Raw genomic sequence first — 64,246 nt, forward strand, 5'->3', positions numbered from 1 at the left:
CTTCAAACCCCTTCACTTTCTGACTAAAGTGTGTGGAAAGAAATGAAATTTAAATGATTCAACATATGTCACCCAGGACTACTGGGCCCTGCCGTTCTTTTTTAAAGACAACTCCCAGGAGACTTTCTATTTTCAGTTTGAGCAGATTTCCATTTCAACCAGACCTAACGGGGATGATACTTTTTGCTTCTCTCCCATTCAGCGTGGGAGCCAGTTGGGATTCTTTAAAAGATCTGCTGTGTTGCTGAGTGTCTTGGAAGAATGCAGCATTGCTGTAGATCCAGCTGAACCAATAATTCATGACCTGGACACAAAGGCCATTGTGCCCTTCTGCTTATCACCAAGAAAAGGAAATGTAGGGCCTTTTCTTTCTTCCTTTGTGGCAATGTAGCACCCAAGGGGTTATCATATGAGGAGGAAGAATTAAGAGCTGAAAGCTGGATATTTTTCTAGCTTGAGTTAAAATGTGACTTTGGGATGATAAATGTCATTACAGAGAATTTTAGTGCTTGTCCCAATCTGATTCTAGGAGCATAGGAAGATTAAGCATCCCTACTCTGTTGCTGCGTGGTAGTGATATTTGACTGGTTCTGGCCAATGGACTTGAGACATGGATGAAGCTGGGAAAGACCCACTCACATTTCTCCAGGGCCTCATCCTCTGCCGGTTGAACAAGGAGGCTGTTCCTGTTGGTGCAGCAAAGAGTGGTGCCCCATCAGCCTGGACCACCAAGTTATTGTATGAAGAACAGCTGTCCTGAAGGATTTCCTGGACGCTCAGAGGACACTGCCTAAGCAAGAAAGATACCTTTGCTATTGGTAGTTGCTAAAATTCCAGAATTGTTTGTTATCACAGTTTGACCTAGCTGTGCTGACTAATAAAAGCTAACCCATATCTACAAGACTCTAAAAACAGTAAACTTGATTTAGGGTAGAGTAGTTAAGACTGGACAAAATAGAGCCCAGTGCAGAGATGTTTGAGCAGTATGAAGTACCCCTAAGCTCCAATGTGGGTTTTACTCATAGGTGAATCCCTTGCCATCTCATTTAGAGCCTAACAGTTCTTTCTTTACACACAATTCTAACACAGCTTCTCCTTTCCTCTCTTGTTTAAAGCAGAAAGTTAGAAATGAGACTGTTCAGAGACACACTTACAGCAACAAACAGAGGCAGCTGAAGTCTGTCAGTTTGGGTGTTTTTGCTGCATTCTCAGTCCTGAATTAGTTTCCTGTGACTTTCTGAAATGCCATTTAGTCCGTATCTTAGCAATGATTGCTTAATGTCTTCTCTGTGACCCACCACCCTGTGATGCCAAACATTACCTAAAGAGGATATGGTGGAAAGAATATCAGAAGCATGGTGCTGCACAAGAAGCCAGTGCAAGCTCATTAGCTTGAACATATACTCTGGCTTCTTACCACTGGCCCCCAGCATTGGATCTGAGTATAGGCACAGAATGTGTAAGGGGCTAGAAGGCATCAGCTTCTTATTCCTGAAGAAGAGTGTGATTTACAGAAGCAAATTCATTATACAAACGTGGACATAGAGCAGCCCTGTCTAGTATTGCAAGCTTCACTTCTTTGGCCATGATCTCTTGAGGACTCATTTCTAAGGTTAATTCTACCTGCAATTAATAATGGCAGGTGTACAGAACTATGGTTCTTTGATTGCCATTTTCTCCCGTACACTTGAACGTTGTTCACGAAGAACAAAGTTGACAGGTGATGCCTGAGGGAGATACGATGGAAGTTAACAGATGACACTGTGCTATAGCCATTAGTCATTTATAAAGCCATGTCTAGTTGTTCATAACCTACCTCTACAGGCCATCCAAATCCTATGGTTTATTATGTAATCATCCGTCATTTTTCCACATCTGAAGCCAAGCAAGGAGGGAGTGACTGATAGAGAAACTAGGGTGAATTTAATTTTCTAACCAGTTATCTCCCTGAATGGATGCATTTCTTATGAAAGTGCCTTGAACCTTAAGAAGATGGGTGCCTGCTTCCCTGGCCAGTCTATCTTCCAGAATCATGTCTGAACATGTCTTGCCTCTGAGCACTGGCTGGTTATGTTTAGCAACCAGGAGTTTGGAGAGTTTGCTATGAGAATGCATGAGGTTGATCTATGTCAGGTAACAAAGTAGGACATGCTAGAGGTCTCTACCTCTCAGTGACCCCTGATGAAGGATCCTCGGTAAAAAGAGTCCATATTGAATTGGGAAAGGTTCACAGAGAAAGCATTCAATAGTGACCAATTCTTTCACAAATTGGGTAAAGTCAAAGCCTCTCAGTCTACCTACCCCTGCCACAAGAAGGATCAGAGCTCTGCAGTGATCATTTACAACGTGGGCTGTCAGACCCAATCTTTGATGAGCAGAGTTAAAAGTAATGAACTTGCGGACAGGGTCCTTATCTCAGTTGTACCCTTCTCTATCACTTAGAACAAATGGTCAGGCTGAAAGGATGGGACTTCAAAGTGGATCTGTGGATGCCACTAGCAACTCCACTCTGATTTTCCAGAGTACGATTCATCTGGCATTAGAACAAATATACTAATAGTTTAGGACTTGCCTTTATCTAGAATTAAACAATGACATAAAATTAAAAATAAAAGATAAAGCAGGTATAAAGAGATGTTATTCTCTCTGATCTACCATTTTTACTAGGGAATTACTTCTTTTTTTTTTTTTTCAAAGAAGCCTGGAGCTGAAATCAGATAATTTCCTGCTGTAGTAACTGAGTCACAGTTCATCTTTATCTTGCAAACTCAACAACGCATAGATATGATTGAGGAATGAGCATCTGCTCACTTTTGAAGAACTTCCTCCTAATGTGTAAGAGTTAACAAACCATTAAAAATAACCACTTAGTCTCACGTGGCAGATATTTTGCTAATTTCTGAGGGGCCACAAAGTGAAGGATTTAAACACTGTATTTTTATTGTCTCAAAGCTTCGAAAGTAGAGTCATCTCCTATTTCTGCTCCTAAAGGTACAATATCAAGGTCTGTCATTTGCTGGTAAAAAATGTTGGAAGACTGATACGGAAGCAGTGGGCAATGGTACTTTTCTTTTAGGAAACCAGAGCCACTGAGAGGCAGGTGAACATAGAGGAGTAGTTGGTATATCAATAATGAGAAGTTGTTGAAGATCTATTTATTCTTCCCTGTCCAAGTGATTCTGATATGACACTTGTGGAAGAAGACAGTTGAGTGAGTATAATATGAGTTTGTGCGTAAGGAAGAGGTGAAAGTGTTGAGATACTTCCCAAAATTATTGTGTGTGACTACTTAGGTTTGTTGACTCAAAACTCATCTACCCATACAACTAGCAGCACTGCAATTTATCAGAATATGTGAGTATTCCTACCAGTCTCTGTAGGTCTGTTTACAGTTTCATTGTTACCCAAAAGTCACTTTCTATACAGGAATGCTAGAAAGGAGACAACCCAGATTATTATTCTTGGCCAACATTTACTGTCCTCATTACACTGGAGCTCTGACCTTGAATTTTTCTAGTTTGGCTCTTTCCCTGAATTCAGGGCCCATGGATGTTGGGGGAATCTATGTACACTCAAAACTCCATGAAACATGTGTGAGTTTGGGTGTATGCCTGTGTGTGTGCGCACAAGTTTCTGACAACAGGATCTATACCTTTCATCTGGGTCTCAGACTGGTTCTGTAACAATCGCTCCAAAGAATGATAAGAAACACCAGCTACAAAGGAATGTCTTCTACAGTAAGCACCCAGCTCAACAACACATTTGCCCTTTCTTGTCCTCTCAAAGTCTCTGTGAGGATGCAGGTTCATCCCCGTCCCACTCCAGGTTCCCCTCTGTTTCTTCTCTTTCCCTCGTTTTCTTCTCCTGCTTGAAGCATCCTCCCCTATGAATCACATCTGAGTGGTCTCTGATGGAATTATTCCCTCATAGGTGTTAACTGCAGAATATAGGATCTCTTCCAGCATTCTTTGGCTTGACATTTTAAAACAAAGTGAGAGCTTAGACTGAACAAACGAAAGTGACAGAATTTCAGACACTGGGGTCTCTCGTTTGAAATTACTTATGTGCCCCTCACAGCACCTTTCCCCACCCACCAGCAAGTGACAATACCGTGCCGCTTACACGTGTGGATGATTCCAAACAAGCCATTTCCTTAAACTACGGGAAGTCACCAAGAGGACACATTCTAGTTCAACAGGAGAAACAGCAGCCAAACCTGCTGAGAAAGTAAATATGCGTTGGCTGACACTCATATTAATTTGTAATCTGATCACATAGTCTTCTCTCTAAGTTGTACAATTATACCTTTGTTGAAGAACCCGTATCAGTGCCCTCTCTACAAAGAGAAAAGGGCAGAGTGTGGCCAGAATTGCTTATCTTGCTTTTCCTAAAACACAGAAGAGCATCATCCAAAAGAAAGTGCAGACAGGAGAGTGGTGGGCACTTTCCTTCCTCACACAGCATTTCTCCAGCCCAGAGTAGCCTTTAGTCTCCCTGTCAGCTCTTTCCACACCTGAAGAAAGGCAGATGCCCCCACACTGTCCTCCTGCTTACCCACCGACATTTTCATGGGAATACCTGCAGCTCCTCCAACGCCCTATCCACTCCCTTTCTTCAAAAATATACCCCACATCCCAATTAGGTACAGAGATCTCAGCATCTTCCTTCTGGAGAGGAGACTCTAGCCAATTACCTGTTAACCATTCTGAGAAAACGGTCTATATATAATAAAACTGCTTAAATAAGCCCACAAAGAAGGATCACGTCAGGCCCTCCCACAGCTTCTTTGAGTCTCCTGTAACACTCCTGAAACCTAATCATTTTCCCTGGTTTGCCTACTTTCCCGAGCAACAGTGTGTGTGTGTGTGTGTGTGTCTATTCCATTATCATTAATGGGAACTGAGAGCACTTAAAAGGAGGCAAGCCTTTCCCTAGAGATGTAATTTCATGCATTAAGATATCAAAACATGAGAGAATACACATTGATATGTGGTGGATTCATACGATTGGCTCCATTAACACTAATGGGAACGAGGCCCGCGTCTCCCCGCCACACTGACTGGACAGATATCTCAGGCCTGGCGCCTCAGGAGGCCCAGGCTTGATGACTGACCTCACCCTTGAATGTAGTTTCCTTTGTTTTCAAAATCAGCTGGATAAATATGGCAGAAGCCCTTGATTGAATATAGATACAAGGCCTTCACCCTGGCAGCGGGCAGTCTGTGTGGTCTGGCTTTAAATGAATGCATGAGACTGATTCCACAAACCACATAAACACCAGTCTAACAGACAAAGCATATTAAGGATATCTGTCTTTCTGGTGTTAGAAAGAAGATAAAGACAGCAGGCCCAAAATGGAGTCACTTATGCTAAACTCCACCAAGACTTAACATTTAACCTGACAGCAGCTTCAGCCACTCTCAGAAATGTGACCTTTAACCAGCCATCCTGGAATTTCTTGTTAACCCTAAGAGGTAATCCACTGATAGACCTGTTTTATTCCCTGTAGGAGGGCAACCTTGCTAACAACAAAGCATTACCATTCTCTACTCTCTCTCTCTGCCTTTAAAAATCTTTCCCTTTCTGTAGCTCTTTGGAACTCCTTTCTATTTGTTAGATGGGATGCTGCCTGATTAGTGAATTATTCAATAAAGCCAATTAGATCTTTGAAATTGAATTTGATGCAAAATCCTGAACCTAGAAGCTCTACATATGCTGCGGATTCAAGCTACCTAGAGGACCAGCTATCTCTTGATGGGCTCACTGTTCACATGCCCTCTCCTTAATCTCTCATGAATTATTCCATAAGCAGAATCTTAGTAACTCCTGTCCAGAGACATTGTGTAAGGCTGAGCAAATATACCTGCCACGCAATGTACTGTATCTATTCACAGATCATCATGAAGCAGTGACTAGTAAAGTATCCCCTTTACCTTGTTTTCTACCCTTCCCTTCCCTGCCCTCACTTTCTTTTGTCTTCACCCTTAATGCCCTGGGTCTGCATCTCCCAAATAAAGCTTCAGCACTTAATCCTTGCCTCAGGCTCTGTTTCCAGGTAACTCTGCCTAAGTGCATTTATTGTATATCTTGTGCATATATTATATGTAACTTATAAGTGAGTTAAAGATAAATGATAATGTACCAATATTTGTCTAACCATTAAAGCTTATAGGAATAACTTCTGTACAAGTAACATGTGTGTTCAGTCCACTAATAAGGAGAACTCAGATCTTTTTTGTGATAAAGTAATAAGGTTGCTGTGTAACACCTTGGAGAGCAAGCATTAAAGTAGGGATTGGGAGGGGAAAAAATTGCTTTAGTGCCACAGCTGGTACTGGTTTTAAGTTGGATGTGAGTTATGTAGCTGGAAATGTTTTGCAGAGCAGGTTAGATGAGTGGAATGAGTGAAAGGACCAGCCAGCAAAGATGTGCACTATATACACACAAAGCCCAGAATCCAGAGAACTAAGGGCTTTATCTTCTAAGAGTCTGCATTTCCCAAATAGGACTCAATTATTCTCCTTCCATCCTTTCCCTTAATCCATATTCCTCCCTTCCCTACATTGTGACAGAATGTCTAAAGCATTTCTGTAAATGGAGAGATAGAAAATAAGAAAAACAAATCTTCTCAGACTACAGAAATGAACTAATATGGGAGGGATGTTTGCTCCCTCCTGTCACTATCCCCAGATTCTACAGATTCTTATAAGAGATATTCAGAGAGCCTCAATATCTTGAACATCTTAGAAGAGCTAGTTATTCTTAAGTTGAAGGGGGTGGGATGGGGTCACACATGATCAGAGTCATGATACTGTAAAATTATCTGTTAAGTTATACTTCAGTTGGCCTAGCCTCCTCAGTTTACTGAGAAACTAAAAGATGGTGTTTAGAATGTGACTTTGAGAAGGAGCCAAATCTGAGTTCAAGTGTGTGTTGTCATCCTCAGCAACCCTGTAGGAGGGTTAAATAAGTTGTGTTATTGACCTTTTTGTGTCTTATAATTGGTAATAACATCCTCTGAGACAGGTGTCATAGGCAAGGTACCCCTGAGATGAGAATTCATGTACAAACAGGTTTTTTTTAAAAGATTTATTTATTTGAAAGAGAGAGAAAGAGAGAGAGAGATCATGAGTAGAGTATAGGGGTGGGGTGGGGGAGAGGCAGAGGGAAAGGGAGAGAATATCAAGTAGACTCTGCCCTCAGCAGGGAGCCTGACATGGGACTCATTCCCATGCCCCTGAAATCATGACCTGAGCTGAAATCAGGAGTTGGATGCCCAGCTAACTGAGCTATTGAGGCACATATGGTGGGATGTTTCTAATAATTATTTTCAGTACTACTGAAGAAATTGAGCAAGTTGCTCAGGCATCACATATCTAGCCAGAGCAGAGCCCTAAAAGAGGACCTGTGCTTTGTTCTCTTGCTCCGACTCCCTGAGAAGCATGTAGCTTTCTAAGCTACATGCCTACACTCTGGATCATTTGGTACCCAAGTGTCTTCTTCTGGGTGGTTCTATCCTAAAGTCAATTAGAATTAAAGTGAAGAGTTAGAATGAAAGTGATTCTGTCATGTGTTTGTTAGTGCTGTTCTGGAAATCTGGACAGAAAAGGTCAGACAATTCAAAAGGCATTCATCCATGTGGGTGTATTCACATGGAAGCAAAGCTGAGTTGGAAACAATTCACATTGACCAGTGTCATATTTTTGTTTGAAAGTAGAGCCTTGTCATCTCTCATTAAGTCTCTAAAACACACCTAGTATATTATGTGAATAAATCCATATTCTTTCCTGGAACTACTCAGCACTTTTCCATCATTCTTCATCCTCATTCTGTATTCTTTGCTTCTAATAAAGAAACACCCACGTGCCTCTTGTTGGAATAATATTCTTAAGCTACTCAAGCCACTTTGCCTGCACACTATATCCAGAAGAGCTGAGAGTCTATATATGCCAGAGCAAACCTTTACTGAGGACAGATAGGTGGTGAACTGTGAAGTCCCAGTTCCCTCATCATGAGGTAGGACAAACTATGGAGCTCCCCTTGGGGTCAGGCTGAGATGGAAATTTATGTGAAATTTCTCTATCCTCTTCTAGCTGCTTTAAGTTCCCTGTTAAGCTTCCCTCACTCCTTCACTAGTCTTTTCTGGGAGCAATTCCATAATAAATCACTTCTATGTGAACCTCTGTCTAAGGGTCAACTTCTGGAAGTCCTGACCAAAGACGCTAATACGAAAGGACTTTCTTAATAAGTGTAAGAATAAAGCAAGCTAGCAACACTGCATATAAAAACAAACATTTTTTGCATGACTATTAGTTATCAGTTAAAGGAAAGGAAAGCAATCTATAGTTTACAGTATGTATGGGCTAAGTTTACAGATAAAGAATAAATTATAAAATAAAACCTAAAAAAGTTAAGTAAGCTATTCATAATCACACAGCTAGTTAATGACATCTTGAATCAAACTGTTTGACCATAAAGCCTAGACTCTTAACCAGTCACCAACTTTGAACCCTTAAACTTGAAATGAAGAAAGTGTGAAAGAAGATCCTTTAGTTCTTATTCCAAGAGGCATCCATTTCAATCTCTAGATTAATTGTCCAAAGAAATTCTATCTTTGTTTTCAGATTTGTGAATGTTTCTGGATTTTGCATCATATTCCATGGAGGAAAGTGCAGACTGACATTTCACTTGCATTTTTATGCTTGTGTTACTTAGATCTTCTTAGAGACCCCATTGAGTCCCAGTGTTAGCTGCCAGTGACTCTCCACCAGGGAGTTAGGTTTAGAATTATCACTGACAATAAAGGCTTATCCACCAGAAATGTAATATCCCTGAAATATGACCTTTTTCAAGTTCAAAAGATAGTATCACTAAACTGAAAAGAAATCCTTCTATGTAGGGTTGATCTTATTGACTATAATGAGGACCAGAGTTTCGATCTGCTCACCAAGTGTGTTGTAAGAAGGAAGAAAGAAAGAAAAACAAGAAAGTGGAGATAAGGCTAATTCAGTGGAATTTAGTCCCACAAATGTACTGAAGGTCTTCTGTCCTTACTTACTTCATTATACCGGGGTAGCACCCCTGCCTTCTCCTTTTCAAACTCCACCATAACTCCTACAACCACATTCAGCGCAGCAACAATACTTCACAATGATTCTAAGGATAATACTCCCTAAGTATTTCTCCACTGCTAATAAAATCTATTTGGAAACTATAAAGTTAATGGTCATAAAAAGTAGTGAACATAGATGCAGAGTCAAAGATATGGCATAGATATGGAAAGAACATCTTTCTCCCTTTGGGCTAAAACACAAGACACATAGCATACTAGCAACACCTTTCCTCCTTAACACCTACATAGGGATTTGTCATACCTGAAAGTAATATATTTTCATTTACTCTTAGTGTTGAAAATCTAGCTCCTTAACCTTCTGATATTTGAGGGGGAAAAATGTCATTTAATGGCCTGAAACAGAATCTAACTAAATGGTCCCCAAACAGACTGAAAATTGTCATCTGCTTTCTAAAGATATCCAAGAGAGTCTTCGGTACAATACTGTGTTTGCCTACAGCGGTTTTCCCAAAGGGTGGGGACAGTTCTCAAAGTACTTCAGAAATGTTAACTCATTTATCCCTCAAATACTCTTAATTAATATATAAAGAGCAAGAATTTATTGCCTTTTTTTTTAAAGAGTCGCAGTAGCATCTGTCCATATCCCCGTTGGCCCTACCCTGTGGTGCACATTGACCTGACATCCAAATGTCACCATTTGCATATCTTTGCCCAAGGGATTCTCTTGCCATCACATTTCTCTGCCCTTATGCACAGCAGAGCAAAATGACTGGAGAATTAACAGTCCCCAGGAGAAGCCATTAACCCACTGACAAAAATTAAAAATTGGTATGCAGCACCTCTCCCTACCACAACCTCTACCTGCTGGTGGGATAACTCTGAGCCCCATGTTCTAAACTGGCTCTAGGGTTCCGAGTGGTATGGAGTTCCAGTGACATTCACAGAAACACAGAGACAAACTGAAAATCCAGCTTGAATCATCTGCCTCACTCTCCTGATTCTTCCTGGGGTTGCTTCCTAACTAAATCACTCACATGCAAATCCTTGTCCCATATTCTGCTTCTGGGAGAAACAAACCAAGACAAACAGTGATGCATAGAGTAAAACTGTTTGCTCTTAATTAAATTAAATCAGATCTAATCTTCAGGTCTGGATTCCAGAATTCCGTCCATAAGACCTTGCTCTTCTTTCTATATTTAGAACTGTGAGGTTTATAAATTAGAAAAGACCATAGACAGTTTCTTCCAAACTCCTCATTTTATAGATAAGGAAACTGAAGGTCAGAGAGGTGAAAAACTTGCTTCTTGGGGTAAATAAAACAACACTTTCTCATTCCCAGAACAGCACTGTCCACATTAAGCCACACCATACTGATTGTTTTGAGAACATCTATAGGTATTTCCTTATTGGATATGATGCAATCAAAATAACATAGACCAATAAGGGAGAGATACAAACTTGCAGATAGCTAGAAAAATAGGCTAGAATAAGAAATAGGGAGCAAAAACGGGTAAAGGGGAGTGGGAGATATAGGTTTCCAATTACGGAATGACTAAGTCATGAGGATGAAAGATATAGCACAGGGACTATAGTCAATAACATTGTGATAGCCTTGTATGGTAACAGACCATAGCTACACTCATGGTGAGCACAGCATAATATCCCCAGACTTGTCAAATCACTATGTTGTACACCTGAAACTAACATAGCATTGTATGTCAACTGTACTGCAATAAATAATAATAATAATAAATAAATAAATAAAATTTTTTAAAATCAAGAAAGAGTAAAGGAAGAAAAGACAGGTTAGCCTAGCAGTGGAAGGCTAAATTGAGTGCAGTGGTTCTCAGCTTGGGACACACACTGGAATTATGTGGGGTGCTTTTAGAAATACTGAAGCCTGGATCCATTTTCCCAGAGATCCTGATTTAATGGCTTTGGTGTGCAGCATTTAAAAAAAAAAATGTGCTCAGTTGACTCAAATGTGCACCCAAGATTGAGAACCACTGGTTTGATGTATCAAACTGTGTGATATTTCCATTATTGAGATAAGAAATCACATTGTTTCAAGTAGAGACTCTCGAAAGTCAGAAGAGGCTCTAAGCATATTAAAATATGAAGAAATGACAAAAGAATCTGTAAAAATGTTGGCATCTTTTGAAGGTTTACACTTAATCTATTAACATTTATAGAGAACATTGTGCAATGACACATTAAATACAGTGCTTGTTGTAAGCCAAATAATGGCCCCAGAGTTGTCTGCATCAAAATCCCTAGAACTTGTGAATACGTTACCTTACTGATAACTGAGATTTTGAAACTATGATTAAGTTAAGGTTCCATAAATGGGGAGATTATCCTGGATTATCTGGCTGAGCCCAGTGTAATTTTAAAGAATCCTTATGAAAGGGAGGCAAGAAGGTCAGAGAAGAAGCAAGGCAAGAAGCAGAGGCTAGAGTAATACCATTGCTGGAGGGGGCCAGGCATCAAGGAATGCAGGTGGCTTCCAAGCTGGAAAAGAGAAGACACAGATTCTCCCCTGGAGCTCCCAGAAGGGGTACAGCCCTGCCAACACCCTGAATTTAGTCTCATACAACCTGTTTTCAGCCTCTGACCTCCAGACCTGTGAGCTGATCAATCTGTGCTATTCTAAGTCACTATGTGTGTAGTAAATTGTTGCAGTGGCAGTAGCAAACTCATACAAGGCTAGCTATGTGGTCTATTCAATGAGATACAATTTTAAAGTTGTTTGATAAACATTTCTTTCACCCTTGTACCCACTCCCAGCCCCATGGATAATGTAATCTAAAGATAAGACTGAAAGCTTAAACCTGGAGCCCTTTGTGACCGTGCAGTCCAAGCCATATGACTCTCCTGGCCCCAGTGATCAGCTCTGCCCCCAAGGACATGTGATGATGTTGCAGGTGATATCAAAAGGAACAGGCTAACATTTGCCTAAATGATGCCCAAAGCAGAGTATTAGAGATTCTGAACGATCATTTGTTCACTTATTTGTTTATTCTTCTACTTGTCCATTTATTTACCCACTCAACCAAAACCTTTTGGCTCCTGCTACTGTGTTGGGCAAGGGTGTGATCTAGTATGGTTAGGATTTCCAGATAAAACACAATAGGACCAGTTAAACTTGCATTTCAGAAAAACAAACAATAGTATGTGTATACCAAATAATAGATCATGTTAATATTGTGATATTATTTAATGTTTACTTGATATTTAAGTTTAACTGGGAATCCTATATTTTTATTTGTTAAATCTCACAACCCTGAGTATTGTGGTTCTCAGCCAAAGTTCTAAGACACACTGCTGTGTTACTGGTATTTTGTTGCTATACTTTGTGTATGATTGATGTTTATAAAAACTTAGATCTGATCCTCACAAACTGAATTTATTCTGGTATATAGTCTTGTGCCAGAGAGAGAAGGGCAGAATTTTTGACAGAATAAGAAGAAAAAAACAAGGCACATGCACTTGGGCAGCCCCAGGGAGATAGAAGATGCCATGCGTTTTGAAAGGTAGAAAATAAAGGAAGAGCATGACTGATCCAGTGTGTATTTCAGAGGTTAACGGACCATCTTTTGAATTCTGCCCTGTCATTTACTAGCTGTGCTATTTAAGGGAAATTATGTTTTTCTCTGAACTTTTGGGGCTCTTTTCCTATAAAGTTGGAACATTATCTTTCACTCTTCACAGATGACATGATACTCTATGTTGAAAACCCAAAAGACTCCACCCAGAAATTGCTAGATCTTGGACAGGAATTCAGCAATGTCACAGGATATAAAGTCAATGCGCAGAAGTCAGTGACATTTCTATACATTAACAATGAGGCAGAAGAAAAAGAAATCAAGGTATTGATCCCATTTACAATTGCACCAAAACCTATAAGATACCTGGGAATAAAGCTAACCAAAGAGATAAAGGATCTGTACTCTGAAAACTATAGAACACTTATGAAAGGAATTGAGGAAGACACAAAGAAATAGAAAAACATTCCATGCTCATGGATTGAAAGAACAAATACTGTTAAAATATCTACACTACCCATAGCAATCTATACATTCAATGTAATCCTTAACAAAATACTATCATCAGTTTTCACAGAGCTGGAACAACAATCCTAAAATTTGTATGGAACCAGAAAGGACCCTGAATAGTCAGAGGAATGTTGAAAAGAAAACCAAAGCTGGTGGCATCCCAATTCTGGATTTCAAGCATCATTACAAAGCTATACTCATCAAGACAGTATGGTACTGGCACAAAAACAGACACATAGATCAATAGAAATGCACAGAGAACACAGAAACGGCCCCTCAACTTTATAGTTAACTAATCTTTGACAAATCAGGTAAGAATATCCAATGGAAAAAAAGACAGTCTCTTCAACAAATGGTGTTAGGAAAATTGGACAGGTACATACAAAAGCATGAAACCAAACCACTTTCTTACACTATACACAAAAATAAACTCAAAATGTTTAAAAGACTTGAATACGAGAGAGGGATCCATCAAAATAGAGGAGAACATAGGCAGCAACTTCTTTGACCAGGGCTGCAGCAACTTATTGCTAGACGGGCATTCAAAGGTATGGAAAACAATAGCAAAAATGAACTATTGGGACTTCATCAAGATAAAAAGGTTTTGCACAACAAAGGGAACAGTCCACAAAACTAAAAGATAACTGACAGAATGAGAGAAGATATTTGCAAATGACATATCAGATAAAGGGCTAGTATCCAAGATCTATAAGAGCTTACCAAACTCAAAACCCAAAAAACAAAACATCCAGTCAAGAAATGGGCAGAAGACATGAACAGACATTTCTCTAAAGAAGACATACAAATGGCCAACAGTTCAAAAAATGTTCCATGTCACATGGTATCAGGGAAATACAAATCAAAACCACAATGAGATATCACTTCATACCAGTCAGAATGGATAAAATTAACAAGTCAGAAAACAGCAAATGTTGGTGAGGATGAGGAGGAAAGGGGAACACTTTTACACTGTCAGTGGGAATACAAGCTGGTACAGCCACTCTAGAAAACAGTATGGAGGTTCCTCACGAAGTTAAAAATAGAACTACCCTATGACACAGCAATTGCACTAGTAGGTATTTTCCCCAAAGATGCAATGTAGTTATCTGCACCCCAATGTTTATAGCAGCAATGTCCACAACAGCCAAACTGTGGAGGGAGGAGCCCATATGTCCATCAATGGATGAATGGGTAATATATATATATATATATATATATATATATATATATATATATAATGGAGTATTACTCAGCCATCAAAAAGGATCCATTTACATCAACATGGGTGGAACTGGAGAGTATTATATTGAGTGAAATAGGTAAATCAGAGAAAGACAATAATCATATGGTTCACTCATATGTGGAATATAAGAAGTAGAACATGGGATCATAGGGGAAGTGAGGGAAAACTAAATGGGGAGAAATCAGAGAGGGAGACAAACCACGAGAGACTCCCCCCCCCCCATGAAAGACTCTTAACTACAGGAAACAAATTGAGGGTTTCTGGAGGGGAAGAAGGTGGGGGCATGGGGTAGCTGGGTTATGGACGTTAATGAGGGCACATGGTGGAATGAACACTGTGTTTATGCAACTGATGAGTCACTAAATTCTACCACTGAAAATAATACACTATTTGTTAATTGAATTGAACTTAAATTTTAAAAAAATTAAAAAGAACATTATCTAATTTATAGGTCATTGAGTCAATCAACTAATGTTTATTATATACCTGTTATGTGCCAAGCATCATTCCAGCTATTAGAGATACTACATTTAACAGTCCAGACAAATTCCTTCTTCTCTTATCTTTCTTCAGGTATTGTGATGATTAAATAAACTATCACAGTGCTGAAGCACATAAGAGGTGTTCAATAAACATTATAGAATGATTGCTTTGATTCCTGATGGCTTAAGACCCTGACATCAAGAGGCTTACTCTCAAGTAAGCAGATTCGTCCCCCCCTGCCTGCCTTGTTCCCCCACAGGCCTGGGAAATCTATTTGGGGAAAACTATCTTAATCTTGAGTAACAAAGACTATCATTTCCCTCTGGCCTAAGAGGAAATAGCAAAGGAGAGAACAGACTTCATTAGGTTCTGTACTTCCTCTGTGAGAGAAGTTTCCACAAAGCAGTTCACAGTGCGAAGAAGTACGGTGGATTCTATGCCGTGTTTGCCTGTAAGTCAAAAGACCCATGATGAGATGCTCCAACTTTTGCAGCTTTGCTTACCCATATGGAGATGGAGATAAGCAACAGTCTTAGGCATCTATGTGTTTACATTCAATCTTGCTTATTCAAGTAACATTTATTGAAGTAATTTCCATGCATGAGGGAGGTAAACTTCAGTTTTCACAGCTGACTGCAGTTCACATTGCTTATGTGCAAAAATATGACAGCAGCAGTGTGCTCTGAGATTATATAAGAAAGAAATATATGATGGAATCCACAATATTTTCCTCATGTTGTGATGCACTATAATTTCCCTAATCTGTGTGTGTGCCTCAGAAAATATAAATAGGAAAGACATTTATCACAGCCTAGAAAGTCATCTATTTATTCAACATCTAGCCACTGGATGGTCTTTATTAAGCACAGTACTGAGAAGAGCACAAAAGGCATGTAAGACCTTGCGGCTTAATTCAGGCACCGGGGTGGCTCAGTGGGTTGAGCCTCTGCCTTCAACTGGGGTCATGATCTCAGGGTCCTGGGATAGAGCCCCTCATCAGGCTCCCTGCTCGGTAGGGAGCCTGCTTCCCCCTCTTTGCCTGCCTCTCTACCTATTTGTAATCTCTCTCTCTGTCAAAAAAATTAAAATCTAAAAAAAAAAAAACAAAAAAAAAAAAACAAAAAAAAAAACCTTGTTGCTTAAAGTGTGATCAAGCTGTGGGCAATTAGCATCATCAGCAATGAGTTCTACAGAAAGGCAGAATCTCATGTTCTATCTGAGACCTACTGAACTAGCATCTACATTTTACAAGGTCCCAGGTGATTCAAATGTACATTATAGTTTGAGAAGCCCCGATGGATGATATAGTTGTGATCATCTGGAAAGCCTACTGCTAGGGAGACAGAATTTACACACAATATTAAGAAATAATGGGAATGACCATATGATTTTTTTTCCCTTAAATTAAAATCCAAACTTCCTGCAATGTTGTTTTCATTCTTTTTTCTCACTGTTGTTTCAAACTTTTTCCTACCACAAGCAACCGGGCTGAACTCATTCAAAAGGGTATTATTCCTGTCTGTATGGATTTATTTCCCGGGTTTCATTTCTTCCTCATGAATTTTTAGCTTTGGGCATGCAAATTCTCTATTCATCTTGTTTTTGAATAATTCAGCCTCACTAATATGTGAATTCTTTTTGCCATCATCTTCATATATTCATGCCAATTGTTGGTATCAGATTAACAGAACAGGTTAAAAAAAAAATCCAAAATCAATTATGTCAGGCTTTGCAAAATTCTTTACATTTGCAATAAAGTTTCCTGTATCTCCTTTTCTGCGAACTCACATTGATTTTTTAAAAAATTGAAACATGACTCACATACAAAAAAATTATGTCCCTTTAAAATACAACTCAGTGGTTTCAAGCATATTCACAAGATTGTGCAACCATCACCTCATTTCCAGAACATTTTCATCTCCCCACAAAGATACCCCATACCTGGTAACAGTCACTGTCATTTTTCCTTCCCAAAGCTCCTAGTCACCACTAATTCACTTTCTGTCTTCTATGGATTTCCCCATTCTGCACATTTCCTACAACTGAAGTTATTTGGTATATGGTCACTTGTGTCGGGTTCCTTTCACTTGTCATGTTTTCAAGGTTCACCCATTTTATAGCGTGCATCAGTTCTTTATTCCTTTATATAGTTGAAGAACACTCCATCGTGTAGTTACACTACAGTTGCTTATCCATTAATTTGTTGGTAGATATTTAGGTTGCATCTGCTTTTTGGCTATGAGTAAAGCCAAGCTATGGCTTGTTTATGAGTAAATCTGCTATGAACATTCATTTACTGGTATTTGTGTGAATTGGTGTCATCAGTTCTCTTCTGCATGTACCCAGGAATGGAATTGCTGGGCCATATGGTAACTCCACGTGTACCATTTTGAGGAAGTGCCAAACTGTTTTCCACAGCAGTTACACCACTTTAGATCCCCAGCAGCAATGAGTGATGAGTCTAATTTCTCCACATCCTTGCCAACACTTGTTCTTGTCTGTGTTTTTTATTATAGACACTTTTTGCTGTGAAATGGTATTTCAGTGTAGTCTTCATTTGCCTTTCTCTAATCAGTAAGGATGTTGAAAATCTTTCATGTGCTTAGTGGCCATCTGCATATCTTCTTTGGAGAAATGCCTACTCAAATCTTTTGCCCATACTGGGCTTTTTCCTGTTGTTCTGCAGAGTTCTTGATGCATTCTGGATATTAGACCCTTAATAGATTACTTATTTCCTAATATTCTCTCCCATTCTGTGAGATATCTTGTCACTTTCTTCATGATGTTCTGTGAAGCACAGACAATTTTTTGTTTGTTTGTCTTAATGTAGTCTAATTCATCCACCATTTCGTTGGTCGCTTGTGTTTTTAAAGTATCATATCTAAGAAACTATTGCCCAATCCAAGGTCATGAAGATTTGCACTTTTATTGTCCTTTAAAAGTTTTGAAATCTTAGCTCTTATTTAAGGTCTTTGACCCATTTTGACTTAAGTTGGGCATATAGTGTGAAGTAGGGGTCCAGTTGCTCTAACATCATTTTTTGAAAGCATCAATTTTTGAATTGCTTTGGCACCTTTAACAAAAATCAGTTGACCACAAACATAAAAAATGGGTTTATTTCTGGACTCATAATTCTATTCCACTTACCTATATGTCTGTCTGTATGCCACTAGCACACATCTTGATTATTGTATTTTGTATTAAATTTTGAATTAGAAGGTATGAGTCCTCCAACTTTGTTCCTTTTCAAGACAGTTTTGGCCATTCTGGGTCCCTTCAATATGACTTTTAGGATCAGCTTGGGAAATATTGCCATCTTGATATGTGAAATCTTTCTATTCAAGAACATGTGTCATCTTGACATTTATGTTAGTATTCTTTCATTTCCTTCAATGATGCTTTTAAGTTTTCAGTGTATGAGTTTTATATGTCTCTGGTTAAGTTTATTCCTGAGTATTTATTTCTTAAGGGTGCTATTATACATGGAATTATTTTCATAATTTCATTTGCAGATCTTTGCTGGTGTGTAGAAATACAATGGATCTTTGTACATTGATCTTGTATCCTGGAATTTTGCTAAACTTATTTATGAGCACTACTGGATTTTTGTGGATCTTTTAGTATCTCCTATAAAAAAGATCATGTCATCTATAAGCATAGTTTTACTTCATCCTACGTGTTGTATGCCTTGTATTTCTTTTTCTTGCCTAATTACACAGGGTCAAAACTTCAGTATTATGCTAAGTACAAATGACAAGAGTACATGCCCTTGTCATGTTCCTGATCTTAGTCCCGTAGGTCCCTTTGGCCATGGAGGCAAGGGACACATGACCATAATGTGTCCCTTATTCTATTAACTCATTGCATTATATTGATTGATTTTCACATGTTGATGGAATCTTGCACTGCTGGAATAAATCTCACTTGGTCATGGTGTATAATTCTTTCTACATGTTGTTGCATTCAGTTTGTTAGTATTTTTTTTAGTATTTTTGAATCTGTATTCATAAGGGGTATTGATCTATAGCTATTTTTTCATAATGTCTTTTCCAGCATTGGGAAGTGTTTTCTTCTCTTGTGTTTTTTGTAAGAGTTTGCATTATTATAAAATATTCTTATTTGTCCCTAGTAACTGCTTTTATCCTTAAGTCTATTTTTTCTAATACTAGAGCCAATCCATGTATCTTTTGCTTAATCTTTGCATGGTATGTCTTTTTATATCTTTTTATTTCCAATAATAATATTTCCAAAAATAGATTGATTTTTGCCTTTGAATCTAAAGTGTATTTCTTTTAGATAGCATATACTTGGATCATTTTTTTGTCCATTCTGCTTTTTGATTTGAATGTTTACCCATTTTCACTTATTGTAATTACAGAGCAAGGTTTATATTTGCTGCATATTGCTATTTGTTTTCTGTGTGTCATATATCTTTTTGTTCTACTCACCCATTACTACTTCTTTGTGTTAAACTGATATTTTCTACTTTATCATTTTAATTCCATTTTCCTTTCTTTTATTCTATTTTTGGGGGTTATTTTCAGACTGGTTGCCCTGGGGATTATAATTAACATCTTAATTTAAAACAATCTAGTTGCTTTCACACAAATTTAATTTCAATAGTATGCCAGAAACTTGCTCCTATATTGCTGGATTCCCCACTTGATCTTCTGTGTCATTACTGTCATATAAATTACATCTTTAGGTACTAAGTGCTCATCAACATAGATTTATGGTTGTTGATATATGCAGATATCCTTTAAATCAGATAGGAGAAAAAAGAGCTATAAGCCAAAATACATTTATACTGTCTTATACATTTATTGATATAGTCATCTTCAATTGGTATATATTATTTTTAATGTGTCTTCAATTTACTGTTTTGTGTTCTTTAATTTCAACCTAAAATATTTTCTTTAATTTCTTGCTGGTCTGCTAATAATGAACTCTCTGTTTTTATCAATCTGATAATGTCTCTTTTTCATCTTCTTTTTTGAAGAATAGTTATGTTACAGAATTCTTGATTGAACTGGTTGGAAAGTCTTTCAGCACTTTATATATATATCATCTCACTGCCAACTGGCCTCCATGGTTTCTGATGAGAAGTCAACAGTTAATCTTATTGATGATCCCTTATATGTAATGAATTCTTCTCTTGCTGCTTTCAAGGCTTTCCCTTTGTTTTTGTCTTTCAACAGTTTAATTATAGTGTGTCTAGGTGTGAATATCTATGAGTTTATTCTACTTGAAGCTTGTTCAGTTTCTTCTATATTCAGATTAATGTTTTTCAAAAAAATTTGGGGAGTTTGGGGCCATTATATATTTAATAGTCTTCCCTGTTTGCTCACTCTTCTCCTTCTGGGACTCCCACTATGAGTATGTTGATGTGCCTCTAAGTCTCTGCTCATTTTTCTTCATTGTTTTTTCTTTCTGTTCTTCAGTATATATAACCTCAATTAATTTATGTTCCATTGTGCTGACTTTCCTGCCAGCTCAAATCAGTTATTGTGTTCTTCTAGTAAATTTTAATGTCAATAGTTGTACTTTTTAACTTGGTTCTTTAGTTGATTTCTGCCTTTTTATTGATACTCATTATTTGGTGAGACATCATTCTTATGCTCTCCAATAGACTGTATGTTCTTTTATTATAATTAAAATAACTGATTTCAAGTCTTTGTCTAGTAAGTCCAATACAAGAGCTGCCTCAGAGACAATCTCTATTGACAGCTCTTTTTCCTGTTAAGGCACCATCTCTTCCTATTTTTTTTTTCTTTCATGTCTCATAAGTTATCAGAAATTGAACATTTAAAATAACATGGCAACTCTGAAAATCAGATTTTCATCCCTTCCAGCATTTTGCTATTACTACTAGGTTTTGTTTTATGTCTGTGTGTATGTGGTTGCCATAGTGGTGGTGGTGGTGTTGGCTGTGGTTTGTTGGTTTAATGGCTTCCCTGAAATAACCTTGTGATGTTAATTCTCTATTCTTTTTCATTTGTGGTAACTGAAGTCTCTGCCTAGGCAACATCATGGTCAGTTAATGACTGAACAGATTTCCTTAAATGAACCAGTAAGTCTACCAGGCTCTGTTGAGGGTCTCTGTCTGTCTACTGGGGAACATATTCATGACTCAGCCAGGTATTTCACAATTCTACCTTATGCTTCACTTCCTGCTTACAATGAGCCTCAAGGTAGGCCACAGGTGAGAACTTAAGGTCTTCTCAGGTCTTTCCTGAACATACACATATCCCTACACATGCATATAAACTTTTTGATCCTTGTGATTGTGTGTGTGAGTTTTTCAAAACCCCTGTGGATATCTCTTTTCCCAGCTTTTCCTTTAAAGCTTTTTAGCTAGTTTATGGTTTTCTCCAACTGCTATCTACTGCTTCAGACAGACACAGAAGTAGGCAGTTTACCTCTAATTATTTTTGACAAACAGTGCCATGAAACAAAGGGGTTTTTTTGCATTATAAGAGGTCCAAGTCAGGGGAAATAAAGACTGTCTTGCAGGTGGGGTCTTCCAGGGAACCATTAAATGGGTCAAATAATGATAATCTATGGGAATGTAATTTAAAGGAGCTTCAACCCTGTTTCTCTTCTAGTTGCTGCCAGGATGGTATATTTAACTATAAGCATGGGCTCTAGGTTTTCAAGGCAACCAGTTACCACAGAGCTTAAGGATCGGAAGATGGCAACAGGGCAAGTTAAAGTACTCTAAGAATAAGGCTCACTATTTTTACTGAGATCCAACCATTGTTATTGAATAAAAATTTCCCATATAACTGGAACGAATTTGCTAATTTCTGAAGTTATGAAAATGTTGATTCAGACTACCTGTTATCAATTTTTGTAGACTTTATGGAAGAGAGAATTTTCAGAGATTTTGCCATTTTTGTTGACATCAACAAAATTATTTATTTTGTTAAATAAATTACTCTAAATATTTTGTTAAATAATAAATTTGTTACTCTAAATTTATTTTGTTAAATAAATTACTCTAAATTAGTTATTTTAGAGTAAATATATATAAAATATAAAATACTGGTCTGAGGGAAAATTAAAAAGTGTTAAAATTTCTTCTTGTTTTATTATTCAATACCTCCCCATGGGGAAACAATACTTTATGTGTATGATACTCTAATTTTATGAACACTATACATATTTATTTTCCTGAGAATTTTGTAAAACTATAAATATGGTCTATATTATATTAAACACAAACAGGAGAATATTTTCTGAAGATGTGTATTTCTCAGAATGTCAGCTATACCTTGGAAATGTGGACTAGCTATTTTGGAGAAATAAATTATTTCAGGCCTAGACTTTAGAATTCAAGCAATATAGCAAAGTAAGCTTTGATTTATATATTTCATGTTTAAGATAGGGCCTGGGGGCACCTGGGGGGCTCAGTGGGTTAAAACCTCTGCCTTCAGCTCAGGTCATGATCCCAGGGTTCTGGGATCAAGCCCCCATTGGGCTCTCTGCTCAGCAGGGAGCCTGCTTCCCTCTCTCTCTCTCTCTCTCTCTCTGCCTGCTTCCCCCTCTCTCTCTCTCTGCCTGCCTCTCTGCCTACTTGTGATCTCCATCTGTCAAATAAATAAATTGAGATAGGGCCTGGAACTAAGAGTAGAATTTCCACTGTGGAGCAGGAGCCCCAAAGAGCAAGCCAGCTAGGGTGCCATTGGTACTTTTTGTTATTAACCAGACTGCTTATGATATCAGTATTGGTTGTGTTTCTTTTCCTTGTGTTACCATTGAAGGTGATATCCCTTTCTGAAAGCTAGATAAGAATGTGTACTAAGGAGAAATCTAGCCTAAACCTGAACCTGCATAAAAAAACATTTACCAAAGTCAACATTTTTCAAATTTCTGATCAAGTGCAACATCATTATATGTCCTTAGAATCAGAGCTTATCATAGGAGGCAAGGAAAACAATTTTGTTTAGGCTGCATAGTCATGAAGGACTTTAGTGTGAGACTTCCAATCTTATCTCCAAATTATATTATCTATATAGTCACTGGATGGGAGGGGGTGAGCACTATAGGAATGAAAAATATATATAAGACATTGTTGCTTAAAGTGCAGTCTGTGGACAATTAGCATCACCATCTTATGAGAGATTTTCACATACACAGAATTTAAGACATCACACTAGACCTACTGAACCAGAATCTACTTTAAACAAGATCTCCTGGTGATTCATGTGCACATTAAAGTCCGAGAAGTACTGCCATAGATAATCTAACCATGGATTGTTGAAATTTGATTGTATACACTCCATTAAACAAGGCCTTGGGGAATTTAAAAGGTTGTTTTTGATCTTTCTAGCTACTCTGCTCCTTTCAATTGCAAAAGCAACAGGGCAGCTAAAATATTTTAACCTCAAAGTGGCCTCTTCTAAGTTATAGGCTGAACTATATTAAATATCATTCTATATAATGTAGCAGTAATTGTTCTATGTTAGAGAAAAGTCATGGTTTTTTCCCCCAAGAATGTTTATTTATTAATCCTAGAGAAATTCCATGGTCAAGTCATTCCATGTACTGAACAGGACAAACCAAAGAAGGTTACTTCTTGAAAGAGTTGCCAAACACCATTCTTACATATTCAATAGGGAGAGGTGAAAATGACAATAATGGGCAGTCCTACCTTGTGGCAGAGCTGAGATTTCCAAAATTTACTGAATATATGAATTGTCACATTAAATGGGAAATTCAGCATTAGGTTGTCCAGGGGTCTTAGAAGAAGCCCTGGAAGATAAGGAAGATGGAAAGCAGAGCCTGAAATGGGGATTCAGATGTATGAGATATATTGAGGGAGGGTTCTCTGGTGAAGGGGAGTAAGGGAAAACTATGGGCAGGGAAAGCAGATGAACAGTGTGATATGAACTGACATGGTATCTCACTTCAATGTGATCCCACAAGGAACTCTGGAGTATGAATTTCACCAGAGAGCCCCCTCTAAGCCACGGAAACTACCCTTTGTTGTCCCCATGTCATAAGTCTCTGACTGCCTCTGGATGATAGACATGACCTCATTGGCCAAGGGCAATTCTCCAGAGCAGGAGCCTCTGTGACAGCCATCACAGCAGCTCCTTTATCGAGGAAATCTAGGAGGGATACCAACAGGGCTGCAAAGGAATCATTTTGGGAATGAACAATGACTCTGAAGCATCCATACTATTATTACCCATGAATACAAAGCTCAGTATGATCTGACAGCCTCAGAGGAGACAGAAAATAGATCTTGATATAGGGCATATTTTCCATTCATCCATATTTATTTAATCTGTATAATTTTAGCATGTGTGATATGCATAGTTTTAAGCTGAGTTCTGTAAGTTTTTTTTTTTAAGTATTTCAATATATTGTGTCTTACTTTGGGTTCCTTTAAATGCAAACCCTGAAACAAGGACTTGGATGCAGGTAGTGTATCTGGAAATAAGTCCAAGAAGCACAAAAGAGGATTAAGAAGAGAGAAGGGGAAGGAAGAAAATGGATTGTGAACTGTAGGTAGTAGAAAGCCCTTGAACAGTGTATCACCACTTTGGGCAAATGGAGTTCAGTCCCACTGGGACTTTTTGAGGAATGCACCTAGAATTGTGCCACCAATTCCCATCCCTTGTCTTATGAAGTTTGCTTCTGGAGGTGTGAACTCTATAGCACATCCTGGCTACCATGAACATAGGCTGTACACAATGTGACTTCAGAGAAGAAAAGAACTAAGTTTAAACTAATCAAAGCTGTCATACAGGGAGCAAGATTCGAATACAGGGCTTGAGAGATTGCTCCAACCGAGACAGAAGAAAGGCTAAGGACTATGATACTATTCCAAGTAGAAGGAAGGGAGTCTGAACTTGACCTTGCAGAGAATGAGGTGTTATAAAGATTAATATGGGCACAGAATACAATAAAAGCACTGATTTATTACAATCACTATGACAGAAGCGTGTACCATGATCAGCAAGCATGCAGTCATCCAACAACTATGCATTTAGCACCAACTGTATACATAACCCTCGCAGCATCAGGGTCAGAGAGAGAGCACCCCAGAACTCATCCAATGTGGTCCTCCAGTCTGAATTAAGTCAAGAGGAAGCAGCATTTCCCCCACAGCAAATATCAGCTCTCACATGTGGTACCAAGTTGCCCACTCTCAAGATTCAGGAAGGCCATCCCAGACTCAGTTGAAACTGTGGGGTCTTGGGAATATCTGAGAGAATTCGTCCTCTATCTGATGGGCAGTCACTGAGCAAAAGTTCAGAAGGCCAAGGTTCTAGTTCCTACTCTGCTAGTAAGCTTCACAAGTTTTACCCTCTCTGGAACTTTACTTCTTTTTCTCTAGAAGTAAGGAGACCCACCTTGGGGATGTCTGCAGCTTTCTTCAATAAACATTCAGCTCTAATGAAACCCCAACCCTTTTTGTATAGAACTACCTGGATGATTTCCTACCTCCTCAAAATCCTGCCATTCATCCCACACATTCTTTCAGAAAGGTCCAGCGATGTTTTTGGTCCTGCCTTTAAAGCAGCATGGCAAAGTCATTCCATATATTAAAGGTCATTTGCCCATTTGCAAGGTTCGTAAAGCAACCACATTCTTTTTTATTTGTTTGAAATTAGCTGCCTTGTATTTCACTTAAATAAAAATCTAGTGGAAATTCTTCACCTCATCAATTTTCATAACTCCAAGCAAATTCAGGCACACCTTCCTTTTGTGCAGAAAACTCTTCTGTAGCGTGTCTTGGCTTTCTTTCTACATGAACAAATATCTCTAAATAATGTTATACAACATTTGTTATTTCCCACAATACAATATTTCTTTTTTTATAGAACAAATGCTGGTGGTAACTGATTTATTTTTTTTTTAAGATTATTTATTTATTTATTTATTTGACAGACAGAGATCACAAGTAGGCAGAGATGCGGGAAGAGAGAGAGAGAGGAGAAAGCAGGCTCCCCGTGGAGCAGAGACCCCGATGCGGGGCTCGATCCCAGGATCCTGGGACCATGACCCGAACCGAAGGAAGAGGCTCAACCCACTGAGCCACCCAGGCACCCCATCCACAATAAAATATTTTTAAAGAAACACACACACACACACACACACACACACACACACACACTTGTGAGAAAATGTGTGATTGATAACAGAATAATAGACCATGCCTATTGGAAAGTCTTTCTATTCACAATACAGAGCCACTACAAAACCAGGGAGGTATGGGAGTGCTGTGAATTGTGTAAGACTGATGAATCACAGACCTGTACCCCTGAAACAAATAATCCATTCTATGGTGGCTTATATACAACTTCGCCATAGAATCCAGGAAGAAAGAAAACACCATTCCCGATCTGTAAAATGACAGTAAGTGTCAGTGCTCATAAGTATTCCCAAATCTGCATGGTCAAGAGCACAATCTGAATATGCCAGCTGCTCCACCTCCCAGCCCAGAGATCTAAGCTGTGCTTCTCTGAATAAACCCATCTGAGAAGATCAAGATCACATGTCATCCTTGAATTCTGGAGTAACTTGGCAAACGCAAGTTCAGTCAAAGGAGTAATATAACAAGTGTTCCAAGTGTAATAATAAATTTCTACAGCCAGATTAATAGGACATGCAAGACCTAAAACCTAAGTGGGAATGAAAGCGGCTATTTTAAATGGGGGAAAAAAATCAAAATGTGTAAATGAGAGGTGTGACATTGGTCACACATGCTAGAAAGGTCTAGATTCCCAAGGACAGGGGCATTTTTTTTTAAATTTCACTAAGAGAATAAGTGTTCATGGCTAATGTTGCAGCACTAAGTTGCACTAAGTGAAAAATCTCATTTGGTTGCTATTTTTGATAAAGAAACTATTTGTGTATGTTCAGAGAGGGCTGGGCTCCAGAGGGACCAGATCAGAAATGTCATCTGTTTAGAAGAATTTGAGAGAAAGAAACAGTTTATCTGTCAGCCTTGGACATGCACCCGTGATGCCTTAAACATTATGCATATAACAACTTTGGAAAACATTTTAGTTTTGCCCTCTGGGATTTGAAGGAATCAGCTGCAAGGAAATGAACACAACAAAGGATCCGCTTTACATATTTGAATTCTCTAGCCACCACATTATTCGAAATCCAAAGTTTCATAAAAAGATGGCCTAGGGAGAAAACTTTGAAGGCCATTTAGTCAAGTGCCCATCTATGGGGGAATATCTGGTGGGTGTTTATTCTAGGCTTGGACATTCTGGGAGGAACAGCAGATGGGGTCATTTGTCCCACTCTCACTGTCCTGCAAAGCCAAGACTCTCCTACCCTCTTCTTTCCTTCCTTCCTTCCCTCCCTCCCCCTTTCCCTTCCCTCCTTTCTTCCCTCCTTCCTTTTCTTCTACTTTCCTCCCTTCTTTCATCCCTCCCTCCCTTACCTCTCCTTCTTTCCCTCCCTCTTTCTTCCATCCTTCCCTCCCTACCTCCTATCCCACTCTCTTTCCTCATTCCATTCTCTTTCCTCTTCTACCTCCCTTCTTTTTTCCCTCCTTTGCACCATCTTCTCTTCCTTCCTATTTTCTAGCACCCCTCTTTATGCTTTTTCCCTCCTCATATCCCTACTTCCCCTTCTTCCTTTTTAAAAAAATGCCTTGATATTGAGAAGTTTTACCTTCTGCTGTGCTAAAAATCCATTCCCTCTAAACTGTCTCAGCAATGTACAGTTTTTGGCCTCACAACCCAACAGAATGAGTCTCTTTGGCCTGCAGAACTCTTTTCTTCCAAATTCTACCAAAGCCTCCATGCCTCTCCTTTCCCAGCTTCCAAATCACTCCAAAAATTCATATGTATCATTTATGAACTGGAAACCAGGATTGCAAATTGGGAAAGTAGCAAAATTTTTAATGCTTCCATATTAAGCTACATGTTTATGATTTTCATACTTGACCTTAAGGATACCAGAGGAGCTAGCCAGGTAGTAATAATACAATAGTCCAAACTGTTGCCTATTTACCATGTGTCCAGAAAATGTGCAATGTATTTACAGGGGCTAGCTTACTGAATTCTCTCCTCCTGCAAGAAAGCTATTTATTAGCTTTTTTTGTACAGAGTGTTGGAGAAACATGCCCAGGGTCAGCGAGCTACAAAATGATAGCACTGGGTCTTGAGCCTCTATTCATCTCCCAACCTAGTGCTCTCAACCACTACCCAGTCCTGGCTTTATGTGCACACAAGGTTTCATTTCCAAAAAGGCATTAGGGCTAACTTATAATTCTACCCAGTTTTACGGTCAGCATCCTCAGGAGTGCCAGCAGCCTTGCTCCCATTTATGAGCTCCCCACCGCTTAGAGAGAGGTGCTCAGCAGCCACAAAACCCACTCGACTATGTCTTGCCACCTCCCCCTAGTCCAGGCTGCTCCTTGATCCTGGAAGGTTCTGAAACCCTCCGCATGCCTCTCTCCATGCCATGTCTGCACCCAGCCTTTTGGACAGACCTGTGTGTATCCAACTCTCCCCATCCTCTCACACGGGACATCACCTCCCACCTGCCCTTGCCTATCACTCAGCACGTTGCCTTAGCTCAAGAAACTTCCTGGCTCTGAGGTTCTAATGTGGGAGCCTCTCACCGCTCTCAGAGTATGAGGGTTTCCAGGGCAGAATCCAGGCCCCAGACAACACTTTGCATATGACAGGCCCTCAGCTCACACATGCTGGACACATTGATCAATGCATCTCCTCCCCCAGCATCTCCACTGAAGACTGAATGCCCCTTCTCTCTGGAGCGACGTGCACAGCTCCAATTTCTCAAAAGAGCATGAGTGGACCTCAACTCCCAAATTCCTTCCCAGGCTTCCTTGTTTGCTTTACAGCATGGCCCAAACTCTGAGTTTCTCCCAGCAGTCTGCATCGAAAGGGGAGATTTAATAAGCAGCCAACAGTGTATTTTGTGCTCTAATTCATCATTCGCACAAGACCAGAAAAGAAAAAAGGAGGAAAAAAAAAACTGTATTAGCCCCCAGAGAGTCTCAGCTTCCAAAGGAGTTGTTAGAAGAAGATTGCCCTTGACGGAGGCCCTGGAGAGGAGCTAGTGCTTCCCGTGGCTCGTGTAACCAGGAGCAAAGGGCCCCTGAAGCATTGGGGCATAATTTTCTCTCTTAATAAAAGATTAATTCCCACATAAAAGACTGTGTGGAACCATCATTACTTGCTAGCAGGGCCATTCGGTGTCCCCATGCCGGCTCTGACCTGCTCTGGAAAGCTGTATAATGTGCTGTCAGGGGTATCATTCCAGAAGCGGAAGGATGCAAATGAAACCAAGGAGGAGGCTGTAGAGGCCCAGACTGAGATGCCAGAATTTTGCTCTCAGCTCTGACATTCCCATTTCTGTTCATTGGTTTCCATTTCCACTTACCAGACCATCTCAGGAGGCCGTCTCATTCTCCGCAGCATGACAGACGTATTAGAAACACCTCTGCATGTGCTCTTCCTTCTGCCTGCTCAGGTCTGGCCTGGGTTTCTGGTGGTGGTAGCAGCTCCTGCCACTTTTTGAACATCTTCTAGTAGAATAAGCCCAATGCTGGACATCTTCTTTTGAATTGTATCTCTTAATACACGTCAGGTCTGAGACAGACACCTGTATTAAAATTGTAAATCTATAATCAATAATAATATATGGTCTATCCTTCTATGTAATCTAATTACTATTTATAAAATGTACAGCAGATGTGTGATTAAAAAAAATAATACTCCCGGGGCACCTGGGTGGCTCAGTCGGTTAAGTGGCTGACTCTTGATTTCAACTCAGATCGTGATTTCAGGGTCATCAGATGGAGTCCATCAGGCTCTGCAATGGGCATGGAACCTGCTTAAGATTCTCTCTCTTCCTCTTCCTCTGCCCCTCCCCTCTCACTCTCTCTTAAAATAAATAAATAAATAAATAAATAAATAAATAAATAAAATCCCTATTTTGCAACTTCAACGTAGGTTGGAAAGATCATCCTGGGTCCCTCAACTAATTAGTAGTAAGTATTACATTTAAGTCAAGGCTTTTCTAACTTTTTTAAGTTCTTGCATCTAACTAGTCTGATATATTACCTGCGTGTTCATCCTTCAAGGCCAAGTTCAAATCTTACTCCTTATGAAGAGCGTTTCTAGGTGTCAACAAAGCTGAGCAGTTTTTCTACCACCCTATCACATTTTTACACATAATTAAGTAAGTATGAGTCTCATCAAGGCTTATCTCAACATAGTACCAAAATCAGATCAAATATCAGTCCCATATCCAGAAATTGTAGAAAATAAGCCAAAACCTTTTTGCAGGCTCTTAGAAATAATACAAAATGTGGGTTACATTCATTAAACCTAACGTAAATGCCAAATATCTTAAATTCATCACATAGTTCTCCTCACCCCCTATCTATTCTGTAATAGTTCCTCCTTTGCCACTTGATAAAAACTTAGCAGGCCCTATGACTTATCGGGTCACAATTATATCATCCAAATTCTCCATTACTTTAAATCAGAATTAATATGTCTAATCCTTAGATCTTGTCTAAGGCCCTTGCTAAGGCCTACCATGTGAAAAGGAGGGGGAGATATTCAGAAATTTATTTTCCTGTCCGGCTCCTCCTTCCATAGTTCTCTAAGCTTGGTTTCTGACTTTTCTAAGATTAGGATATGGTAAGGGGTTTACAGGGAAGTTTATACTAGACTGAAACTCTTGTAAGCTACCTCTGTGCTCTTTATAACAAAAACAATACATACTGTATATATTATATTGTATAAATAGCAACACATAATATAAAATATGTAATACTGGGGTTCCTTGGTGGCTCAGTCAGTTAAGCGTCTGCTGTTGATTTGGGCTCAGGGCATGAGCTCAGGGTTGTGAGATCAAGCCCTGCATCAGACTCCATGCTGAGTTTGGAGCCTGCTCAAGATTCTCTATCTTCGTCTCCCTCTACCCATCTCCCACTCCCCAAAAGAAAAAGAAATGGGTAATATTAAATGTCACAAGTATTTTCAAAAAATTCAAAACAGCACAAAGAAGGAAACAACAGTTATCCCTAATCCCACCACCTTGAGTGACCTCCACCAAATTTGCTGTACCCCACTGATACTTCTCCTTCATCTACACATTTCCATGTTGCATGTAGTCTATTTAAGGAAGATACTTTCTCCAGATGGTGTTTTTGAAATCTTAGCAATGATTTTTCTGTCCTATGATTCCTGAATGCAATACATACCAAGAAATCACAAATCACCTGTTGATAACAAGTATAATGTCTTTGCCTCTCACAATTATGCAGATGGTCAAGTGTGCAAAAGCCTAGAACTCAGAGCTAGACTCCTTGCGATTCCCCTCCCCCAACTTATAGGTAGTACCCTTCAGTAAATGAAATCAATTAATGTTTCCATGTCTTGGTTTTCTGAACTGTAAAATGGCGACAGTTACAGTAACTGTCCTCATAGGGTTATTGTAAAGTATACAATATACAAATGATCATGGATGTTTAACATTGTTTGAAGAGTGTCCACCAAATGGTAAGTTCTATATAACTGTTCACTGTGAAGATGGGGATGCTGATGCTGACATAATTATACAGTGAGAAATATATTTCCCAAGAAGCTTGTTATTTACTTGGCAAGATGAAATGAGTATAGCCTTTAAGTGCTAATCTAATTATTTTAATTCTTATAAAAAGTTGCAACAGGTTTTAACAAATAAGGTAGAACTTGGTAGAATTTATATTCATTTGAGTCTGATGTTTCATATATGTACGTTATTTTTCCCTGCATTGGTTTTCCATTTGTCAACTTTTTTCTCAGTCTTCTTCATGTCCCCTAAAATCCAAATAGTTTTTAGAATATAGGATGACAGTGAACGGCCCTTATCCTAATAAATAAATAAACTGTGCCCTCCCAGGAGAGAAGCCACTCATGAACCTCACCACTGCCAGTAGCACTATGGCCTACCACACATTCGCACTGAATTCATCTCTGATCAAACCATCAGAAGAGAGAGTGAGGTTGAAATGCCATCATCATCCCCTCCTCCCCAGTCACCTGCCAGTGGATTCCCAGAAACTTGTGTGACTGGAACATCTCCTCTAAAATTGAGAGACCCCAGAAGGGCTGGGGCATATAGTAGAGGCTAAGAATTAAGAAGGGAAAATTCTTCAGGTGTCAGCTCTCAGGGTGTGGAGGGGGTGTACCAGGAAAACCTGAGAGGTAGTTCATGTTCATGAGCCCAGATACTTGTATAATGGTGGTCTCAGTGTTCGCATCATTTTTTTCTTTTCCTTGGTTACTTCCTTTTGTTCACTGGGTTTGGATTTTGAAGGATGATTAGGAGTTTTTAAGGACTAAGGAAGTAAGAGCATTCCATATAGAAGTATTATCTGCAATGCCGTGGAACCATAAGGTTCCTGCAAGTGGCTCCTGGAGGCGTGGACATGGAGGTGGTCCCTCCAAGTTAGTGGTTCTCTATCTTGGCTGTGTAGTTAAAACCACCTGGGAATCTTTCAGAAAGTCTAGTGCCTGGCTTTCACCAAAGCCAGTTTCCGTCAGGAGTAAAGAAGGTGAGACCCAGGCGTTAGCATTTGTTAAAAGCTCCCTGGTTTATCTCAGTAGGCAGCCAAGGTTGAGAACCCATGTAGTAGGCTAGGGTGACAGAGTCTAGCCCTGTCCAGACAGGTGTGTTGTTTTCTATGTACTAAAACCCTGTATCTTAGATTAGGTCCTTGATCACAAGAGGAATGGGTGGAGGTATGGGAGGACTATAGACCTGGTTTTGTGGCCTGAAGTTTCTGGGTTCATATCCCAGCTCTGTCATTAACTCAGCTTCATGGATAAGCATCATTTATCAAGCCTCAGTATCCTTCTTTGTCCATTCAGTGGGAATAATAATAATATCAATTTTGGGGGTGCCTGGGTGGCTCAGTGGGTTAAACCCTCTGCTTTCAGCTCAGGTCATGATCCCAGGGTCCTGGGATCGAGCCCCACATGGGGCTCTCTGCTCAGAGGGGAGCCTGCTTCCTCCTCTCTCTCTGCCTGCCGCTCTGCCTACTTGTGATCTCTGTCTGTCAAATAAATAAATAAAATCTTTAAAAAATAATAATAATAATATCAATTTTGTAAGGATTTTGTAACAATTAAAAGGATTAGATAAAAAGTGCTAGCATGGTGCCTGGAACATGATAAGGGTTCAATAATTAATACCTGTTGTAGTTATTATATGCTAACTACCTGTAATTTTAGAAATAAAATAAAAAGCATGTGCTATTGACAGGGGAACGGTAATACCACAGTCACATACACAAGATAGCACAATTCAAATGAATATATGTTCATACTATGGATTTATTTAATGTTAACGCCTGCCTTTAAATTCGTAAGTGCTCATAATTATGGATATTAGTGTTCTAAATGGAGGAGGTATTTCCTATGCAGGATGTGATGCAGAAAGGGAATTGAAATTCAGCGGATGCATTCAGTGGGTCTGTTGAAGACCTCTAAACGATATGGAGACATTATTGTATCCATCTTGGCAGGTATCCAGTGGAGTAGATAAGAATATGGGCTATCATCCAAGGACAGATCAACGAAGTGGCCCATGAACTCCTGGAGTCATAAAATCATAAAATGTTTAACTTGCAAGAGATTATATAGTCCAATGACTTTAAAATATATATATACTCTTAGCAGTGGAACACTATCCTCCATAGAAATCTTAACCGTTGATGCCCAGTATTTGTAAGTGAAATTTTTGTGGAAGTGAGTCTTTACCTCCTTTACCCTAAAGGGTTATTTGGAGCTCTAAGGATTCAGCTTTGAGTTGGAACCACCACTCGCAGAGGGTTGATTTGGTGGCATGCAATGAAACTCACCTCTAGGTGCTTTGGCTTCTGTGCATTCTCCTCTAGCCCTGACCATGGCCTTGGCCATGTAACTAGCCATGGCCAATGAGACATTCAGCACATGATGCAAGCAGATATGCATCCAGCTTTGTGGTGTCCTGATTTACTGAACCAGCTGTCATGCAGTAATAAAGCCTGAGCTAGGCTGCTGTATGATGAGACTATGTGAAAAGAGAGACCATGAAGAAGAGCATTAACCAGATTTGTGAGTGAAGTCCTTTGGATTCTGCAGCCCCAGAGTAACCTCTAAGCAACTTCAGCATCATGAGAGACTCTAAGTGAGACCAGCAGAAGAACCATCAAGCCCAGCCCAGATTACAGAATCATAAGGAAATAAAATCAACAGCTTTTAGCTGCAAAGTTCTGGGGTGAATGATTACCTAGCAACAGGTAACTGAAAAGTGATTTTCTAGAGCCCCTATTATATCTGTCACATCCATCCCTGTGCCTTGCATTTAGAAAATGCTTTAATAAGCACCAAACTGACCTGATTAGCTAGTAAGTAGAAGACCCAGAAATATTATTAAAGTCTTCTCATTCTGAATTCAGAGCTTATCCTAATTCACCTGATCCCATATCAGTGGAATACAACCCACAAACTCTAGACACCCAATCTAGATGCCTTAACATTCACTATATTTTGAGGTAGAAAAGGCTATTTGGTCCCTAAGACCAGAAATCTCATTTCAGAGCAGCTAAGAACAAGAGGCTTTGAAGCAATGAAATAGGATGTCACAATGTCCATGGACTTTTCTTAGAGGAGAGAGTCTCTCTCAAAACTTACATGCTCTTATTTTACACCAAGTTCTATTTTAACATGGTTTTCTGAATTGTTGGGCTATAGTAGATTGTATGGAAGAGGCACTCGAAGTAAATGTATTAAAACTTCAATAACAGGCCGAGAAGAAAATAGAAAAACTACATAAAAATACAGACATAAGGACGCCTGGGTGGCTCAGTGGGTTAAAGCCTCTGCCTTCAGCTCAGGTCATGGTCCCAGGGTCCTGGGATCGAGGCCCACATCGGGCTCTCTGCTCGGCGGGGAGCCTGCTTCCTCCTCTCTCTCTCTGACTGCCTCTCTGCCTACTTGTGATCTCTCTCTCTGTCAAATAAATAAATAAAAATCTTTAAAAATAAAAAAAAATACAGACATAAGTATTCAATAATATTTTAAGAGTCTGGGGCAATGTGGTATAGATATTAACAACCTTATTCACCATATGAATTAATTACAATATACCAGAAGGACTGATTAGTTATCAATGGTCTTGAGATATCAATAAAAGTTTAATGTATCCTGCTTGTTAATTATTATACCTTTCTAACTTATACAATACTGTAGTGTACATATGGTTGTCAATCTGCTATCTGTCTTTTGTGAAAATTATCACTTCCACATTCCACAGCCTTCTTATTTGTTCCATATGTTTCTGGTGGAGCTGAACTCCATGACCCTCAAAAAAAAAAAAAAAAAAGTTGTAAAACCCATTTCTGTCCAAAAGTATATTTCTTTCCATTGGCCACAGCAATTGGTTCAGGGACAGGCATGTGCCCAAGTCTGGTCCTTTAGTTTTCCCCATGATTTTTTCCAGAGTTATACAGAATACTATCTTCTTTTTCCCTGGATCATAAGCTCTCAGGATGCTGTGAGGCCTGGATAGGTAGCAGGAATGAAGGTATGCTAACTGAAGCCAACTTTCTTCTACAAGCAGAGAGCCTTTCTCAGAACAAAGCTAAAAAGAAGTAAGAAATGCCAAGAAATTAGAGGAAAGACAAAGTTTTAGTGATGACTGAGCTCCTAAATCTAACCGCAGCTTCATGCTGTGAACTTCCCAGAGAAATGAGCTTAAGTCGATTGCAATTTTCTCATGCATACAAGAGACTCTGGAATAATAAACCCATATGACAGTTTCTAAAATGTTTTCACATTCATTACCCATGGGTCCCTCATGGTAATCTGCAGAGTGATCGAGCCGGTTAGATGATCCCCGTTTTATTGGTAATTTTGTGTCACAAAATTATTGTCCACAAGCCTCTATTGATTAAATCGTTCCAGGGCTTAAAGTGGTAGAAATTCAGTTACGTGGAATGCATCATTTCCACTTCTCAGTGGGTAACAGAAGCATCGTTCTTAGGGAGTGTATTTGAAAAGCTGCACCATTTTTGGTGTCTTTGGTACGGAGGCAACATTCAGCAATGATTCAACGGAGGAAAAAAGGCTCAAAGTCTTCATTTGGGCTCCTTGAAAGCAGAGCCCAAGATGGGGATTCTTATGCAAGTGACTTGATGGGGGTGAGCTCACAAGAGATGACTAGAAAGGGATAGGGTCAGGGAAGGAGCTGAGAAAGGATGTGATGTCAACTGGCATCTGGCCTCAGCCTGATTCTTCTAGGAGTCAGGAGCAAAAATGGCACCACAGAATTACCCATCCCCCACTGAGGCAAGGGGAACCAGCTCTGTGCCCTGATATCAGCCGGTCATTGGCTCTGGGCTGCCCCCACATTGTGGGGAGGGGCAAAATCTCCAAGTATTTCTGGGCAAAACAGCTCCTGTGGTTTGAGCTGATTCTCCTGACAAGAAGCCTGGGGGCAGCTCTGTGCTCCTATTGATCAACACAGGTAGCTGAGCCCTGAGTTAGGCAGAAAATTTCCTGGGTGGGGTGCCACACTGTTTACTAAGAAGCCTAAGCAGGACTCCGCCTGAAACAACACTTCTTTCCATAATGCATGTGAAATACCTTACGCCCGACAAACCAAGCATTGTGAAGTAGCCATCTAATGCCAGGCTTGGTGCCAGGAGCAGTGGTGTCATACCTCATCCAAGCATTATGTTCTAAAGTAAATGGGGAAGATGCAAATAGCATGAAGTCAAAATTACCATAACATCTGCATATGTATACATGTACACACACACACACCCCCCTACGTGTGTCTATGCATTTATATATAATGGATAAAATATCAACCATGCATAATAAAGGGTATATATATTTATAAATAAAATAATATACTAGATTAAATTTGTATTTAACTGGATTACACTGCATCTGTCAAGAAGCAGATTAAATCACACTTGAGCAATACTGGAGGATTTTGCTGGAATTCCGTCATATCCAAGTGCCCAATCTGAGACACTTCTCAACAGAGCATTTCTGATGGGGTCTCTGACCCGGCTGCTTCGCCCTCACAATGGATCTTTGATTTCCTGCTACTATCATTACCGTATCTGGTAGTTAAATACTATGCTCTCAAACCTGCAGACCACAGATCAGGTATTTATTTATAAGTACACAGAAAGAAGTTGGGTGGCTATGGGTTTTATTTCTTTCCTTCCCCCAAAAGAACATGGCAAGGAAATTTATTTCTTCTTAGAATTTGAGAGGACTGTCGAGGCAGTGAACTCTGCCTCACTATACTGGGTTAAAAAATTCACTTTTCTTTATTTGTCACAATTAAATAAACTCTGTTCTCCTGCCTGGCTGATGAAAAATTCTGTCCCATTGTTAAAGTATAATTTTCAAAAAAATGACATAATAATGCTTAGGCAAATATAAAATGAACACATGTCAAGTATTTATTCAACTCATTAATTACTGAGAGAAATAGTAAGGTGTTAAAGCCAGCCCAAAGAACATTTGAAAAGATAGGTATTCATAGCCAAGTTAATAAAGGCAGGTTAGGATAGGCTGCCTACAAAGATGGTTTAATGTCCAACAGGGTGATAAGCCATAACCTTTGAGGTGATCCGTTCCACTGATTGGAAGTAATTTGCATTACTACTGAAAAAAAAGTCTGCATGAGAGCATGTAGTTTCACTGAGTCCAGGCCCTCTAATCAGTGGCAAACTGTGAGTTAAAAAACAGGCATTTGCCTAATCCCTGGATGGCCCTGCACTTCTCTATGCTACTGAAAAAGCAAGCTAACCTTTCACTTTATATCCATATTTTGAGTAATTTTTATTAGTAATCATCATTACTGAGTCACTCTCTCCCTGCTGATGGGCTCTTGCAAAAATCTTGTGTCTCTGAGAAGCCAGGAAAGAGAAAAAAGTCCAGGCCTTTGGCCCACCAGGACATCATTTTTACCAGTGTCTTTCTGTGACCCAATCTTGATGTTGTGTTCAGGCCTTTACTTTAGATTGCCTCAGTGTGAGGCACAGACCCTAGGATCACCCCCACCACCTTCTAGCATCCCTGTCTTTGCGTAATTCCCTCCCCTTGAGTGTGGGTGGAATCCAGACCTTTCCTCTAGCCAATAGATTACTGCAAAGCTGAAGTGATTCTGCAGGTGTAATTAAAGTGGCAAGCCCATTGACTCTGAGTAAAGAGAAGTTTTCCAGGATGGGCCTTAATTAATCAGGTGAGTTTGAATTAATCAAAGCCCTAAAAAAAGGGAAGCTGAGTCTGTCACATAAGCTACTTCCTCTTACATTCTGGAAGACAATGGAAGCAGCAGACTTGTCACTAGTCAAGGGAACTGGTGAGTATTCAAGCAGCTTTATAGCTGGGACTAGCACATAACTCTCCTTCTATCACTTTGGAAGCCCTCTGCCATGGACTGGGCTCTCAGACCACTAAGTTTTTTCCTAGAAAATGAGAAAATATGCAAATCAATCAAAACCTGCTTTCTTTTCCCATTTTCCTAAATGTAAACCATGTTACCCCAGGTTCATCAGAAGGCTGAGGGTATGTATTACATTATTTTATTAGGATGTATAACACCAGAGAAGAGGAGCAAGAAGTAGAAAGAGCCAAGAAGGGAAGGAGAGAGAGCAGATAGGAGGTCACTGCCACTAGACAAACACACATAACGAATCATGGATGGGAGCCTTTGTGAATCTGCATCAGTTACCTCCCAAAACTGGGATGTGATGCAATGAGAAAGGAGAAATCATGCAACCAGTGGTTCCCCTCTCCAATGGTCCAAAGGCCAGTTTCCAGGGAAGGTTGGTGGGGAAGGAAAGCGTCAGTCCTCCCATCGGGGCACCACTTCCAATACCCAACAATGGAGACACTGGAGAGAATGCGACTCTCACTCTTTTCTCCTTTCTGCCTTTTTCAACAGATTGAGTATCCTAAATTTCCACAGTCGCTGACTATGTCTTCATCTGTGCCCTAATTCTTTGTAAGACTTCAACATCACTCTTAACTTTTCTTCTTAAAAAGAAAAAAAAAGGGAAAGAATCAGGGAAGTCAGCATTTCCCTTGCCTTTACAAAATAACAGAACAGAGCTGAGCTTCTCTGGCCCTGATCTTACAGGACATTTTGGCCTCCCTGAAACTCTACTCCAGGATCTAGGGTCAGAACCACTTTCTGTGAATCCCCACCGCTAAGATTTGTCCCAGTCAGGGTGAGAAGGGAAGCCTAATCTTCTTCCCAAAAAGTTCTACACCGACAAGGAATACAAGGCAGTTCAATTACATGATAATTGACTCTAACTGGCCCTCCCATGGGCTGTTAAATTCTTATCTGCAGCCTGTAGCATATTAGAATGCTGTAACACCTATATCCTGCCCTGAAGAAGAACACAATAGAAATGTTAAAAACAAAACAAAAAACAACCACTAAGCAGCAGAGCTTGGAAAAAGAAAGCTCCAGTGAGGTCAATAAAATGGCAGCCATTTTAGAAGCAGTTTCAAAGAGCTGTCAGAAGGGAATATGACACTTCTAACTGCCTTCTAACCGCAGAGAAGGAAAAAAAAAAAAGTCCTCAAGGGATTACTATGAAGCACTAAGAGAGCCTCTTAAATGAACATATCTTCCAAAAACTTCTCTACTTTCCTTCATTTGTTCCATATATGCATTGACTCCACTCAGGGAACAGGCACTGAGTTAGGACTGGAGATACCGAGGGCAGATGATGTATGTGGAGCCCAGCTCAGGAGAGCATGTTCAGTGAAGATGACACCAGGACCTGCTGAATGGGGAAGGGTAGGGAGAGAGTGGGTGTAGAGAACTGGGCAGGTGGGCTCCGGGCAGTGGGAAGAATAAGGGTAAAGGGCTACATTTAGAGTGGACACAGCTGGAATGAGCTCCTGAAAAACAGGATGCAATCTTCCCCACCACACAAACACACAACACACACACATTTGTCTTTCAGAATGACCTAATATAAAGAAGCACCTCCTCCATGAAACTTCGAGAAAACTTGGGATGACCTCCTTGTTTATCTAGACAAGGCCAGACACAGACCCTCCAAATTTCCCATCCTCAGAATAGCGGTCTTCAAGGTAAAACACCCTCAGTTCTACTGTCCTGTCATGCCCCTGACCTTCATCCCACTTCCCCACATCCAGCTCTTCTACCTTTGTTCACTCTTACCTATAAAAGAAAAGTCCTTTTTGCTTCACCCTGGGGATGCTGGCAGACCTTATGGGCAGAATCCCCTCCCTGTTGCAACAGCCTCTCTCCCTGCCCCCTGCAACAATCCTTTAGAATAAAGCCTCCATTTATTAAGTCCTGACTTGTTTTCTATTTGACACGAGTAAGAATCTGAGCTAGTGGTTCTTTTTTTTTTTTTTTTAATATTTTATTTATCCATTTGACAGAGAGAGATCACAAGTAGGCAGAGAGGCAGGCAGAGAGAGAGGAAGGGAAGCAGGCTTCCTGCTGAGCAGCGAGCCCGATGCGGGACTCGATCCCAGGACCCTGGGATCATGACCTGAGCCGAAGGCAGCGGCTTAACCCACTGAGCCACCCAGGCGCCCTGAGCTAGTGGTTCTTAATATTGACAGCAATTCTTAAACTTGTGCTTAGTCAGAATCCTCTGGAAGCAAGCCTTCTTAAGGCACAGGGTGCTGGGCCATTCTGATTCGGTAGGTCTTGGGAGGGCCCTAGAATCTGCATTTCTAACAAGTTCCTCCGGGACACTGAGGCTGATAATTCAGAACCACTGATGCAGACCTGGACAGGGAGAGGCAAGTGACAGGCCTGCCAGAGAATAAGGCAGAGGCCACAACATGAAGGACTATAGGGTTTACACTTTGATGTCAGGCACTGACGAAGGATGGAAATAGGAAGACACCAAATCACGCCTGCCTCTTTGGAAAAATCCCTTCATCTGAAGCTTGGAGAACAAATGGGGAGGGGTAAGAATCAGGGCAGAATGCCTTTGAGGAAGCTGTTGCATGATCCTGGTGAGAAATGATGGGGTGTGGAGCAGATGACTGGAGAGAAGCAGATTCAAGTGGTATTTAGGCAACAGCATGCACAAGGCACACCAGCTGACATGAGGAAGAGGAGGGAGTCCCTAAAGGAAAGCAGGAAGGAGGAAAAGCTTGAGAGAAAAAGCTAAAGGTCTTGTCAGATGGAGTTCAGCCTTTGGAGAGACCTGGAGTGACTATGTCCAGTATGCAACTAGATAGAGGATTCTAGAATGTCAAAGTCTGGTCCAGGACAGAGAAAGGTTTAGGACTCTTCAGGTGAAATAAGCACACACGGCAAGCAAAGCCTTGGAAATGAGTGAGACCATGTCCGAGAGAGGACACAAAGTAAGAAGAAAACAGGAGCATAGATGGAAGCCTGAGGAAAAGGAGGTTGACAGAGGACGGATGTGAATCGCCCCCCTCCAGGGGCCCCAGCAGTGTTTGTCTCGGTCCTTTCTCAGCACAGTCTTATAATGCTCATATTTCTCTCACAATTACATGGGACACAACTGTCTTTCCTCCACTAGACTACAAGTGGAGAACACTGCTATTCTTTAGTAGTTTTGCCAGTTGTCCCATATTGATTCCAACACCAATGTATGTGCATATGGGCATAGTGTGGAGGGGTCCCCCCAACACCAAGCAAATCTCTACCAGCTGCATGTCCTCCCACTCTACTCAATTTGACTACCCAGAGATAGCATCAGATTCCATAGGTTAAGGGCTTAGTCCCAGAAGACCATCACCTCCTCTAACTTCAGAAACCAATTCCAAGTCCAGGGTGTTATCTGGACTTCTGACAGACTTCTGACCATGACTTCTGGCCATAAATCAGAGGTTCCCATGAAACCCTACTTGGGTTTGATCAACATGCTAGAGCAGTTCACAGAATTCAGGAAACTTGTTTACTCACAAGATTACCAGTTTATTGCAAAGGATATGAAAGGATAGGAATCACTAGCTAGAAGAAGAGATACAAAGGGCAAGGTCCCAAACAAAGGAACTTCTGTCCTTGTGGAGTTTGGGGCCTAGCTCAGTGGCACATGGCAGTGTTCTTGTTCCCCAACCTGGAAGCTCTCCAAACTCTCTCCTTTTGGGTTTTTATACAAGCTTCATTACATAGAAAATATGTTAAATTCTTGACCATTGGTGATGGATTCAACCTCCAGCCTCTCTCCCTTCCCCAGAGATCAGAGGATGGCACTGAAAGTTCCAACCCTCTAATCACATGGTTGGCTCCACTGACAACCAGCCTCCATCCTTAGGTGCTTTCCAAAACTCACTTTATTAACATGACAAAAGACATATTTATTGCTCTGCTCATTTAGGAAATTCCAAAGGTTTTAGGAGCTCTGTGCCAGAAATGGGAACAAAGACCACACATTTGTTATTATAAATCATAATATCACATCCTATCTAGTCTTTGTTTTTCTTGGAGAAAGTATTTGACTTAACCAACCATATTAATTTGTCAGTGTTTGTTTTTAAGATCTAGAAAGAAAGCAGATGACAAATATCAGAAATGGCTTCTCCCTACACTCCTTTCCTCTAGCATCATTAAACAAATGGAAAAGTGACAGATGATGGAGTGACCCAAGGATGAAGACCCCGTCCAGCAGGCCCAAAGTAGGCATGCAAATGGAGAATTCACACTTGTAAATGGTGCTCAAGATCCACCACACTGACTTCTTTAAAGGAAATAAAATGTAGCACCGTGCCCCAGAAATTGTTTGTCATATGGTTGTGCATATTTATAGAGAGACTGTTATATTTTTAGTGGGAGAGAGGTGGGCTTTTTCTCAGTTTCTATGGTAAATCACTTGTAAAGTCTGCATTTGTATGATTAAAGTAATAATGTTGAATTGGCCAATTTGCCAAAGTAGGAAATGCACCGAATTGCCAGGATTTAAAATACATACACCCTTTATAAGCAGAACCACACTAATGGAACAAAATGGAAGACCCATTTTTTTTTTTTTAAATTACCATCTTCAGACATAAAGTTAAAGTCCCCAGATCCCACTTGCCTCCCAACTGTATCGTTCCCTGGAGTGCACTCAGCCTAGGGGAGTGGGGAACAGGATCCTTCCCCTTAGGATTTAGCTGATCTTAGATCCATGCTCTCCACTATGAGACCCACAAGCCACACATGGTTACTGAACACTTGATATATGGCCAGTCTAGACGGAAAGGTGCTGTGTCAAATACACAATGAATTAGAAAGAATGTTTTTTATATTGGGGTTGAATAAAATATGTAACTTTTAAATATGTTTTCACTAAGTGTTAGTTTGCTAGAGCTTCTGGTAACAATGTACCATTAACTGAGTGGTTTAAACAACAGAGATACACTGTTTTATCATCCTAGAGCTAGAAGTCCAAGATCAAGGTATTGACTAGACTGGTTCCTTCAGGGGGCTGTGAAGGAAGAAAGGTCTGTCCAGGTCTTCTTCCTTGGCTTGCAGATGCCTGACTTCTCACTGAGGTCCCTTCACATCATCTTCCTGATGTCTGTGTCCAAATTTGTAATTTTTATAAGGACAGCTGGCATATTGGATTAGTACCCAACTCTAATGACCTCATTTTAACTTGATAAACTCTTTAAATACCCTATCTCCAAATCAGGCCACATTCTGAGGTACTGGGGTTAAGACTCCTACATCCTTTTATGGAGAAGACACAATTCAACCCATAAAATACTGTTTATTCTTCCCTTTGGTAAAAAGTGGTTATGAAAACACATAAAATTACATACGCAGTCTCCCATTATTTTTCTAGTGGACAGCACTGCTCCAGAATTAATTGCGTCCCCCAGTCTGGGTGGGTGGAGGTGGTGGCACAGAAAGGCTGTGAAGGAAAGTCAGTTATGAGCTTTCCTGGGATGCCTATCATCTGAAAGCTTACTGGCCCCCTGAATGACATGATCGTGGTTCCCATAATTCTGTGAGAAGTCTGAACCCAATTTGACCTTGGAATGGCATCATACTGAGAATAAACAGAAGTTTCTCTATTCCTTTTCTTCTGTTGGAGTTGGCTACAGAGAGTGGAGCCCGCTTTGTTCCTGTGTTCATCCACTGATTCACTCATGCATCCATCCGTCCCTTCATTCACTCATTCACTTACTCACACTACATTTCATTCTTTTGGAGGCCTACAGTTGGCGCCTATAGAATATCTTCAAGATCTTGACTAAAGTAGAGTTTGGTCAGGGCAGCTGAGGAAGATAGATTTTTAAATAGGAGAGTAGACAGCAATCTGAGCTAGGAAGAGAAAGCAGAAAAGAGATCAGGAAATGGAAGGATGCAGGAGAGCAAGAAACAAGAGACCAATAACCAGGTTCTGTCCAAGGATTTCCTCTTCCTTATTTCTTATGGAACAGTAAGGTATTTTTTTAAGGAATGTCTGCCCAGAAGTCAGAGGTGAACTCTTCTCACTATGCATAGTTCCTGTCAGCACTTCTTGGCACCTCATTAGCATTCAAGGCCTGTGGGAATTTCTGCTTTGCCACCAGTAAAACAAAAAAAAAAAAAAAAAAAAAAAAAGAAAGAAAGAAAGAGAAAAGAAAAAAAAATAACAGCATTGAATTAATGGTTAGGAGGGAGCTGTTACCAATTCTTGTTCTTTTTTACCAAGTCAGGGAGCCAAATTATTCTAATTTAACAAAGGCATGGGAGGTGAGCGTGATAGTGATGGGGTTCAGAACACACTACCCCAAAATATGGCACCTTGGCATACTGAATATTTCTAGCTTAAGGAGTTTGAGAAAACAGCAGAAGCAGGAAGGTCACTCTGACCTTTTCCCAAGTTTTGTCCTGAAACTGGTCACAAAACCTTCATGTAAGAGGTGCCCTTCCTACACCGGGAGGAAAGGAACATCCTTATCTCCTAAGACAAAGAAACACTGAGAAGAATCTGAACAAACCAGACTTCCTAAACCTCCCCCAGTCTCCTATGCTGTTTCTACAGGACTGTCTACTCTTCACCAAACCCAACATAAAAATGCTCTGGTTTTACCATTTCTTTGGCTCTTCATTTCCTTCTGAAGCTTCCCTTGTCACGTAAAATTTACACAAAATAACTTTGTACGCTTCTGCTCATCAGTCTTTGTCAGTTAAATTTTCAGACCTAGCCAGGGATCCTAAGAGGGTTAGAGAAAACTTTTTCCTCCCCTACAATAGATGCTTGAGAAGTACAGAAGTCTGATATTCTTTTTGGCTGAATTGATGCTAAGTCATCTCCTGTGTAAAAATCACATGTGGCCTCTCTCCCTGGATGCACAGAATGAATTCTTTTTAACAAGCTTCTGTTGGGTTGTTTGCATCTCCTAAAAGAACCCCATGGAGACTGAGTTACTCAGAACTAAAATTAACTGAACCCCTCACTTCCCAGATTCATAATAACCCCGTGCAGCATGGGGAGCGGTTGGTAGGCATCCTAATCTCTCTGGATTGACCTCTTTGCCATCCTCCTTATCACTATGGCAGAGCACATTTCCTTCCCAGGGAGGAAACACAGAACAATTCCAAGTCGGCAGAATTGCCTGGAGGAGATAAGGCTGCACTGTATTAATCTTCCCACCCAATATGCTCCCAGCTCCAAGAGGAGGGAAAACAAGGCTCAAATTAATTTGGGTCATTACTGACTCGCTTAGGGTGGCTCCTAGATTTCAGACTGCTTCTCCTCTCTCAGGTCTGGACATCTCGAGCACAGCTTTCTCTGGGACAAAGGGACAGGTAGGTCACACAGATTATATCTGTCGAAGGGTCAGGAGACAAATGCATCTTACAGCAACTGTCAGCCACATGACTTTCTCAAATGAAGACATGTTAAAGGTAGACCACAACAGGAGGTCCTAAGTAGACCATGGAAGAAGGACTTGGCAGAGATAATTGGTCACATAAAATGCCACACAGGGACCTAGTAAAGCTGAATTAGCCATAAATCATTTGAGCAATAATATATTTAGCTTTTACTTGGAAAATTAATAAAAGAGAAGGGACACAGGATCTCTCAAATCACAAATAGGAAAAAATAAAATGAATTCCTTGTGCTTTTCCCTATATTATCATAATGTAACTGGCATATTGAAAAGCCATCATTCTAGCCATTTTATACTAGTCCTTCTCATTTCTTGCTGTAGTTCACTGAGATCTAACATATCCTTGTTCCAGGGCCCCTTATGTAAGTGAGAACTATACTTCCTACAGTTGGATTCCTGCCAATTCCTGTTTAAGATCATGTGTGGTAGCTTCATATTTCGTTTAGTTGATTTAAATTAAATTTAATTAATGACCTCTGTGCATCTACACCTTTTATCCTGTAGCTTCCTAGCCCCGCCCACTCTCTTTCTCTTGCTGGGCTTGACCACATGACTTGTATAGGCTAATGGGAAGTTAGCGAATGGGAGAACAACAGAGGCATGAAGAAATTTGCCCATTTCTACTTCCTCCCCGCTTCTCTGCAACTTCCTGTGATAACTGGCACACAGAGGCTGGCCTAGCAGAGCAATGCGAGAAACCTGAGTCACATTTGGTTGACTCATCTCAGCAGAGGACCCCCTCAGACCAGCCAGTCTCCCAGCGAATCTAAAGATTTGTGAGAATTAAGAACAATAATAATAATAATGCTTTAAGACACTGAGTTTGGGGTGATTGTAATGCAGCATTATTGCGGCATAGCTGAGAGGAAGGGAAGGTGATAAATGAATACTTGATTTTATTTATTTATTTTTTCTGCCAGATAAGAACTAACAATACATTTTGCTAAAGGGGTACAAACTCATCTTGCCATTGCAGAAATAATTTGCCATTTGACAATTCTATGTCTTATACTAAAATCTGACATTCCCAAAAACTTGGCTTGAAGGCTGTGAATACTGGGAGAACGGTCTTGTTCCTCCCCCTGGGATCTGTAGGTGTCCAGGCAGGAGGCTCTCCCCTGAGCCTCAGGGGTATGACAGGTTCAATTTCTTGCCCCCTGCAGAAAGCAGGATCTCCTCTCCTCGATTTCTGACAGCCTGAGCTCAAGCTAATCCCATGTGGGCTCCAAGAAATTAAGTTTGTATGCTTGATATTGTATTAATTGTTTTCCTCCAAAACTATAATAAATTTGCCTTTCTCTTGTCTTTGAAAGAAAGTGCAGGGGTGAAACATTAAAGCTGAAAGAATGTTGATGATCATCTAATCAAATAATTTTCTTATTTGCAGAAGGATCTATCTTTATGAAGAGAAAATACATGGGCACTGGTAATGAATTTTCTTCAGAGGGAAAAAAGCAGAGATTCCCTGTTTGAGGCAGGTTAAGGGGAGCAGAGTGAAGGAAACCTCTCTCCTAATGCTCTTCTCTTTCCTTCCCCCACATCCCTAGAGGAACCCTATGGCACCAAAGACACCCCCTGGGTCAGAGCTTCTCAAACATTCACAAGTACAGGAGTAACCTAGAATCTCATTAAAATTGAGATTCAGTATCTTTGGATTAGGGCCTGAGATTCTGAATCTCTCCCAAGCTCTCAGGCAATGTAATGCAGCTGGTGCAGGAGCATCCTTTGAAGGGCAAGGCCCTGGAACCCTGCAGAACAATTCCCAAAACACTGCCTTTCTGAGGACCTCCTTTGGCAGAGAGGGAGGGTGACTCCAGGACCATCACATCTAATGTTAGGGTTGGGATTCCTCACACGGAGACTGGTGTTCTCTTTCCCATCTCCCTATATGGCCCCAAATGCCCCCAGGTCTATGCATAACAGCTGATAGAAGCACTAGTTAATAAAAATGCCGATCTAGACTTCATATATGCTTTTTCTTTCTCCCAAAACGTTTTAACTCACCAAAAGATTCTCTGGTTTTAAAATCAATTAGTTCCAAGAAATTTGGCAGACTAAAAATACACCCAAAGTCTTCTAGTTTAAAATAGCATCTGTCACAACTTCTTACATACCACTAAACACATATAAATACACAGAAGATAAAATAACCAAAACAAAACAAAATGATCAGATGACCCCAAAATGTAGAGTGCTGAGTGACCTTGCTCCAGAATTTGGAAGGAATGTCCTCTGTCTATAAAGTCATTGAAAGTGGGTTGTTCCTGCTTTGCTACATGACACAGAGCAGCTCTATTTGCTGGGAAAAGAAGAGGATGAAAATGCTTCCCACCAGGACTCATAGAGCCTTGGCATCTAACTCCCAAACAAAGCCGGCAGCCCATTTTAGTGAGACAGCCATGTCACGCAGTTTGAGTAGGAGACACCATCCAGTCCAGAAGAGTCATGCTAGGCAGGACAGCTCGACTCAGAGATACACACATTAGCATTCACTCATGATTCACTCTGCCATGAGAAAGGCTTTCCAGCACCCCCTAAGGCAGACGGAATACTGAACTAAGGCCTATCTATAGGCTCTGTGTCCTGATGGACATCCAGAGAAAATTTTCCCTCAATCAAGAAAAAACAGAATATGCCAATACATGATCTTGAAGAAATTCTACAGACCAAAGGAAAGAGGATTTTATCCTTAAAACTCAGAGGAAGAGCATCATGGAAAGAGAATTGTGGACCTCCTGTGCCAAATCTGGGCACTTTACCTAGAAGGTTCTCACTTCCTCCCTCTTTCTCTCTTTTCATAAGCTCAGTGCTTCTCTTTATTCAGATTTTACCTTCTCAAAAAGTCCTTGCTTTATCCCCTAGATTAAAGTAGGCCACTATTATACACTCTCAGGGCATCCTGTGATTTTGTCAGTATATAATTATTTGTGTAATTATTTCGTTTAATGTCTGTGACTAATAAAGGTGCTACTGAGCGTGAAAAAGGTATTGGGCAAATAACTGTTGAATGAATGACTAAGTCTCTATTGACACAGAAGCCATACCTTAGTCTACATAAAATAGAAACAGAAGCCATAATAACAATAAAAGAGAGAGAATACAGAACCTCAGAGTAGGTTACAAAGCAGTGAGTGGAGACAAGGTGAGTGAGGAGATAGGGAAGGATTTTAAGGATACTGACATTGGAAAATCAAGTTAAAATACTCACCAGAGGTAACAAAGCAGATCCAACATCACTGAAAATAACAGAGCTGCGAAGGACAGAATTGAGAGATTTTTCTCAGAATTTAAAAGAGAAAGATGAAAACAATGTGGTAAGAAATGATATGTAAGGAGCTAGGGAATAAAAATCTAGTTTAAGAGTTACAGGCATATCTGCTGATATAAAACAAAGGGATGTCAGAACCAACTGCAATAAAGACCAAGTTTAAAAGAAAAAGAAAGAGTTCAAGAAAGTCCCCAAGTATGATGGTTAAAAAAGTTCACCTGTTCAAAAAAAAAAAAAAAAAAACAAAAACAAAAAGATAAAAAAACAGTAAGAAAGAAACCCACAACTAGGCACCCACAACTAGGCAAAAATGCTTAAAAGGCTTTTTTGAATGAGTAGAATACAAAAACAAAAATAAATCCAACGAAACAAGGTAGGAAACACAAGCTACCTCAAAATAAAGAAAAATAGGGGGGAGGAGTCAAGATGGCGGAGAAGTAGCAGGCTGAGACTACTTCAGGTAGCGGGAGATCAGCTAAATAGCTTATCTAAAGATTGCAAACACCTACAAATCCAACGGGAGATCGAAGAGAAGAAGAACAACAACTCTAAAACAGAAAATCAACCACTTTCTGCAAGGTAGGACTGGTGGAGAAGTGAATCCAAAGCGACGGGAAGATAGACCGCGGGGGGAGGGGCCGGCTCCCGGCGAGCGGCTGAGCAACGGAGCAACGGAGCACAAAATCAGAACTTTTAAAAGTCTGTTCCGCTGAGGGACATTGCTCCAGAGGCTTAACTGGGGTGAAGCCCAGGCGGGGTCAGTGCGGCCTCAGGTCCCGCAGGGTCACAGAAGGATCGGGGGTGTCTGAGTGTCGCAGAGCTTACCGGTATTAGAACAGGGAAGCTGGCTACAGAGACAGAGCCGAGGAGTAAGCTCTAAACTCGGGGTTACCTTGAACCAGTCCAGGCTCGGTCAGCTCGGAGTGCGGCCGGAGGCCAGGGTGACGGGAGTAATTGGGCGCTGTTCTCTGAGGGCCCACTGAGGAGTGGGGCCCCGGGCTCTCAGCTCCTCTGGGCCAGAGACCGGGAGGCCGCCATCTTCATTCCCGTCTTCCAGAACTCTACGGAAAGCGCTCAGGGAACAAAAGCTCCCGAAAGCAAACCCAGCAAACCCGAGCGGATTACTCAGCCCAGCCCGGGTAAGTGCGGTGCAACTCCAACTGGGGCAAAGACGCTTGAGAATCACTACAACAGGCCCCTCCACCAGAAGATCAACGAGAAACCCAGCCAGGACCAAGTTCACCTACCAAGGAGTGCAGTTTCTATACCAAGGAGAGCGGCGGAATTCCAGAGGAGAAGAAAGCAAAGCACAGAACTCATGGCTTTCTCGCCATGATTCTTTAGCCTTACAGTTAATTGAATTTTTTTTTCTTTTTCATTTTTTTTTCTCTTCTTCTGCTAAATATTTTTAACTTTTACCATTTTCTTTTTTAATGTTTTTTAAATAGTTTATCTAATATATATATTTTTTTTCCTTTTTATATTTTTTATCGGCTTTCTTTTTTTAATAGTTTCTTTTTTTTTTTTTTCTGAACCTCTTTTTATCCCCTTTCTCCCCCCTCACGATTTGGGATCTCTTCTGATTTGGCTAAAGCATATTTTCCTGGGGTTGTTGCCACCCTTTTAGCATTTTACTTGCTCCTTCATATACTCTTATCTGGACAAAATGATAAGGCGGAACAATTCACCACAAAAAAAAGAACAAGAAGCAATACCAAAGGCTAGGGACCTAATCAATACAGACATTGGTAATATGTCAGATATAGAGTTCAGAATGACGATTCTCAAGGTTCTAGCCTGGCTTGAAAAAGGCATGGAAGATATTAAGGCAACCCTCTCGGGAGATATAGAAGCCCTTTCTGGAGAAATAAAAGAACTAAAATCTAACCAAGTTGAAATCAAAAAAGCTATTAATGAGGTGCAATCAAAAATGGAGGCTCTCACTGCTAGGATAAATGAGGCAGAAGAAAGAATTAGCGATATAGAAGACCAAATGAAGAGAATAAAGAAGCTGAGCAAAAGAGGGACATACAGCTACTGGACCACGAGGGGAAAATTCGAGAGATAAGTGACACCATAAGACAAAACAACATTAGAATAATTGGGATTCCAGAAGAAGAGGAAACGGAGAGGGGAGCAGAAGGTATATTGGAGAGAATTATTGGAGAGAATTTCCCCAATATGGCAAAGGGAACAAGCATCAAAATCCAGGAGGTTCAGAGAACCCCCCCTCAAGATCAATAAGAATAGGTCCACACCCCGTCACCTAATAGTAAAATTTACAAGTCTTAGTGACAAAGAAAAGATCCTGAAAGCAGCCCGGGAAAAGAAGTCTGTAACGTACAATGGTAAAAATATTAGATTGGTAGCAGACTTATCCACAGAGACCTGGCAGGCCAGAAAGAGCTGGCATGATATATTCAGAGCACTAAATGAGAAAAACATGCCGCCAAGAATACTATATCCAGCTAGGCTATCATTGAAAATAGAAGGAGAGATTAAAAGCTTCCAGGACAAACAAAAACTGAAAGAATTTGCAAATACCAAACCAGCTCTACAGGAAATATTGAAAGGGGTCCTCTAAGCAAAGAGAGACCCTAAAAGTAGTACATCAGAAAGAAACAGAGACAATATACAATAACAGTCACCTTACAGGCAATACAATGGCACTAAATTCATATCTCTCAATACTTACCCTGAATGTTAATGGGCTAAATGCACCAATCAAAAGACACAGGGTATCAAAATGGATCAAAAAACAAAACCCATCTATATGTTGCCTACAAGAAACTCATCTTAAACCCGAAGACACCTCCAGGTTTAAAGTGAGGGGGTGGAAAAGAATTTACCATGCTAATGGACATCAGAAGAAGCAGGAGTGGCAATCCTTCTAGAAGATCAATTAGATTTTAAGCCAAAGACTATAATAAGAGATGAGGAAGGACACTATATCATACTCAAAGGAACTGTCCAACAAGAAGATCTAACAATTTTAAATATCTATGCCCCTAACGTGGAAGCAGCCAACTATATGAACCAATTAATAACAAAATCAAAGAAACACATCGACAATCATACAATAATAGTAGGGGATTTTAACACTCCCCTCACTGAAATGGACAGATCATCCAAGCAAAAGATCAACAAGGAAATCAAGGCCTTAAATGATACACTGGACCAGATGGACATCACAGATATATTCAGAACATTTCATCCCAAAGCAACAGAATACACATTCTTCTCTAGTGCACATGGAACATTCTCCAGAATAGATCACATTCTTGGTCCTAAATCAAGTCTCAACCGGTATCAAAAGATTGGGATCATTCCCTCCATATTTTCAGACCACAATGCTCTAAAACTAGAACTCAATAACAAGAGGAAATTTGGAAAGAACCCAAATACATGGAGACTAAACAGCATCCTTCTAAAGAATGAATGGGTCAACCAGGAAATTAAAGAAGAATTGAAAAAATTTATGGAAACAAATGATAATGAAAACACAACGGTTCAGAATCTGTGGGACACAACAAAGGCAGTCCTGAGAGGAAAATATATAGCGGTACAAGCCTTTCTCAAGAAACAAGAAAGGTCTCAGGTACACAACCTAACCCTACACCTAAAGGAGCTGGAGAAAGAACAAGAAAGAAACCCTAAACCCAGCAGGAGAAGAGAAATCATAAAGATCAGAGCAGAAATCAATGAAATAGAAACCAAAACAACAATAGAACAAATCAACGAAACTAGGAGCTGGTTCTTTGAAAGAATTAATAAGATTGATAAACCCCTGCCAGACCTATCAAAAAGAAAAGAGAAAGGACCCAAATAAATAAAATCATGAATGAAAGAGGAGAAATCACAACGAACACCAAAGAAATACAGACAATTATAAGAACATACTATGAGCAACTCTACGCCAACAAATTTGACAATCTGGAAGAAATGGATGCATTCCTAGAGACATATAAACTACCACAACTGAACCAGGAAGAAATGGAAAGCCTCAACAGACCCATAACCAGTAAGGAGATTGAAACAGTCATCAAAAATCTCCAAACAAAAGCCCAGGGGCAGATGGCTTCCCAGGGGAATTCTACCAAACATTTAAAGAAGAACTAATTCCTATTCTCCTGGAAACTGTTCCAGAAAATAGAAGTAGAAGGAGAACTTCCAAACTCATTTTATGAGGCCAGCATCACCTTGATCCCAAAACCAGACAAGGATCCCAACAAAAAAGAGAACTACAGACCAATATCCTTGATGAACACATATGCAAAAATTCTCGCCAAAATACTAGCCAATAGGATTCAACACTACATTAAAAGAATGATTCACCGTGACCAAGTGGGATTTATTCCAGGGCTGCAAGGTTGGTTCAACATCCGCAAATCAATCAATGTGATACAACACATTAATAAAAGAAAGAACAAGAATCATATGATACTCTCCATAGATGCTGAAAAAGCATTTGACAAAGTACAGCATCCCTTCCTGGTCAAAACTCTTCAAAGTGCAGGGATAGAGGGCACATACCTCAATATTATCAAAACCATCTATGAAAAACCCACCGCAAATATCATTCTCAATGGAGAAAAACTGAAAGCTTTTCCGCTAAGGTCAGGAACACGGCAGGGATGTCCGTTATCACCACTGCTATTCAACATAGTACTAGAAGTCCTAGCCTCAGCAATCAGACAACAAAAGGAAATTGAAGGCATCCAAATCGGCAAAGAAGAAGTCAAACTATCACTCTTTGCAGATGATATGATACTCTATGTGGAAAACCCAAAAGACTCCACTCCAAAATTGCTAGAACTTGTACAGGAATTCAGTAAAGTGTCAGGATATAAAATCAATGCACAGAAATCTGTTGCATTTCTCTACACCAACAACAAGACAGAAGAAAGAGAAATTAAGGAGTCCATCCCATTTACAATTGCACCCAAAACTATAAGATACCTAGGAATAAACCTAACCAAAGAGACTAAGAATCTATACTCAGAAAACTATAAAGTACTCATGAAAGAAATTGAGGAAGACACAAAGAAATGGAAAAATGTTCCATGCTCCTGGATTGGAAGAATAAATATTGTGAAAATGTCTCTGCTACCTAAAGCAATCTACACATTTAATGCAATTCCTATCAAAGGACCATCCATTTTTTTCAAAGAAATGGAACAAATAATCCTAAAATTTATATGGAACCAGAAAAGACCTCGAATAGCCAAAGGAATATTGAAAAAGAAAGCCAAAGTTGGTGGCATCACAATCCCGGACTTCAAGCTCTATTACAAAGCTGTCATCATCAAGACAGCATGGTACTGGCACAAAAACAGACACATAGATCAATGGAACAGAATAGAGAGCCCAGAAATAGACCCTCAACTCTATGGTCAACTCATCTTCGACAAAGCAGGAAAGAATGTCCAATGGAAAAAAGATAGCCTCTTCAATAAATGGTGTTGGGAAAATTGGACAGCCACATGCAGAAAAAATGAAATTGGATCATTTCCTTATACCACACACAAAAATAGACTCAAAATGGATGAAGGATCTCAATGTGAGAAAGGAATCCATCAAAATCCTTGAGGAGAACACAGGCAGCAACCTCTTCGACGTCAGCCGCAGCAACATCTTCCTAGGAACATCGCCAAAGGCAAGGGAAGCAAGGGCAAAAATGAACTATTGGGATTTTATCAAGATCAAAAGCTTTTGCACAGCAAAGGAAACAGTGAACAAAACCAAAAGACAACTAACGGAATGGGAGAAGATATTTGCAAATGACATATCAGATAAAGGGCTAGTGTCCAAAATCTATAAAGAACTTAGCAAACTCAACACCCAAAGAACAAATAATCCAATCAAGAAATGGGCAGAGGACATGAACAGACATTTCTGCAAAGACGACATCCAGATGGCCAACAGACACATGAAAAAGTGCTCCACATCACTCGGCATCAGGGAAATACAAATCAAAACCACAATGAGATATCCCCTCACACCAGTCAGAATGGCTAAAATTAACAAGTCAGGAAATGACAGAGGCTGGCGAGGATGTGGAGAAAGGGGAACCCTCCTACACTGTTGGTGGGAATGCAAGCTGGTGCAACCACTCTGGAAAACAGCATGGAGGTTCCTCAAAATGTTGAAAATAGAACTACCCTATGACCCAGCAATTGCACTGCTGGGTATTTACCCTAAAGATACAAACGTAGTGATCCGAAGGGGCACGTGCACCTGAATGTTTATAGCAGCAATGTCTACAATAGCCAAACTATGGAAAGAACCTAGATGTCCATCAACAGACGAATGGATAAAGAAGAGGTGGTATATAAACACAATGGAATACTATGCAGCCATCAAAAGAAATGAAATCTTGCCATTTGCGACGACGTGGATGGAACTAGAGGGTATCATACTTAGCGAAATTAGTCAATCGGAGAAAGACAACTATCATATGATCTCCCTGATATGAGGGAGAGGAGATGCAACATGGGGGGTTAAGGGGGTAGGAGAAGAATAAATGAAACAAGATGGGATTGGGAGGGAGACAAACCATAAGTGACTCTTAATCTCACAAAACAAACTGAGTGTTGATGGGGGGAGGGGGGTTGGGGGGGTGGGGTCATGGATATTGGGGAGGGTATGTGCTATGGTGAGTGCTGTGAAGTGTGTAAACCTGGTGATTCGCAGACCTGTACCCCTGGGGATAAAAATATATGTTTATAAAAAATAAAATTTAAAAAAAAAAAAGAAAAGAAAAATTAGTGCCAGCAAAAAATGGAGGAAAGACTAGAACAGACAAGGCTTGTGAACCTGTAATTTATACACAGTCAAGCCATTATTCGTGAGAAGGAAGAAAAATAAGGTCTTAAGCTTGCAAGTCTTCAGAAATTATATCAATCTTGTACCCTTTCTGAATAATATTAATAATAAATTACCAAAAGTTTACGTCCTGCTGAATGAAAGATGATTCAAATTAAAGTGTCATGTTTTATTGTTCAAATATACACTTGCAATGTAAATTTAGCAGTCATAAAATGGTATGCATAAAATGATAGCTCACCAAATGCATAAATTAAAAACTGTAAGATGAAATGGACAGAGTCACAACCAATGGAGAAGATTTTAAACAAGATTTTTAAAGTTTTAATATATGAAGAACACATGAGGTAAATAAATACATAGAGCATCTAAATAATATAAAATAAAATTTGTAGGGGAGAACCAAAATACATAATCTAGAAACAAAAATTCACCTCTTTTCCAAGTTTCCCTGAAATCCTTATAAAAACTGGTCATGTATTAAACAACATCCACAAAACTTTGGAACTTGTAATTAACAAAAATTACATTTGCCACGTTTTCTAGCACAGATGTTTTAAAACTAGAAATTGCTAGTGAAACTATTAATAAGACAAAAATAAACCAGCCTTTTGAAAAACATAAATTTTGTCATAATCTGAGTTGAGAACTCGATATGAGAGTATGAGTTTTCACCTTAAACTACATGGTCTCAAGTTTCTCTTACGGTATTTCAGTAAAAATAGAAAATGTGTGTGTGCTCATTTTAATTTAGACCACTGGATATTCAGTTGCCCCAAATTCTCCAGGGTGGTTTGTTAGCACTCCATCAAAGACCACACTTTCAGGGTAATTATTCCAAGTTCTGCAGCAATGTCGATCTCAGAACAAAATCCAAGGTTTTGTGAATTAACATAATTTATGTCAAAAGTGAATTTTGTTGAGTGAGTCTTGCAGTTGTTGTTTTTGTTTGTTTGTTTGTTTGTTTGTTTTTTATCACCACAGTGGATTTTAGAAATGAGTTTGTCCTGGCAACGTTAATGGTGCTCAAGGTATTCAGGTTGGTTAGAAATATGCAAGAGCCATTCAGGCCCTTGTATGTACTAGGTATAATATTCAAGGTATCCTAGATTCTTCTGGGTTAGGAATGGTACCCTAAGCTTGAGTCATAAACAATTCAGCATTCAGCAGATAATGAAGAGGATTCTTGGTTGTCAGAGTCCATTGTATGCTTAGCTGCAACCTGCAGCCTTTGTCTTGGGTGAATATTTTATGGAATATTCCAATATTCCAAAATTTATGGAAGGTACTATTAAATCACCTAAAAATAGAGATGGAGTCTTTATTGAGCCTGCAGAGCACAGTGTGTGTACTTTCAATTTTACTTGCTAATAAATGTCTGTAAGTGAGGCAGAGATAGCTACATCTAAGATTTGGCTTCATTGCAACTTTTTAGCAGGTCTATGGAGAGGAAACTTATCACCTCCCACATTATGGTAGGCTGCTGAAAGTTCTCTCAAAGAATAAACTGGCTGAGTTCGACCTAATCAGTTTAAATCAGTTCCCAATAGGGCACAGCAATGCCTCCAATATACCAAGTTAACGGCCCATTTTGACCTATTATAGGGACTTCTAAGTACAATAGCACAATTTCTCACCTCACTGATTCAGGGTGAAATATTAGCAACAGTGATTAGTATACTGCTAGCTATTAAGATAAGAATAAGCTATTATAAAGAACTCATTTCCTAATTTTATATCATTTAAATTAAACAAATTCAAATACCGACATATGGCTAGTTGGCTACCTTATGGGACATCACAGATATGAAACATTTCCATTATCACAGTTCTATGTGGGTGACATTAGAATGAAGAAGGTGATAGCATGATTCTCCTGATACTGCTTCTCTTAAGTCATAACCTCAATTAATAGTATCTCTGAATTCTCCTTGTCCTGTAACTAAGTATTCCCTTCTCACTCTTATTCTGGCCTTGGTTACGTGGCTTGCTTTAGCCAATGGAACAAGAGAAAATGTAACACAAGCAGGCTTTCTTTCCCTTGATTTTGTGCAATCATCATAAGAACATGCCCACACTAGTTGACAGAGACACTTGAAAGACATTTGGAAGAAATCCATATTGTCCCTTTTGAGACCAGCCTGGACCAGCCAGCCTCTAGCTAAACTACCAGCTGACTAGAGACACATGAGTGAGCTCAGCCAAGGTCAGTGGAAACACCCAGTTGACCTATAGACTCAAAAGAGACAAGAAATGGTATGGTTTTAAAGCCCTAAGTCTTGACATTGTTATAATTGTCTTATAATTGTCCTGAAGTTATCAATCACAACCAAACTCAACTGAAACTCAACTAAATAAAAAGAAATAAATCTTTAGGGAAGATTGGGCAGATGAAGGATAGTGTTATGGACTATATGTTCATGACCCCCTAAAATTTGTATCTTGAAACCCTAATCTCCAGTGGGATGATGGTATTTGTTGGTGGGGCCTTTACAAGGCAATTTGGTCATGAGGATGGATCCTTCAGGATGAGATTAGTGCCCTTATATTAAAAGACATGATAAAGTTTCCTTTCTCTCCCTCACCCTACTCCCCTCGCCCCTCTGACTGCCCACCATGTGAGGAAACCAGGAAGAGGGCACTCACCAAGAACTTAACCATGCTGGCAGCATGCTCTCGGACTTCCAGCCTCCAGAGATGTGAGAAATGAAAGTTAATTGTTTAAGTCACTCAGTCTGCAGTATTTTGTTATAGCAGCCAGAACCAATGAAAGCAGATGGTATTTCTCAGGCAGGTATGTTGTCCCAACCCAGGTAATTTCTCCTTCTTTTCTCCACTTACGAGGATACCTACAAAGGAGTCTCTCACCCTTCTCTACTCAATTATTTATTACTCTCATGGAAGGAGAAGCTGATAATCAGATGGATCAAAGTATAAAATAGTTATTGGATCAGGTATTGCAAGCATAGGAATTGTATCTATAAAAGACAACATCTAAGGTCCCACTCATTCTCTTTTACTTCTTATTCTCCACCAAGAAGCTCAACTTTATTTGTCTTCTATATCTGTCACCATGCTAGAAGGATACCATGAAAGGCGACAGGCCTACTTTCCCGAGGTAAGTACCATCCTTGCCCATGTGATTTGACAAAGAAAGGAGGTTATCAGAATCATTCCACTGCAAATATATCTCAAAATATCCAACAACATTTATTAAGATTCTGAATAGAATTGGGTAACAGCACACTTTGGCCCAAGAAATAAAACCAGCCCAGCTATCATCTGAATATAGGATGAAGCTGTCTGATACTTGAATGCAATAAATTAACAACATTATTACTTTTTTCTCTTTTGGCTACTGACCTTTGTATGCATTTTTTGCATGGTCAGATTCCACTGGAAAAGGAAGCATAAGAGGAAGTCCACCCCTAATAGCTTGTTAAAAAATAATCTTGAATTAATTTGAAATCAATTATGGCTATTTTCCCTTATCCTATATACCACACTCCTTAAATAAGTGTCTAACAGGCCAAATTTCAGACATTATAATTAAATCCGTTTAGAGAATGGTTATAAAGAGAGGTTCTGGAAAAAGAAGACATTAATAAATTGTCTATTCTTGGAGAGTACACACAAGATTTGTAGTTCAGGTTGAGAAAGTGATTAATATGAACAAAATCATTTTAAAATATTGGTGTTATGACAGCAAGAGGAGCAAAGGCACAGAGGTGGAGGAAATATCTATCTAAATGAAAAACTTGAGACTGAGTTTATACCTTTAAATACACTCAGGCTGCCTACAATCAAAAAAAAGCAAAAAGAAATCAATTGAAATCCCATATAAAATGTTGGCGATCCAAAGGGTACAATATATCACACACTGGTAGAGTAAATGAAAGAGTCTGGGTTTGGTTTTTTTCTCACTCAAATGTGAGAATGTAAATTTGGAGCAAAGATATTGAGAGTAACATTTTTTTCTTCGCGCTCAGAAGTTATTAGAAAAAAGAAAAGCGGTTAGAATATGGTCTTCCTATTTGCAAATCACAACTAAGTGGGGGAACATGGGCACCAGGGGGCATGGAGAGACTGAATGAAGAAATGGAGCAGAGATTCGAAACCAAGCAAAAGCAACAGTTTTCTTCAAATTTCCCTCAAAGAAATTAAAAGAATGGCCAGTTTAAGTAAAATAGTAAATCAAAACCCATCTTTATTCTTGCCCCAACCTTCCAAAGTTTGCTTTCTAGTCATCTTCACTCTGTCTTAATTCACTTTTACCATCATTCTAGTTATTCCAAACAGTCCTCTGTTTTGAAGATTTACTACACAGCATAAAGCAGTCAAATCTTCCCACAGAAGTTGTGAGCATCTCTCCTGACCTTGAGTGTTTCTCATATGTAAAACCCAGGACCTGAGTCAATAGAACAGACTGCTCCCCAGAACAGGATTTTAACCATATACACTCAACAACATGGTAGGTGTTTGTCACCTATGCTATGTAACAGATCACTCCAAAAGTTAGTGGCTTAAAACACAGTCATCATTTATGGCCTCTCATAGTTCCTATGGATGAGAGATTTGGGACTAGTCAATTCGGCAATCCTGACTTTGGGTCTTTCAACCTACCTTAGGATTGTAGTCAGATGGTGGCTGAGACAAATGTCTTCTTAAACCTTCTCCACTCATATGTCTGGTGACAGGGCTATAGACACATAAGTAATTGGGGTCCTGAATCTCTGGGGCATCTCTGATTTCATTCTCTATCTCTATGTGGTCTTTGTATGTGGTTTCTCCAGAACAGTGGCCTCAGTGTAACTGAACTTCTTATATGTCAGCTCAGGGTCCCAAGTGCATGTCTCAAGAAATTAAAAAAAAAAAAAAAAAAAAAAAAACAGGTAGTAGCAGTGTGACCACGTCTAGTTCAATTTTAAAAGTCACATGGAGTTACTTCTACCATACTTGATTGATTGAGGCAAATGCCAGAACCATCCAGGCTCAAGGGAAGGGAACTTAGACCCAATCTCTCCAGGGAGGAACAACAACATCACAGTAAAAGAAGAGTGGGTACATGTAATGGCACAGTAGTTTTGGGGAAATGCAATGTGTTACAACTTCTCTTTTGGTAGCCTCATGGCTCTTCAATTTATCCTGTCTGATTAAACATTATAATGAACATAAATGAAGTCAAATAACAGAGTTTACCAAAGCTAGAAGAGAATGTTAATGCAAGATATATCAAAATCAATATCCTGAATTATCTCTTGGCAGACTTGGACTGGTGAGTTTAAAATAACAAGATGAAGTTTATAAAGAGCCATGTGTGGGAATTTAAAAATACTTCTATGAATGCACAATAGGGAACTCCTGGCTTGGCAGGAGTTCATATGAAAAAGAGTTGGGAATTGTGGTTGATTATAATCATGAAATGTATCAAGAGTGGGATGTGATTGCTTAAACAAATGAGAATCTGATCCACATTTAGGTTGTATTTGTGATATATAGTGTTCATATTATGGGAAGTAAAAGCCCTTGCATTCAATTAACTATTCATTCACTCAATATGCATTTATTGTGTTCTTACTATATGCTAGTTGCTTTTATAGCTGCTGGTAATATACCAATGAACAATCACACAAAACCCTACCCTCATAAAACCTGCATTCTAGTGGAAAAACAAATGATGAACCAGATAAAAAAATATTAGAGAAAAAAAAATGATGAAAAAGAAAGCAAGAAAGGGGAATAAATGTTGGGAATGAGAGGGTTACAATTTTAGATAAGGTGGATAGGGAAGTCTTCATTGAGGGGACTATTTGAGAAAAGATGAAAAGGACAGAAGTGAACAAGTCATGCTTATCTCGGGAAGGAAAGAGAGAAGGAAATATCGGGGCAAAGGCTCTGAGGAGGCCTGGCAGTGAAGAGCCCAGTGTGGCTGGAAAAAAATGAGCAAGACAGAGAGTAGTAAGAGATACCATCAGAGAGGTGATGCAGAGCTGATTTTCTAGGCAGGCCCTTGTGGTTCCCTCTCAGTGTACTGGATCTCACTCTGAGGAAAAAGAGAAGCCAGAGGAAGGCCTGAACAGGGGAGGGACATAAAGTGATGGAATTTCACCAAATGAGCAAAAGAGGCCACTGTATTGAAGCATGCAGGAAGACTAGTTAGGAGATATTGTCAATAATCCAGGCAAAAGATGATGGTGACATGAACCAAGATGGTAACAGTGAAGGGGCTGAGAGGGGGTCAAATTATGGATATATTTTGAAGGAAGAGCAAGAGCATTTTCTTATTTATCAGACACAGCTTGGGAAACACAGGAGTCGAGATAATATCATTTAGTGGGGCCTGGGCATTTGCTGAGATGAAGATTGCACATGAGCAAGTTTTGGGTCAAATAATGTGAATTCTGCTTGGGATATATTTATTTTTAAATACCTATGAAACAACCAATTGGATGTATCAGTCAGGAAGGTGGATATAAGAATCTATAGTTCAGGGAAGAAGTCCAGGTTGATAATACAAATTTGGCAGGCACCAATAAGGAAATAGTCAAATTCAGAAGTTTGGTTGAAATAACCAAGAGTGAGAATAAGAAGTTCCAAGGACTAAGCCTCTTTAAATATATCCTAAAGTTTAGAGACTGGGAAGGTGAGGAAGAACCAGCACAGTGGACTAAAAAGTGGTCCTATAAGTAGGAAAATCAGGCAAATAGGGTACCCAGAAAGCCTAATAGAGAAGGCATTTCAAATAAAAGAGGAGCTTATCATCTGCTGCTGAAAGCTCAAGTGAAATAAAGAATGATAATGAATTTAGGACAAGATTTTTCAATGCAGAAATCACTGGTGACCTTGATAGAAGCAGTTTTAATGGTATAATGGGGGCAAAAATTAATTGGAGTGAGTTCAAGAGAAAATGGAAGGAGGAAAATAGAAGATGGGACAATTGACAGAACCCTTTGAGTTCTGTTGTAAAGGGAAGGACACAAGTCAGGTAATGGCTAGATAGAACTACAGTTAAGAAAGGAAAAATTACAGCAAGCTTCCATGCTAATGTGAGGATTTTAGGAAAGGAAAAAACACTTCAGGAAAGGGAAAGAAGAATTACTGGATTGATGACCTTCAGAAGGTGAGAAAAGGAAGGAATCTAGTGTACAAATGGAGTGACTGCCCTTAGCAGGGGTATGGGTAGTTGAGGCTTGCTAATAGGAGAGAAGCCAAAAAATGGGTAGAGATGCAGATAGCGGAGCACAAATGGTGGTGGGAGATTATAGGAGCGTTCCTATGAATGTTGCCATTTTCTTCCTGAAATGGAAAGCAAGGCTATCATGTGAGCATCAGGATGAGAAGGGAGATGTGGAAGGTCAGAGCACAGATGGGAAGGTATAAAATGGTCTTGTAGGAGATTGGGAGAATGCATGAGGAGAAAAAAATATGAGTGCTGTGTAGAACAAGACACATTTGAGGTTGTTGACTGTGAATGAATGTGAAGACCAATCAGCACAGCTACATATTCTTCTCCAGCCACTTTCAATGACAGGTGAACAGAGTAGGCAGAAAGATGTGGCAAAGGCTGTGACTTAGTTGAACAAAGGTTTCAGTATGGTGTTGGGTTAGCAGACAAGAGAGTCATCATAATCCTTAGTCTTGGGATTTGAGCTGGATAAGGAGAAAAGTGAGGATTTTAAGTGATTTTGACAGACTGAGAGGAGGTGGTTGTTTCCATAATTTGGAGTTCTCAGAACTAGAAACTATTGCAGGTGTATACTAGGGGGCTTGAGATGGAAGGGCAGGAGGTAATAGTGGTAATGTGACATGTTTGGCACTGAGAGAGTAGGGGGTACGGTTATTGGCAATAACAATGCCTAGAATATAAAGACTCAGTGTGTGGGGTTGGGTGCAGGACAAGAGCATGACACGAGAGAACATGGAACTAAGCTACCAATGAATTCATGCTAGAGAACCTAACAATCATCCAAGAGCTAAAAGGTTCAAAAGAATATGGGCAGTGAACAGAGAAGTGTACAGATAATTATAACAAAGAAGGGGTGGCAGGTGGAATAAAGTAATGACATGAGAGTCAAGTTGAGGGGTAATGTTTAAAGAACAATGAGGGAGATGATTTGGAATGAATCCTCCTCCATACATCATCAAACCCAGTAGCACCTACAGTATAAAAAAGGAAGCAACCATCAGCTGAGTTGCAAAGGAAGCAAGATGATAAGTTTCCAACTAGAACAAATAGCAAAGAGGATAGTCCCAGAAGAGAGTGAGGTTATAGGCTAGTTTACTCGTGACTGTGAGTCCTGGAGGCACCATGGAGTGTTTTTAAAAGATGGAGAGGATGGGCTATGAGATCAGAAAAGGTGATGGACAGAGTCATGTGAGAAATAAGGCACTATCTTAAAGACCTAGGCTTCTTAAGGTAACTGACATATACAGGGGATAAAGGAT

The 64,246-nt window shown here is 39.8% G+C and overlaps 1 long non-coding RNA gene across 1 annotated transcript; it reads right to left on the reverse strand.

The window, feature by feature from the left end:
- Window positions 1–23,554: 23,554 nt before the first annotated feature.
- Window positions 23,555–49,911, reverse strand: LOC125109500 (uncharacterized). The gene is made up of 3 exons (XR_007130254.1): window positions 49,869–49,911; window positions 29,240–29,461; window positions 23,555–23,608 (listed from the first exon to the last, which is right to left on the reverse strand). It is a non-coding gene; the product is annotated as an uncharacterized LOC125109500 (long non-coding RNA).
- Window positions 49,912–64,246: the final 14,335 nt, after the last annotated feature.

This window comes from Lutra lutra, chromosome 9, assembly GCF_902655055.1.
Source record: "Lutra lutra chromosome 9, mLutLut1.2, whole genome shotgun sequence".
NCBI lineage: Eukaryota > Metazoa > Chordata > Mammalia > Carnivora > Mustelidae > Lutra > Lutra lutra.